The 72,089-nt window shown below is 37.2% G+C and overlaps 2 protein-coding genes across 2 annotated transcripts; both read left to right on the top strand.

Annotated features, from left to right (window-relative positions):
• The first annotated feature begins 15,465 nt into the window (after positions 1 to 15,465).
• On the top strand, positions 15,466 to 17,206 carry LOC115929452. The gene is made up of 2 exons (XM_030998379.1): positions 15,466 to 15,647; positions 16,869 to 17,206. Exons 1-2 carry the CDS (start codon positions 15,557 to 15,559, stop codon positions 17,204 to 17,206), a joined length of 429 nt encoding a protein of 142 aa, XP_030854239.1. The 5' UTR covers positions 15,466 to 15,556.
• Positions 17,207 to 41,334: 24,128 nt separating this feature from the next.
• Positions 41,335 to 67,574, top strand: LOC105444350. Its single transcript, XM_030998372.1, has 4 exons — positions 41,335 to 49,505; positions 50,837 to 50,936; positions 51,888 to 52,503; positions 67,549 to 67,574. The coding sequence occupies exons 1-4, from the start codon at positions 41,335 to 41,337 to the stop codon at positions 67,572 to 67,574; spliced, it is 8,913 nt and encodes a 2,970-aa protein (XP_030854232.1).
• The last annotated feature ends 4,515 nt before the right edge of the window (positions 67,575 to 72,089 follow it).

Below are 72,089 nucleotides of genomic sequence, written 5' to 3'. Positions count from 1 at the left end.
TAGACCAAACGTCGAACAACGAATAGCCCATCTTCTACTATCTTGGTTGTGGTAAACACAGTTCTCAAGTTGGTTTTGGCCTTGGCCATCTTGCTTGCTGCAAGTCCGCTTCTCGTAGCAGGCATTGATACCACCGAACGGGTCACGCTACAAGCAGGTAAACCTGGTGTGGTCCCATTCCATCTCCCATGGCCAACTAATAGTTCACTCCGAAGTTATTTTACACTCCGATTTGAGTCCAACCCTCGTCCATTCTGCATTAATGGAACAGCTGATATCAAGGGCTTTAAAAGACCATCCCAAGTACCAAGATTTACCACCTCAGTCACAGATTTAGACACCTCTCCCTGCGTGAATCTGATGATAGATAACGTTGATACTCTAGACGAGGATGGGTACGTATTAACGACAGTCTGGCATAGTTTTGAAAACGTAAGGTATATAACTATAAAGAAGGAAATTGTTGTACAAACTTCCCCCGGACCTGCAAAGTGCTTTATCACCTTAAGTGAAAATACTGATTATCCCTATGAAGTACACTGTCGAGCCACCACTGGAAGCGATACAACCACAATATCATGTTACCAGACTGATCAGATGATTGACGTCAAGATTGACCTTACAGGTAATGGGCTAATTACCAGAGGTATTTTCTTGCTACCCGATAAAACTTATTTCTCTTGTTGCGCGCATGACATAACGTCGCATGTGAGTGAAACAATGTGCAATGACTTCGTGTGGCCGCACAGCAAAGAAACTACAAAACAGGCTGTTAATACTGTACCTACATCGGTTACCACTCCCATACCCCAAGTAGAAACTCATACATGGTCAGGGGCATCTAGGCAGTTCATGATGCCTTCTCTGTGGCACTTCACGTACCTGTTCATATACATCCTCGCCTTTGTTACAATATACTAAACACAAAGTCTTCACATGTGATATTACTTTCTTATTACACAAAATAGTGTAATACCAACAAATAAATGCGAAAATATATTATCGTTCGAATTCAAATTTCATTAATGTATATAATGTAAAAAAACATTTATTATTTCACATTTTTTTCTAGAATTCATACATATATGTTTTTATTTGAAAAAAAATATCAAAATGACCTACTTGTCACTTCGTTGTTATGTGTATGTATGCTTTGTTTTAATAGTCTGTAGTCTCCTGTATTTCAATAATTGTGGGAAGATATTTAATATCGATGGTATTCTCTTTTATTAGCATGTCGATTTGACATAGACCAGGCCTTTTAAGAAGCTTGCTTTCGCCCAGCCATGTCTGACCCTAACTGTTGAATGAATTTGAACCGTGGGGATGACATGAGTTACTCCTACGATCAATATGGGCACGGTAAATATTACTCTAAATAAATGTCAATGATACCCATGTTACCAAATAAGTTCTCACCATTAAAGGGACTTGGTAACATTGTTTAGATAAGAGAGAGTGGTGTCAAGGTAGTCACTTCAATGCTAGATTTACAATTAAAGATAATCTGAAAATTTGAGTGAAAACGGACCATTATTCATGGTACAAATCGGGAAAAACTGAACTGATCGATTCCTTAATTCTCCCAACTATGCTATTACAATTTAATTACATTTTAGGTGAATGTTAATCGTCACAAAGCAATAAAATGGCTCTACATTCCATTCCAGACATTGAAGTGTTGACAGATTTTTTATAGCCTGTTTTTGTTTTTATTTTTCATGGAAAAACGGTTGGGAAAATTCAAAATTGGTTGGGATAATTTTCTGTTAATCACTGTTAGAGGGTGTCATACATTGACGCCTTCAAAGAAAACCATAGATATCTTCGTGGTTTGATAATTTTTTCAGGATTTGTTCATGTCAGAGGATTATTACAGTAGAAGAAATATCGTAAATAACATTTTATACAAAAATTAGGCATTTTTTGCATCAACCTTCAACAATGTTACCGAATCACTTTAATCATGAACATATTAATTTTCATAATTTTCAACTTTATTTCGAGCCGGGTGTTACATTTAAAGGTTAAATAATATGATATAGATATAGTGAATGCATATACAATTTTCAAAATATTGAATTTTCCTAGTGACCTCAGAGAGTAGAAGAAATTGAATATAAGAAGTAAATTGAACATTATATTGTAAATATATATTCCGTTTGAAACCAGAAAGTCAAACAATTTAACACAGATTTAACGCCTTTCTGGCTTCAAATAGCGATATATGGTTATTTATCGCTGTGTCAATGTTAATATGACTTTGGACCATGAATATAAGAAACATTGAACAGGAACGCATGTTACATTGTCAAAGTCATAGTATATTTGTATGGTGCACATGCTTATGTAAGTGAAGTTGTGTCTATAATTCTTAAACTGTACGGCTGAACAGTTTATTAAGTTGCAAACACAGTCTTTTTTATAGCGCACATTATGGTAAAATAATTGTTTGTCCCCATCAAGTTTACGTTGTTTTTCTTTGTTATACTTTAATATGTTGTTCATATAACTTTTAGTTTCTTTAACATCGCTGTTGAAAACCATGTGCTATATAAATTTGTTTTGCTTAATCAATTATTTTTTAAATATATTTTTCATGTATGTCTCCACCTCCCAATGTAGTTTACATTGATATACACGTACTACAGAACGGCTTGAATTGATTGATATCAATGCGTGTATCATATTATATAAGGCTATTCCCAGCACAAGCCATGCACGTTACAGAAATTGTGCTTCATTGTAGAATATGATGTAATGTAAGCAAATTATTGCATGAATGTATTCGTAGTGTATATTACATGTTTGTTTCTTGATCTGAGAATCTTTGAATCCCAAAATTTGAATAAGTTGTAAAATGGAGAGAGGAACAATTTAATGCTATGTCATGTTTACCGGAATTTAAGTGCACCAATTTCAAATATATATGTAAGCCGCAGTTTAAATGTCACGGCTTTATTATAAAACTCATCGTGGACTTACAATAATTTATGTTTTGCATTTGTCATACAAACAATTCATAAACTCTACTTTCATATAGATATAGTTCATCTCAATTCGTCACTTAATTTTTAAGCTAAGTATTTCCTATGGATTGCGTTTATGTTGTAATTAAGTGTCATTATCATTCTGTAAATATATGTTAGTTATTAAAATGGCCAATCCCTTTTGTATTTGGGGGTACAGTAAATGCTTATATTGGGCATATTTTCAAATTATCATTGACATTTCTACCGACGTACTTGCTCATATTTTCCATTTATTGCAACGTTTTTAATTATATTTAATGAAACAATTTTTTAAATAAAAATTCGTTTATGGATATGTAGGTAAAAGACGGTCAGATTTTGCTATTTGAGAATAACAGAACCAAACTTTTAGAGAACCGTTTCTTTGCTTTGTATATTAATGCTCGTAAAATGATGATGTAGAAAATAATAGTAATAATATCGGACAGTTATATTGCGCACATATCCACCATGCAATGTGCTTAAGGTGGTCCGAATATTAGTCGGCTCTGCTAGGCTGCCGATTTCGGCGCTCACAGCGTTCAAGGAATTCCTCCTATTCCCCAAAATACCAGCCATGAAGATTCAAAAGGAGAGACACAGTAAAAACAATAACTGCATAATTAACACAATTATACATGTACACATCCTGATTTATGGCTAATGTATTTGAGAATTTTTCGAACGAGAGAAATTCGAAAACTATGTTCTTCTGTAAATACCTTTATTATTATTCAACTTATTGTAAAATTTACTCAGTGTTTCAGTGTTCTTTTATTCAAATGTGAATGTTTTGTGTACACTGAATGGATAAAAAATAGATGTATAAAATGTACATATAACTTTCTTTTAGTTTCTTATATGACCAGTATGCTTCCATGCATTTCATTTGGGTTATCCTGTTATATGTTCAGTTAACGTCGCTTCAAAACAACAACAACAACAACCAAAATCCTTAAGCTGGTTATTATGCACTAACAATGCTATACTCTCATGAATTTAAATAGTTTTGTGCACTTTGTTTTTAAAAGCTTGAAAATGTGTGCTTTCTCGCTTTTCTTTGGATTAAAGAACATTTTCAAACTAATGATGTGCCCATGCAGGAAGTAATATATTGTTTTACAGTGTTGTGTTTTGTTGTATATAGTAGAATGTAATCCGTGTTAGTGTAAATATAAAACAAGAAAGAAAGTTTAAGCGAAACAGATACCAACTTAACACATAAATATAGTTATATCCAATGCAGTCTGTTTAATGGTGCCTTTGTAGAAGTCTATTGACCTCACTTCGGGGGTGATGAGGAAAAATTAATAGTAATACAGAACTTCTCCACGTATTGTTTATCTTGAGTTATGAAATTTGGAAGGATTATTAATAGTAATCTGTAGTATTCGTAAATGCTGTATGATATTTGATAAAATATCGTTTATGAATTATATACATGAATTGATAATGCTTTGTCATAATATCGTTGCCCATATTTTGTATACTTTGCTACATATCTTCTGTATTTGTATGCTTTTAGTATAGTATAATTTGTATAGTATGCATATTGTACAGTTATCCATTAGAATTCACAGTAAATTAATTTGTGAAGATTGTCCCGTATAATAACGAAACCTGTCTGCGTATTTTGAATAATAAATAACAAAGGTTTTATGTCATATTATTAAACAAAATTATCAATGTTGTGTATGTATATTTCTCATTAGTCTACTCAATAAACTAATCATAATAATAAAGGCCAACCTTTTTCTATATTTAGGGGTAGAGTAAATGTTTAGTTTGTGCACAATTTTCAAGTTATATATGACGTTTACACCGGCGTACTTGTTTATATTGTTCATTAATTCGTAGTATCTTTAATTAAATCCAAGTAAACAATGTAATAACAAAGAATTCATTTATAAATAACACATCTTCGAACTTTTATGAAAGTATGTTGGTAACAAACGGTCTAATTTTGCTTTTAGATATTAACGGAAAAACTTTTAGAGATCCGTTTCTTTTGCTGTATATATGTTAATGCTCGTAAACGGACGATGTAGAAAACACGCGAAAAACCAGCCATGAAAAGGAGAGACATACTACAAAACTATTGAAAAGATTTACACAATTAGGTTTGTACATATCCTAATTAACGGCTATACATTAAATAAGTCATCTATGAAAGAACTAAATCCCCAATCTTTTTAATAATGAAGCAAACGAAAGAAATTCGAAAATTATCTTCCTTTTTAAATAACTTTTTCACTGTACAATATATGGTAAACATTTAATTAGTGTAAGTTCTTCTTTTGTTCCATTGTTTATTATTCATGTGAATTGATATTCTTCATGAAATATTTTGCATACTTTGCAGCTTACCTTCGTATTAAAAAATTGAAATCTAGTGTATTTTGAAGTGTAGTATGCATAATGTACATCTCAATATGAAACTCATAACAAATATAATTTTCAAATATTATCCTGCGTAATTACAAAACCTTTCTGCATATTTGAAATGATCAATTATCAAAGTTTGAATACGTAGCAACAACATTATCAATTTTGAATACTTCCATCACTCAGTATTTTACCCAATATCATAATCATGATAGTTCAACCTCTTTGTATTTTTTGGTAGAGTAAATGCTTTAATTTATTGTGCACATTTTCAAGTTATCTTTGACATTCATACCGATGTGCTTACTCATATTACGAAAGTTTGTTAGTAACTAAGGGTCTATTTTGCTATTTAAGAATAACAAAAACAATTCCAGAGATCCGTTTATTTCGCTCTTTATATTTATGCTCGTAAAATAATGATGTAGACAATACACCAAAAGACCAGCAATGAAGAGGAAGGACACACTAAGAACAATAATTGAATAATTAACACAATTATGTATGTATATATCCTGGTTTATGGCTTTACAATATATGTAAGCTATATATAATTTACAGATATACAATGAATGCATCAATGGTACATGTATGTATACAATGATTAAATTCCTAATATATTTGATAATTTTGCAAACGAGAGAAATTTGAGAATCATCTTCCTTTGTGAATAATTGTATCACTGGACCATATATCGTGTAAGTTTCCCTAATGTTTCAGTATCCTTCTATTCAAATATGAATAAGTAATTTTTTTAAACATTGAATGGAAAAAATAGATGTATATGAATATAACTAATTGGAGGTCTCGTAAACCCTCAGAAATGTTATGTAGAATTCCTGCAAGAGCGAAATTTCCCCCATCGTGGGCTGTCGCTCTCGCTGGTCCTCTGTCCTGTAACATGTCGGTCTAAAGGTCTATAGCCGTATATACGGAGACGGGAATTGGGATGAAAGAGAGAGGGAGATGAAAAAAGGTCTGTCGGTCCCATGGTCTGTCTGTCTCGTGGTATGTCGCTCTGGTGGTCTTTCAGTCTCCTGATCTGCCGATCCTAAAGTACAAGTCCACTCCAAAAATAAATTATTTTCAATAGAAGCAGAATCAATATTTTTTTTAGCAAAATCGGATAACTATTATGAATGTTTGAAAAAGTATGTACAATTATGGAACAATGAAAATCAGTACACAAATTGTCAATTTGGTTATCAGTTTGTGACGTCATGTCCTCAATATTTATCAATTGCTTTATATATTTTAATCAAATTAATTTCCCTTTTTAACCCCCAAAACTAGATTTCCCCATGCCTTTGCCCAAGATATATGATTTGAATCATATTGCGTGCATGACATTTTACCAAAAAAATTATGAACTTTGTAGAATTGATACTATTTTCTTAATATTGTATATTCCTAATCATTGATTTTTATATAAATAGTTTTAATGTACTCATTATCAGTGCATCCACACAAAAACATATTATTATCGATCTAACTTGGATGCTGGTGTGAAGAAATAAGATCCTTAGGGGGAAAATTGGAAATTATTGTTATCAATATAAAGAAAATAATAAATGGATAGTGAGGACATGGCGTCACAGACTCATGAGTAAGTTGCAAATTTGTATTGTGATTTTTATTTTTCCATAGTTTTACATACTTTTTCAAAAATTCATAACTTTCTTATTAGTTATCCGATTTTGCTCAAACTTTTTTTGATTGGTTTGTTTGATTTTTCTGCTTCTATTGAAAGTAAGTTATTTTTGGAGTGGACTTGAGCTTTAAGGTCTGTTGGTCTCAAGGTCTGTCGGTCTCATAGTCAGTGGGTCTTGTAGGTAGCCATACATACCGAGAAAGAAATTAGAAGAAAGAAATAGAAAGAGAGAGAGAGAGAGCGGGAATGAAGAAAGGTAGACAGAGAAACAAAGAGAAAAATTGAGGACCAATATGTGCCTGTATATGTGTGTGTCTGTCAGAGAGAGACAGACATACGTATAAAAAGAATAGTACTCTTCTAAATTGCGAGCTTAATAGTCATGTATAAAACCTTACTAAGAGCCTTACCAGGTAAATGTACCACTAGCCTAGGGAGGATTGATTTGCCTACTAAAGAATGATGTGCTTTTGGGTAAAAAAGACTTTAGTCTTTCGTCTCTGCCATTCTTTCCTTAAAATAGCTACTCCCAACTTTCCGTCTCATAGATTCAATTACAATTATAACGCATTTATAATGATGCAGATTGCTGTCCCATTAATCATCATGGATATATGAAGTCTGTAGATCTCCATCACCCGAGTCACTTCCTGTACTATCTTGTATGCTCTCTGCAAAGGAGTCTTCTTCTAAGATGTTAATATGTCCCCGTTCCCCAAGCGAAATATGTTTCTTACGCTTACTATCATTGCTTGAAATTGAAGGGCGTAAATCAGAGTCAGGCATGTCATAGAAAGCATCTTCTTGTACGTCGCGTGAAGGAGGTCTCTTTACATTAAAACGAATCCCTTTCGGAGAAGGCGGTGGAACACCAGATTCGCGAGTCTAAATACAGCTGCAACCTTTCAACTGTGTTGTATTAAGACGATGATTATAATAATGAAGAACAGCAGGCCAAACGCAATCAAAATGGGTATTACAAACATTGGTATTCCTTCAGTTAATTCCTTCGATGCACTTGTAGTGGAGGTTGCGAAATGTGTCGATATTGTTGTCGGATATTGATCTTGTTGAATGGAGGATGGTACTAAGGGGGTATTATCAAGTTCTTTCATAGGAAAATATCGCTTCGTAGAATCAAAGGCAGAATAGTTCGTGCCTTGCCAAGATTCCGTGTGATTTGTTAGCATATAATCTATATCAGACAACTTACATGCCGCAAGTTGTTCTGAACGAAGTTCATTATATTGGAAAAACATGATATTGCAGACAACTATTCCTAGCCTTTAATCATTTGTAAGTTGTAAACGATTAGATGACTCCCGCCCTCTGGTGATTTGATAACATCATGCTCTCCGTCGTTCTCCGCAATTAGAAGGCCCTCTACATACCATCGAAACGCAGCTGCTTTTATAGTGTTGACCTCAGCTGAACATTGTAAAACATTCGTTGCAACATTGTAATTTATATTTGGCTCTCTAATATGCGTCTTTTGTGGCAGATCTGAAGAACTTCCCTTGCAGATAGGAATCATTGACTCGGCAATATAAGTAACATTAATGATTGAGTTACCACGAGCAATTGCAACATCGTTACTAACCTCACAGGATATGTTTAAAATTGTTTTAGTTCGAACATTATCCAGAATGATTGTCATATTGGGAACATGGGACGAGCATTGTGCAAATACTTATTCGGGTTTGCAGGACCATGTGTAGCCTTGTACTTCAGGGTATCCCTCAGCAATACATTGAAGCGTCATTTCAGCGACCAATGGCCATGTCATCTCGGCTTGATATGGAATGATCTCTACGACCGGAGGATGAAGCACTTTAAATGGACCGAGAGAGCAGGTTGCTTGCTGTCCTGGAAATACCTCACTCTTTAAAATGCAAATCAATACATAATTGTGAATCAATGTAGTTACTCTTATATTCCCAAACAATTTCAATCCTGTTTGTGGAAAGGAAGAGAAAATATCTGGCCTTAGCCATCTCAGAACTGATTGGGGGGGTGGTTTGTACACCTTCACATTCGATAGCAAGTTGGTCACCCTCTTGAACGACGGCGCTTGATGGACGGCGCGTAGCCAGGGGGGCGGTGGGGGCGGTCGCCCCCCCCCCCCCCCTAAAAAAAAAAAAAAAAAAAATGCCGGAGAATGAGAAGAAGAAAAAAGTAAGAGGACGTAGGAAGAAAAAGGGAAAAGGAGTCGAGAACGGTACAACGAATCGTCTTCTTTCTCTAATAATTTAATGAAACGTCAAAGCTTCCGCGCGAAGCGCGGAAAGGGAGAAACTGAGTTCAAATTAAGGATTAAGAGTCGAGAACGAAACAACGAATCGTCTTCTTTCTATAATAATTTGATGACACGTCAAAGCTTCCGCGCTTCGAAAGAGGGGGACTGAATACAGATAAGGATTAAGGGTCGGAAAAGGTACAACGAATCGTCTTCTTTGTCTAATAATACGTCAAAGCTCCCGCGCTTCGCGCAGGAGGGGGGGGGGGGACTGAATTCAGACAAGTATTAAGAGTCGAGAACGGTACTTCGAGTCGTCTTCTTTCTCTAATAATTTAATGAAACTTCAAAGTTTCCGCGCTTTGCGCTGGAGGGGAGGAAACTGAATTCAGATACGGGATTAAGAGTCGAGAACGGTGGGGCTACATCGAATCGTCTTCTTTCTCTAATAAATTAATAAAACGTCAAAGCTTCCGCGCTTTGAATACAGATAAGGAGTAAGAGTCGAGAAAGGTGCAACGAATCGTCTTCTTTGTCTATTAATACGTCAAAGCTTCCGCGCTATGCGCAGGAGGGGCGGACTGAATTCAGACAAGGATTATGAGTCGAGAAAGGTACAACGAATCGTCTTCTTTCAAAGGGAAACTCCCCCCCCCCTCCTTGCACCCACCCCCTAGCTCTTCAAGTGATTCGCACGCTTCGCGTGCTCACTACCGCCCCCCCCCTAAAATGAAATCCTGGCTACGCGCTTGGATGGACCCCGGCAATGCAATTCATTGTCTTTTAGGAAATACAAGACATCAAGCGTTGCAAAGTCGGAAAAAAAAACGATATTTCGAGAATGATCTAAGAGTGTAATAACTATCAAGCATTTGTACAGATGACTCATCTGTCTGTGAAGCTTGTTGATAGTAAGGGAGGATGTTATCCTTCGGTTGATGATGTCCGTTACTGTGGTGATATTGTACAGGTCATTATGGTGGAGAGTTTCAGTGAGACTGTTTACCCAGTATGAGGTGGCAGAAGAGAAGGCAACCAATGATCTTAAGGTACACTGAAATGACGCAGATGTTTCCTCTTTGGCCCTCACATCAGCAGGCTGGGTAGTAAATTCGAAAGTAATAGAACACACCGACTTATTTTGGAAGATCACTAGAATTATTAATAGTTTTGCGATATGAAAACTCCTCTTTTGACGATTGGAACTTTTCAGAGCAGCAGAATGGACCCCCATTGTGACTGATACTACCAATGACAAAATTGCATAAGATGGTCGTCACATATATGAGGAAATGATAAGGTAGCTAGATCGAAGGTTATTCCTGAAATGAAATAAATAGTGAGAAAGTGAGCATGTGAAACTGGCTCATTCATTTCCTACCCCAAGTATCAGATTAATTCTCCGGATAACAAATTACTTGTCATTCGACAAGTGTTTTAGTTGGATAGATCATGGGTTTGCGTGAGAAGCTTATTTCATGATTCTTGTACGATAATGTAAGCTTGTTTATTCATTTGTTTTGAGAAATATCCATAACACAAAGCTCCTTTTTTGAAGTACATGTAAAGCTCATGACATCTCATCTTGATCCTTGATAACAAAAATTGAAATGCACTTTCCTCTCCATGTTCTAGGCATGATGCGGACAATAATAATCACAAAGCAGCTCACAGAGGACTGGGAACAAGAGAGTAAGAATGCAAGAGAAAGTTTTAATGTGGAATGTGTTGAGAATCTTTTACATATTCTGGTGAATGGGGGATTAGCACAGCAAAAAAAAAACAGAGAGAGAGAGAAATGGAAAAAAATACTTCTAGGTAAAGCTTAGATTTTTGTGTGATCTATTAGTTTCTTGAGCTCGCGTGTAAACTGGTACCTGTAAAGTCCCCCTGCTTTTTTGCAGTATTCTAGTCCTTTTCCTGCACACCCTGTATTAAAAATGTTTATATATGTTTATACATGTAGAGGAAAATATAGTAATTCACAACGCAAGATGTAATACACAAGAAGCATGAATTGAACTCCACAAGCGCTTTCGATTCCTGTCTGTCCTTATTTATACCTACCATCCTACTTACATGGTGTTTAACTGACTAGAAGAAAATAAAGTATTGGTCCGGATTTCAAACAATATCACTTTAATCATTCTCAAGACAACACCTGTCATCAACAATCATCTCGCGTAAGAGCCATTTGTCAGTTACTAATTCTTCAGTAGGGGGGGGGGGGGGGGGGATAAAGAACTTGGTTCGGTTGTGTATGTCTTTTTTCCAAGAAAACATATGGCTCCGTTTAGTCTCATTTCACAACGCCCCCTATCGTCAGAGCATGATCAGAGCCAGCAGCCTAACATGATAGCCTATGGACGTTTTTTTTTAAAATCGTTAAAAAATCATTTTTTGTTTAAACGAAAAGCACATCTACCCCGACGTACGTTATCACTATCTCTTTTATTGGAGCCCTCATGTCTCATTGACTTTTGAAAGTTCACCCACCGTAATTTTTCAAAATAGGTTGCAAGCTCGTCATTGCCTATAATACACATGTGAAACAAATCTAACTTTGGACTCAGTTTACCAAGCGATTTGAAGATTATAGGTCGAGCACACGAAACATAAAAAGCATGAATTATCATAGATCACTTCTGCCTATTTCATTATGTCCATTTCATCCAACCCCCCACCGTAATTTTTCCATTTAGTAAAAGCAAACATTTTATGAGTTTAGCAAAAACATGAATATTCATGAACGGTCAGACAATACAGCCTTTTAGTACGTAACGTATAGTGAATGGGAATGGGCGATGATCCGTTCAGGAGGTAGAGGTCAGTGGTTTGTGCTGGCAATGTTCACGCGAGCGAAAATGAGACAATCGGAGCAATATGGATGACATTTTATTGTTTTCACTCCAGCATATGCTATACACTATACATATCGTGACCAAAAAATAACACGAAATCATTAAACAAAAATGATACAAATGAATTTGTACAGCGCATAAAAACTCTACAGTCTTTCTCTGCTCTTAATGTTGTAATGCATAATGCACAATCACAATGTTTGTTAAAGCAACAAGTATTTGATTTAGAACATCCTCTTCTCCTACCTTAGTATACCAAATACCTTAGTTGTATGATGGCGTCAATTTCTTTAAGAGGAAATGAATGTTCACGATATGTTATGAGTTTCATAATCACCCCCTGACAATTTATATTATATTGAGAACAACCCACTCTGGCACTGGGATTTCGATTTTGTAATGTTTAGTCCAACGGATTGTTAAACAATAACCACAAACAGAAATTGTTTCTAATTTATATTCTTAAATTTTTCCGATGATAGACACTAGTCCTCTTTAGTGACGATCATGTTTATGGTATCAACGATGATGGCGTGTTTTCCTGCCCGCACGATTGCTTGTTTACATTCCGCCCCTGAATGGCTCGTTACCATTTGTTTTGATCAAAATATGACATCATCACTGAGACATTAAGGGTGGAGGTCTGGGTTACAATTCACAGTTCACCGTAGAGGGCCGTAATTCTGCTCACATGGGCGTCCCTTTGTCAGAAATGATAGAGCAAATTGGCAAATAGGCAACTCACCACAACTCGCCATAACTCGCTAATACAACTTGGCCAAGTGGGGGCCCTGCTTAACCCTTTTAGAAATCAATGACTAGTAACAGGGAGGTGACGCAATCTAATATCCCCCTTTAACTCATTTTTAATCCATCAGCGCCATCTGTTGGTGAAAGGGGGGTAACCCAACAGTCCTCATCCGCCGACCAACAATCATGTGCCGTGAACAAATAAACATGTACACTTAATATCAATCATTTAACTTTCATTCGAAAAAGTTATTAACATCCGATTTATTTGAATGACCAAAAGAAATGAATCGTTTATTTATATATTTTATTCTAATCTGTACACATCGATCATGCACACAAAGAACCCGTGGGTGAAGCCGCAACTGAAATCTTCATTTTTATATTTTATTTTAGAATCCATCACCGCTCAATGCTATGGTCACAAATTATTCTTATAATAAGTGGATGTCACGTGACTTTGTCAAGTTTAATATTTTTGTTTTAGTCTCATAAAAGATTACTTTACGGCTTCTTGAATAATTATAATAATAATAATAATAGCCTAATAGTCTACTCCAAATTTTATTAAACCGAAACGGAAATTCTTTTTGCCCAATTGATCGTGAGCCTGGCAGCCACTGAGCAGCTCCAGATCGACGTTACTCTATCCCTTATTGTTGAACGCCAAACAAGGTAGCAACAACTTCCATCTTTTAACGTCTTTTGGTATGAATGCGCTGATCATAAGTAGGAATATAACATCAGAATATAATGATAGGTAAGAGTCAAGGTTTACACTAGAGTAGAGCCTAGTTTGCATGCATAAACCCTAGTCAGTCGTTGTGAGTAACAGTGTCTGCAATACAAGACTACAATAGGCTCTGTACTCTAGCCGTTATTCGACCCATCCAATTAGATTCTTCGCTTGCAGTCTAAGCAGAGCCTTCCTATGAAAATAGCAGTTGTTTAATGGTATCACTCATACACCGATATAGTTGACTTCTGATATGACAAGCTCAGTGGTGAAAATTATCTTAGTTGCAGCGGTAAAATTAATAGTAGTAATAGTAGTAGTAGTAGTAGTAGTAGTAGTAGTAGTAGTACTGGAAGAATACATAGTAGTAGTAGTAGTAGTAGTAGTAGTAGTAGTAGTAGTAGTACTAATAGTTGTAGTATTATTATTAGTAGTAATAGTGTTGATAGCATTATTATCATCATTATTGTTGTCATTGATAACATTATTAATATTTTTCTAAATAGTAGAAGGAGAAAGAGTGGTAGTAGTAGTTGTTGTAGTAGTAGATGTTGTAGTAGTAGTAGTAGTAGTAGTTGTTGTTGTTGTTTCTTTCTTGTTTCATACGGGGTTAATCTGTAATAGGTCCATTGAACAACTATATATCAATATATCATGAATTTGAATAATAATAATAATATGTGGGGTTTAAAAGAAGAAAAAAAAACACTGAGTTGATGTATAGATAAACATAAAACATGAAAGTTTACTCATGCTGTGCCGGTGCTAAAAATATTTGACAAACAGACTAAGTATTTTCTAAAACACATATTTCTACCAAATAAAAGTACAGCAATAATCATTTATATAAATCATATTTTCATAAATATCTAATATTTATTCAAAACTAACATCTTTATTTTTAATGCACATTTTATAGTTCAAGAGAGCGACCATCATTACATAAATAATCAGTTTTTCGTGTAATCAAATCGTCCAATGCTTTACTACTACATATTTTGTTTATAATTTGAATTATCTAGGTCTATATATGTTTTTACAATTTAACCTTGCCCACGTTCATAGACACTGCTGACCTATGAAATTATCTTCTTTTCACTTCAAACAAGTAAGAGTGCTCAATCTCTATCAGATTCAAGTCGAGTGGACATGCGTGCTGGTATTCTTGTATTGATTTCTTTCTAATTTCTCCTGTACCGGATCTAACCTCCTCTGTCCTTGAATATACATACCGTCATGTGTACATGGTGTTAGCGTGACTAGAAGAAAATAAAGTATCGATCCTGATTTCAATTCAATATCACTTTAATCATTTTCAAGACAACACTTGTCAGTTACAGTCATCTCGAGGAAGAGCCACTTCTCATAAGTTCTACAGTAAAGCTTAAAGCGCATACAATTGAAAATTGTACAGTCACTATGCTCTGAACGATACAGAAATTCAATGCTTTGAATTTTCTACCGAGGAAAATTTTTACCATATTCAGAAATATTTCGATACAGTGAGACTGTTAACTCATAGGCCCTAATTCACAAAGGAGGTTTGTCGACAAACCTCCTTTTGTTTCAACAAACCTCCTTTTGTTTTTTACAAACCAGGTTGTAAAAAACGCGTCAAAACGCGTCATATGATGTACGAAAACCAAAGTTTGTCGACAAACCTCCTTTGTAAATTCGGGCCATAGTGTTCGTAAAAGTTAGATTTTGCAAGTAAGGACATCTGCTACCTCAGAATTATCCCGAATACTTCAATTAAATGGTCACTTTTATCATTAAACTGGTAAAGAATATTCACCAAATGTTACTAACTTTCATAATTTAAATTATATTGAGAACACCCCAATCAGACTCTACATCTACGTCTTTTGCATTACAATAACCACAGTCATAAAATGTTTCTTATCTATATTCTATAGTTCGCCGATAATGAACACTTTGATAGCCCTCTTAGCGATGATCATGTTTATGATATCAACGGTGATGGCGTGCTCTTCTTGCCCTCATGATTGCTTGATTGGTGAGTTGATAATATCCGCCCCCTTTTTTTTTCTTCCTTTTGTATCAAAAGGCTGACATCATCAGTATTGTAGGTACAGGTCTGGGTCACAATTCACAGTTCACCATAGAGGGCCCAAACTCTTCTCACAGGAGCGTCCTCTTGAAATGTAAGAGGGAATTGCCAAAAATAGAACATTAGCCTTCAAATTTGAAAAAATTTAGTTTTACTACAGTTGGTACGTTTGACAAGCTGAGAGCTTTAATTTGAATGGTAGGATAATTTGGATCAACACTCCCTTTCCCTTCCTTCATTCTTTCCTTCCTTCGTCTCGCGATACAGCGATCTCCGCATATGTATATATATAATGATTATTATTATTCTTTCGCATGAGGTAGAAGAATATAAAAAGAAAATTACGATGAAGTTAAAGAAAATATTTATAATAGTCATTGCGACCCCCCCCCCTCCCCCCAAAAAAGAAATAATAACAAATAAACATATATATATATATATATATATATATATATATATCTAATATACAGTGCGTCCCAGAACAAAACGAAACCGAGAACTATCGATGTTTTATCATAACTTAATCACAATTATAATCAATAAATGACACATATTTAGAAAGCTTAGATCCTCTTCTTTCATTTGATGCAACTCATGTGATTCATATCTCACGCATTAGTGATTAAAAGCAATTTGACAAGAGGAAACCAAAAAGTCATTTGGCGTGCGGTATTTGAATTTCAAGAAGAAAATCACATTGCTAGAAAGTTCAATGTATGCCCTTTCATATGACACCTCAATCAGGAAAAATGAGCCAGGAATAACAAAGTTCTGTTTGTTAAAAGTAATGCTTGCATTTCCATAATTTGGTCAAACGAGTTCGTTTTCACTGGTTGCCTGCTGTAGCAACGAACAGAGTTGACAAAAAAACTTAACTCCGTTTCGTTGAAGATCAGCCATGCACAAAGAAAACGACAGTCAATTCTGACGTCCGAGAGTCAGGATGCAAAGCTTTTTTTAATAGATGTAAATATTCATACAAGCGATTTCCAAGCCTTTGTCTTTAGCTTGTTGGGAAGTACTCTCGCAAAATTGACAGTTTTAATACTAGCGTTCAGCCTGGTCCTCAAATTTGAAAATAAGAATGTTTTTCTGTTAGTTGCTTGTCGGAAAAAGAGCATTGTCCTGTTGTGATGCCTTGGTATTTTCCTCTTTGTTTTCTTCCAGCTTACTACCCGTTTGAGGGAGACGTTACTGACAGCTCCGGTAACAACCGCGACGGAACCACGACCAGCGATGTTTCTTACGCGGCTGGCCGATGCGGTCAGGCCGCGTCCTTTAACGGTGCGTCTAAAATGAGCGTCCAGTCGTTTGCCAACTTCGCCTTGGGCACGGAGTTCAGTGCCAGTGTATGGTTCAAGCGAACCGGTGAGTGGGGGAATTACCAGGGCATCATCAATAATGGGTATTACACTACAGGGAGCTGGGAGATCAGAATGGGTAGGGAGAACAGCGATCAAATGTTAGGCGGTGGTGTCGTTACAACCGCTGCGTCTACTACCTGAGACTACATACATCTTGTCGCTTTGCGGAACACTTGGAACCACGTGACCATGACCTATATGACGGGTCTACCTTGCTCTACTACCTCAATGGTCAGCAGCAGACAGTCAACAACCAGAACTGTTGCACTGGCCCTATTCTAACACGCAATACACCGGTCACTATTGGTCAAGCAGGTCCAGGGAAAAGTAACGAGTATTTCTATGGCTTGATTGACGAGGTCAAGATCTATGGCCGAGTGCTCACCGCGGTCGAGGTTCAAAATATGGCCAACCATCCACGTCTTTAAAAATCCGTAACTCGATTCTTCTCAAGTATATTTGTCAAGGGATTGTAGAAGATATTCGTTTGTTTTGTTAGAGAGCTTTGTACCAGGCCTTAAACCATTGTGTCTTCTTTATTATTGGCATTAATCATGTTAATGATATGGTATTTCATGAAATATATAATTTAAGTATGACAAATGTTATGCCTTTATTGTTAATTTTTCATAACCTAATGCTTTTGATTTGGTTTAAGACTGTTTAATTAATACGGTTTTACTGCCTTATAATTTCGATAATTCAAAATACTGTATTAAAATGAGATATAATTATTTTCGACCTAACGGTTTTGAAGGCGTGGGTTCTAAAGATATGATACATGTTAGTATTAAATTTGTCCATGTCAACTTATGATAAACCGATATATGATTATAAGTTCATCGGGATATTTTACCCGTTTTATCATCAATGATTATTCTGTAAGTTTATGGACCTATCAGTGGAAGCCGTGTTTATATAGACCCAAAATAAATATCATTTCGATAAGCCATGCTCATAGTCTTTTATGCTTGGATTATTTGTGAAAAGGAACTTTTACAGGATGATTATGGTATCACTTTGGACCTCTTAATTGTTCTTATCTTGGAAAGTTCATCGTGTGATGTTATCCCTAAATAAACAGTACTTTGCACGAGTTTATAGATGTCAACAATCATTTCGTGTCTGATAAACGTCTACCCGGCGAGCCTTGTCAAGAGACAGCTCTTGTGATTGCGATAGAACGGAGTCAAAGTGTACATTAACAAACGTGTTCTCTAAATATAAAAAGCATGAGCAGATAACGAGAAGAGAAAAGGAAGGGAAGGAGAGAGAGAGAAAATGGAGAGAGGGAGAGAGAAAAAGGATAAGAGAGAGAGGAGTAATTGGGTTGCAGAAAACGAACACAGATACAAAGACAGATGGAGAGAGGGATAATATGAGAGAAAGAGATAAATAGAGAAAGAGAGAGAGAGAGAGAGAGAAACTTGAACTTCATTTCTATCGATCCCTTCCAGTGTATGAGAAAAATGCATGAAAATCATAATACATTGTTTTATATCATATCAATAAAGTTAAGATGGCAATTAAAGCATTTGTAAACAACTAACACAGCGAAACTTTTATAATGATGCATGCATGCGCTACGTGTGGATTATAAAAAGAGTGCAACTTATTTAGTTGAATAATTGTGATTTACCAATCTTTAACAAAATAATTCACATAAACCTGTTATGTTTCACATCTTTGGTATATACATCGAAACAACAAACAAAAGCGAACCCCCCCCCCCCCGAGCAAATCTTCATAATTTCTAAACCTTAAAGTTTTGAACAAATTTACCTAAAGGAGACTGTGCCTTTAGTTCTCATGTAAAAACAAAGTAATTAGAAGTATCCGTCAAAGTCATGCTTGAATGATCATGCCTTGAAGACAATTACAACAACAATATTTCAAAATTAGCAAGATTGCTGTTATTTAATTATTGTTCTAAGAGACAGTCACATCCATGACAGTCACATTGTTTGTATATATTGGGTTAAGTGATGATCTCCTGACACCCTGCTGACCTTGAATCTTTATGTTCACGGTAGACTGTGTTCCGAGCAATAAGCAAGAGTCAAAGGTAGCTGAGGTATAGTGTCAATGCAAGGGAGTATATGTTACCTGTTTCTCAATACAACTGTAGTAATGATACCACTTCAGTTCCGTTTGAACGGTGTGATAATGGACTTTAGGGTGTGTCAGGATATCTCTAACCAACCCAATGCATACATACAGCGCTATCCTTCATGAATATTACTGTCTCTCAGTACACTAAAGAAATGACATGAATCCAGGGGCGTCGCCAAAAGGGGGGGGGTGGGGGTGCGACACCCCTCCCCCACCTGTCAGGATATTGTCGGTTAAATTGCGCTGCCGTCGGGAAAAAGAGAAAAAGGGGAGGGGAAAAAAAAGAGGGAAAAAAGTGGGGGGAAAAAAGAAGGAAAAAGGAGAGGGAAAGGGAAAGAAAAAAAAAAAAAGAAAAGGAAAAGGAAAGAAAGAAACGAAAAGAAACAAAAAAAAGGAAAAGAAAGGAAAGAAAAGAGAAGAAAGAAAAAGAGGGAGGAGAGGAAAGAAAGGAAAAAAAAAGAAAAGAAAGAAAAGGAAAAAAGAAGAAAAAAAGAGTGAAAGGGAAACAAAAGAAACGGGGGATGGAAGAGAAGAGAGAGAGAGGGGAGGTAAGAGTCTGAGAGAGGAGGAGTGGGAGTAAAAGAGAGAGAGAGAGAGAGGGGGTTGTTGGGTGGAGTCGTCTCGTCGAGAGAGCAAGAAAGACACGGGTAAATATGTTGCTGTGTCGGGTCAGCTGTGTCGGTATTCTTGCTCGATCCTCGTGTACTATATCAATGCAGAAGCTTGAAGTCAGTGAGGTGTATATTGTCGGTCGGCCGACAAGTTTTTTTTCCCTACGAACTGTGACTTCCTATCCGCTGTGACGACTTCGAGAGTGACTACAACTACAATACTTGTATTTTCCTGAAGTTCCACTTTCCTATAATATCAGCTAAAGAAATCAGAATTTTAAAATTTTCAGGGAAACTAAATTCAAACAAGGTTTAAAAGTCAACAACGTAACGACGAATCGTCTTCCTTTCTTTATATTGTGATAAAACGCCAAAGCTTTCGCGCTTCGCGCGAGAGGGGGAAACTGAATTCAGATGAATAGGGCAAATAAGATTCGAAAACGGTACGAGGAATCGTCTTCCTTTCTCTATATTGTGATGAAACGCCAAAAATTCTGCGCTTCGCGCGGAAGGGAATAACTTCATTTACACGAATCGAGAACGGTGCAACGAATCGTCTTTTTTTTCTAATAATTTAAGGAAACGTCAAAGCTTCCGCGCTTCGCGCGAGAGGGGGACACTGAATTCAGACAAAATTAATAGGGCTTATTTTGAGTCGAAAACGGTACAACAAATCGTGTTTTTTCTCTAATAATTTAAGGAAACGTCAAAGCTTCCGCGCTTCCCGCGAGAGGGGGAAACTGAATTCAGATGAATAGGGCTCATTAAGAGTTGAAAACGGTACGACGAATCGTCTTTTTTCTCTAATAATTTAATGAAACGTCAAAACTTCCGCGCTTTGCGCGGGAGCGGGAGAAACTGAATTCAGACAAGGATTAAGAGTCGAGAACAGTACACCGAATCGTCTGCTTTTTCTCATAATTTAATGAAACGTCAAAGCTTCCGCGCTTTGCGCGGGAGGGGGGAAACTGAATTCAGAAAAAAGATAAACAGTCGAGAACGGTACAGCAAATCGTCTTATTTTTTATAATACTTTAAAGAAACGTCAAGGCCCATTACACAACTCCCTAATGAGCGCGCTTTTAAGTTATTCTCTTTCTCACTACCTCCCCTCCCTAAAATAAGATCCCAACTCCGCGCCTGCATTAAAATATATTGCTATGATGCTGACTAAATTAAAGAAATAATTCGTATATTTATGTCGTCGAGGAAAATGACCATTTTGCACATATGCAAGTACTAGAGATAGTCTATATGAAAAACAATTTAGCCTTCGGCTCCAGGTTTATGTTGAATTTGTAGATATTGGAAATTTAATTTTGTCGGTAATTGGTGGCTAGTTTTGTCGGTAATCGTTGGCCTCTACGCCCCCCCCCCGCCCCACTGAAAAAGGTCTAGCGACGCCCCTGCATGAATCGTGTGAAGTTTGAAATGTAGCACATTGTCTTCAAAGTGTGCTTATCCAAGCATGTCTTGACGGATACCTCTGATTATCAAACAAAAGTTATATGGGAACCACAGGCATAGTTCTTTTTAGGTAAATTCGTTCAAAACTTGGCGGTTAAACAGTTGTGAGGAGTTGCTCGGGGGGACTTATTTTTTTGCTGTGTCTAGTTAAACCATATTCAATGTGTTTAGGCGGTTCCTGAACTGAGAAAGAATATATATCATGCTACATTCCTTGCAGTAAGCACACTTATATAAGTAATGAAAATCGTCACCGAAAATGTGTGCAGTACAAAAAATACATAACCTATTATGTCTAGGAATACTCTCATATCGTCTTTTTCACAGGGTTACAAAACATCTACGTGAATTTACTCCATCTTTTTTATCAAGCTGTTCCAAGTACGGTCCTAAACATGAAAATCTTTGAAAATCCTATAATCCGTACATTGACTATTTTCAAACATCTCTCTGTGCAAATTATGTTTGTCTATATCTTTTAGCGTAATTCAAGCGCACTTTTTCAGCCATGTAGTGTGAGAAGGAGAGAGGGAAGAAGAGAAAGAGATAATATAGAGGAAATTAAGAAAATAAGGGAGATGAGGTAGAGACCGGTGACACACAAGGACAGACATATTCCATTATGGACATATTTGATGAAAGTACTACCAGGTTACTACAGGATATTTCGTAATCAGTTATAAATTCGGTCATAATATAAACAAAGTACTGCACGTAGCAAGAGACAACACAATGATAGTTTATATTGCAACTGTGTTATTTACACAGAGAGCATTATGAAAGCCTTGTTTATTTTAATTTTAACGATGACTGTGAGCATAAAATGATATCTTCATATCGTGATTCCTAACAGAGGTAAAGATCTTTTGAACTCAAACAATACTGTTCCTAAACACAAGTAATGACCCGATTTTAAGCTCAATATATCTAGATTAAATGAAAGAGTTCACAGAAAAAGATAAACATGTACCGTACTCAAGTGTTTATTTGTACATATCGAGCTAAAGCAATAGAGTAAGGATTTAATACCTCCGCCTGCAATTGTACTTTGTTCAGTAAATATAACCATAAAGATTACTTACACGCATCAAACTCAATGATTAACAAGAGAAATAACCGACAAGATTTACGACCACACTGCCTTAATAATAAGAAAAAGCAAAGAGTGTTCTAAATTTACTCTTATTAACAAATATCTGGTTTCATCCCATTCACTTACGGCGAAACTGTCTAATGCCAAGATATTTATTAAAACTTGAGATTATTGAGATCATAAAAAACAACCCAAACAAATATTGTGAATGAATCTGGTCCATTCAGTGCTTTGATTGGATTAACCACATCTACAGTTTCATTTTAGATGGCGCTGCTGGTCGGTTCTTAAACACTAATAAAATTGAATAACATTAAAGGAATTAAAAAGAAGGAAAAAAAAGGAAACAAAATAAAAATTGATGAAATATAGTGTAATAAAATAAGCTAAACGACAATGAAATAAAATGAATCTCTTTTGATGGCAGGATCACTCTTATGGTAAAGTGCCATTTTTTTAAATTGAGTTCATGCTATTTAAACAAAATAAATTAATAATCAAACACATAGCATGTTATATGATACGAAAACCTGTCAAAGTAATAGGTAATCATAACATGATGGCCTCGCCCCTTACCATATTGTCCTGTTCCATCTTGCCCCATTATAGTTTATGATCATTAAACTACTGCATAACAAATAATTTTCTAACCACGTTTGTGCAAATTCTGTACAATAATTATATAATAAAACATAATTTTCGAATCTCATTTAAACGCATAAAACTCACGTAAGCACAAACTTATATCAATTACTATACACCTTCTGGCAGCATAATGGTACGGGCTCATTTTTATTTTCAGGGAGGGTTCGGGGAAGCTGAGGTCACGTACCCACATATCAAATTACCACTTTCAACATTGTGCAAGAGAGAGAAGCGATCAAATAATTATTTCTTCTGAATTATAGTGACAACCTAATTTTATCATCGAAATGTCACATTTAAAACCACAAACACATGTTGACCGCCTCACTTTCAGAATTTAAGGTGTGTGATACCAGGATTTTGGTAGTTTGTAAATTCACGGGGAGTGAGGGTACGTATAAAGTGGCATATTATTCTTTCTTGTATATATTTATCTGGGCTTTATAGGTTAGTAAGTAGTAAAAAGTTGAATCTAGGAGCCGAGAGTACACCCTTAAAATCTTTTATGGTACTTTTCCCTATTATCATGTATTGAAAGTTGCAATCCATGGTGTGTTAGGTAGTGAATATTTGAGTGTGTCATTGTTAACCAACCCATGAAAATGAATAACAGGGGACGAGGGCAAAACGAAATAAAAAATCATAAAACGATTTACGAACTATTTTATGACATAGGCAAGATCATTTCATATCTTAATCAATACATCATATCATATAACGTGAACCATATTTGTTACTTGCTAACATTATTACTGATTTGTTGACACAAACTATAAATACAAATACAAATTTTGGAAAATGATTAACCACTGAATAAACATATACAAAGACAAAGCGGACCTTTGAAACCTGGTTAAAAAAAATAATATCCTCCTGGGACCGAAATTTATTGGATAACATGCATCATGTGATAAATAAAGGCGTTATCAAAACGTTCCTACCCAAAATCACACCATTTTGCGACAACTCCTGGCAGTAAGTTTAGTGCGCTATTCTACAGCCAAATTCAATATCTTTTTGGGACTAGGCTATTTACGTCTGTAACGTTGGAATAATGCACGGCTGAGGGCACTTCTATACATTAGTGCTCAATAAGAAGTAAGTATTATGAAAGTTACATGGGTATGCAATATTGACTGGTGTGATGTGTAATAAATAAATTGAATATCATTGAAATACATAAAGTGTTCATCTAAAATGTAGTCGCTCTAAGCGAAAGTGCTAGACTCGCTTCGATATGAATAGTAACGTAAAGTTGTAAACAGATAAAAGAAATAATATCAATTAACTTCCGTCATTTTTCTGTTTGACAAAACACACATGAGGTATATTTTTACTCTTTTCATTTTTTGTTCATATAGTAAAAATTCGAAAATGAATTGAATTTGAATTAAAGGAAAACTATGAGAAGTGTAAAATCATATTAAACAGAACTCTCAGATAAGCAGAGCTTGAAGCTTTGTGATTCCTTTCTAAGTTATATCTTTGCATTTCACTTGCTCCAGGGTGATTCCACCATGGGGGTGAACACAGATGGCGAGCAGATGAGTCCAGGATCAACATTAACAGATGGACAGGAGGTAAGAACAAAATTGTATGCCTTCCTGAAGGCTTGCTCATTAAAAGTCTATACAAAATGATATTACATCTATTTTTTCCTTCAAAATTACAAGGTTTAAAGACTGGACGTTCTCACTCCTGACATTTAAAGCAATTATGAAAAATATCATCCATTCACATTTTCTAACAGAACTATTGAAATAAATTATACTTAGCAAAACTGCAAATTCCCTTAATAAGGCGAGAACATATTATGAACTAATCAGTGCGGTCATTCCAATAGATTGATAAGCCAATAGTTTCACGAGGCCGACAAACTATAAAAGCTATTACATAAGAAATACGGAAAAGGAAGAAAAGAAAGATTTACGAGATCGACGGCCGTCGTCACCGACAGCCCATGAAACCGACAAAACAAAACAAAATACTAAAATGAAGGTAAAATAAATCGTTGGGGCTTTCGGCCTGGTAGGCCGTTGGTCTATTGAACCTCCTAAACAGTAACTGTTGTCAGGAGGCTCGCAAGTCGGACACGGCCGGTCTCTTATGTGTTTTCCTGGTAACCGTTATAATATTATTTCAGATTGAATGGCCAGTGGGCCAAGAAGATTTGATTCAGTCCATGCTGACAGCTACTGAGGATGTAATTTCATCCATTTCAATTAGCACCAAAATGACTTGCTTTGTTACATACTTTTGTCGCCGTATCAAATCGTCTGACGGACCAGACGTGGCTCATGCGCCGCAATCCATAGAGAAAGCCGACTGTAGTATCCGGTTTACTTGAATAACGGAATAAAACATGAAAGAAAAAGACCAATGAAAGCTTCACGAAATCCGACAAAAGATAGGAAAGTTATGAAATCAAAAAGTTGTTAAGTAATCAATCAAACACAAAGAGGGTGAGTGACATTTATAACGCGAGCCAATTGTTCTATACTGAAACTTTCATTTCCAATTTAACAAAATGATATAGTAATATTGTACTTAGGCCCTAATTATATATTATTGGAAACATGGTTTTACCATCAACAAACTTTGATAGAAATACATTGATTTCATCAGAAAACAAATGACCTACTTAGTCGCAAGTTGAATGACAGAGTGTAAGTTTGATACATAATTAAAGTTTCATGAATTTCCGATCCTTTGGGCTTCCAATAAAGGACCCAGGTGTAGGATCTAATGAAAAACAAACTATATTAGTCCCTTTCAAATAGTTATTCAGGGAGTGACTTAGTGTTTAAATTGTTTATAATAACCAGCTTTGAAGATTAAAAGACGACAATCATTCAGATTTATCTGTCCTAACTTTATCGTTGTTATCATAATTGTAAACGTTTCACGAAATCTTCAATAGAGCAAGTTCGCCGACGACCCATTGAAACGCGTGTATTATTGGATGTCGGTGAACTTGTATTTATGATGATTTCCCCCTAGGAAGATTAACCTGGACAACTACCTCATTACATTTACACCCCAGATAATCAGCTCCTCACAACTCCTTCCTTGATTGATTAATCCCTCGGTAGCTATCTGAGAATAATGAGTTTTATTTTAGGGTTACACAAAATAGAGGTGAAAATGGGAACGTTATTGCGGTAATTGTCCAGAATATTTCTTCATTATTTGTGAGAGAATGTGTGAGTAGAACCGATATGTTAAAGTCTAAGTCACACTGGAAAAACGACAAGTCGTCATCATCCGACAAACACTGCATGGTCAGGATGAACTTGCCAGTGGTCTCCGGAACATTGTGGTAAGCTGGTTACGCTACTACAGGTTACGCTACTACATCGAAACCCTTTTGGAGACCAAAATTGTCGTGGAAAGGCTTTTTGGTCTTCCAAGGATAGGCAGTACTCAGACTGATTGACAACGCATCACCGACTGTTTCTCGGTGGGTGTCGCTATTACCTGGCGATATTTGGTTAAGAAAAGATCGGAAGTTGATTTTGCGAGTGATAAACAATTACGGTTACTGATTAAACTCTAAACTCTTGCCGAACATCAACAACCAGGAAAAATTTATTCTAAAGCTTGAGAATTCTATTGTTGCTAATAATTTAGGATTTTCCGGCCAAATTCGCGAGTTTGTCATTTAAATTAATTTGTCTTGCGTTCAAATTCGACGGTTTTAGTGCTGTCAGATATATCTTGGGTTTATATTCCTTTTTCTAGTTTTCAAATCTATGAAGTGTTTGTTAGAATCTATGTATGTTTCATTCAAATTAATGAATAATGTGCTTCTCGTTATTTGATCATTCGATTTGGCGCAACACGATTTCTGACATCGCAAAGGTGTATTTTTAGCATAATTAGCACTTTGTGTACTTAAATTGAGGGTCAATATACATTGCTCGTGTATTACACACTTTTTATAGCTCATCAGTTCTTTTTCTTTCAAGATTTTTTTTTCCATGTGTATTTCATGATATTTTCTTTTCTTGCATTTATACACTTTATATACTTTTAGATTTATCTGATATTCATCATCCTTTAAGTGAAATGAATTGTAATTCACCTTTTGCTAATACCAGTAGTTGTTACAACAGCATCTATTAACATATACTTGAGATTACGTATGAAAACTAGACCAAGGGTGAATTTTACATAATATTCCACTTTTATATCGCGCTTAATACATCTACGATGTCTCTAAGCGCGTTACATATTAAATTCAATGCTTTAAACATGTTAGTGCTTTAGCATTAGAAATCGTTTCCGGGGCCCGTTATGTGTAGGTTTTACACGAAATATATTCAATTAATCTTCAACCAGATTTTCAACCAGATTCTTTTTTCCTTTTATTCTTTTTTAAAAATTTGACTGGATATATTTTTGTATGGATAATGCGTTAAACCACCACTCAATTTTGATTTTACTCTCTTTTTAAATTTCATGTTTTCATTTGTTAGAATATATTTCTAAATCATTCTTTACATGATTTTCAGGTTAAATTTCATTCTTAATTGTTCTGCACATTGTGTTAATGTCAGTTGATATATGAATGTTGGTCCTTATAATGGACCTTATAACTATGCTGATATGCGATGTGTATGCCTGCCTTTTTATTGTATGAAATCCAACTCATGCCTCGAACCATAATGAATAGCCATACGGAGGAATTTTTCCTGTTAGGGACCGGGGAAAATGCAATGAATTATTGATAATGTATTGCGTTTTCTTTTTTCTTTTTTTATTTTATTTGTGGAGTTAAGGACGTAGGTCCCCTAGTTTATAGTAGCATACACATTCTTTAGCAGTCGCGCAAAACAAACAATTGCGAACTATTATTCAATAACGTCTGATAATGTATACTATAATCTAGATCTATTAAAAATAAATCATTGTCAACGTTCTTTCATTAATTGGGGTTAAAAAAACTTAATTCCACCTTTATGACCAACAGTGTATACAATTTAGGAGTTGCGTTTAATGTTTCGGAGTTGCGTTTACACCTTAATGCTATAAGCCCCTGGATAATGTATTGCTCACAACATGCTTTTCACAAGGGTCCCGAGTGAAAAGTTTATACGATATTTATTTTGTGACAAATGAGAAAGACATCCCTAATTCGTTGCATCTGAACACAGAAATTGCACACTCGGAGATTCTATCATTTTTTTTTTTTTTTTATTTATTTATTTAAAATGGTTTATTTCATTAAAAAACATTCGCGGCCCGAGAGCCGAATTGCAGTTTTTTTTTACAAGGTATACATCAGTGACAAAGTAAAATTACACGTAAAACATTATGCATTATGCATGGTAGCATTATTGATAAAGGCTATTGTCTCCATGTTATGACGCCGGAGCAACGCCTTCCGTAGTGCTAAATAAATGCGTACATTGGTTGAGGGAGGCATTTCATCAGACGGCAATATATATTTTTCAAAAAGATAATCAGTTTTTCGGTCCAAATTCGATTGGTGATTATGTTTGTGCCGTATCTGTAAATGAGGTAATTTAGCTACATTTCGTTATTATCCATACATGTTGAGACATGTATTCCCTCATGAGCTTTTGAAGTGTGCGACATAGAAGAGCAAAGGCCTCTTCCAGCATCGCCGAGAGGAAGATGGAGAACAGCATAGGGCCAAACACACATACTTCTTTTACACCATTACTTACAGGAAAGCTATCATGTGTTTCGCCTGCTTCCGTGTGTAGTGACACTATCATTCCGGTGAACTGCTCCGGGCATCCATACTTCCGGAGAAGTTGCCATAGACCTGTCCTACCAACATTGTTAAATGCTTTGATGAAATCTGCAAAAGACCGCAAAGAGAGATCGGATGAGCTCGATGCACTTCTCCTGCAACTGTCTGAGGCAGAAGATCATGTCCACTGTGTTCCGATTTTTCCGGAATCCGCATTTATAATCCATTCGTAATCTATTATATTGATCTGTATTATCTACGTTAATAGATATTCCAAATTCATAAAATCTATTCATGATTCAGAACTGGTATTCGTTGTCTTGCTTTGTTGGGCTTCGTTTATTAGAAATAATTCTAGGATAGGATACCTACCCCCTGGAACTCCTCCCCCCCCCCCAGATAAACATCCCAGTAAACTACCCCTTAGGACAACTACCCCCTAGATCAATTACCCCCTAGGGCAACCACCCTTTAGGGCGACTCTCCCAAGAACAACTACCCGGAACAACTACCCCCCAGACAACTACCCCCTAGAACAACTACCCCCTAGGACAACTGCCCTTTAGGGCTACTATCCCCAGGACAACTACCCCCGAACAACTACCCCCAGACAACTATCCCCTAGAACAACTACCCTCTAGGACAACTACGCCCTAGGACAACTACCCCAGACAACCATCCTCTAGGACAACTACCCCGGACAGCTATCATAGGGGTAGTTGTCTGGGGTTAGTTGTCCTGGGGGTAGTCGTCCTAGAGGGTGGTTGCCCTAGGGGGTAGTTGTCCTAGGGGGTAGATGCCTGGGGGTGGTTATCCGGGGGAGGGGGGGGGGGGTGTCCAGGGGTAGGTGCTCGGATACGATTAGAAATATGTGCCTCCAATTTCACCTCTTACATTTCAAGTTTTAATAACGAGGTCGCATCGCGACTAATCAAAAAGTCTCTTATAAAGCACCTTTAATTTGTTGGTTTTGAAGGAACCTTAATGATAATAATCAGTTATGATTTTCGTTCTTTGGTTTAAAATCTGTCAAGGGCTCTAATACAGCCATTTCCTCGAAGTGCAGGCCGTTTTTACATATTCAAAAACAAATATGTGAACATGTCCACATCTGCTTCCATAATCTAATTTCAGTCATATTTCACAAAACCCTGTGAAATTATGACATCTTTAACTGTGAGGTATTTTATTTTCGTTTGTTTTTGTTCAGGATGCTGAGAAAGCTTGCGAGTTCGTACAGCAACATAAACATGAGCAGAGTCTCACTCAATACGCCGATTGTGACGTAGGAATTCAGGATCAGAAACCGTAAGTTTTTTTAATTGTGTATTGATCATTATCAAGTAAAGCGTATGCCTCGATTTTGATAATTGGTTATTATCATTGCAATTACACAAGCGTAATGCATATCGCTAGTGAATCAGTTAATCAAATGAAAAGAGGAAGGGGGTCAGACAGAGATGGTAGGGGTCGGGGGTGGTGTCGAATAGGATTATTATTTATGAATATGAAATAACATGGTCACCGCTTAGACATTACATGTTATCTTTAATCATTCATCGTGCTTGTATAATTATTGCCACATGTCATGTCACGTGTATCCAATATCATGTTTATTTTTCAACACAACAGTCAATATCCCGTTTCAGTACCAAAGCCCTCCTCCCCCCCCCCCAAACAAAAAAAACAAAAAAATAATAATAATAATAATAAATAAATAAACTAAAAAAATACATGTTTAGCGTCCTGCTTTTTTCTCCTAACCTACCCATCCTATAGCGCTCCATATTAATATTTGAATATATGAATATTTGCGTTGGTACGTTGTGGTGGAGATCAAAATGAAATCAGCCAGATTCTGGACTAACCAGTATGTCGCAATTATTATAGGCAAGTTACGACCTGGGTAGTCTTTTGTTTACAGTAAGCCTCCCGATTTTCTCGCAATGTCATTTATTTCAAGAAAACATAGCTTTGCACTTGTAATTTGTGTATGGAATCTCATTATTTGATAAATTGTCGCATCGCATCTAGGTTCGTAGCAGGGACGTGATAGAGAAGGACTGGAATCAAGCCGGTGGTAATTTATTCAACGCATTCGTGAGTTCTAAAGCGTAACAATGGGGTGTGTATTATTCCACTTGGCTTTGAAGTTCCATGCTCCACACCGCGCTTCCACTGCGGGGACTGTCACAAGCCAGGCACCAGTTCTACATTTATTATAGTATTAATGACTGCTTTGAGAGAAATAGTTGTTTTATTACGCTCAAGGGAAGGTTAGAATTGTGCTATTCCCCGAGGATTGCCGAGGGGAATAGCCCAATTGTAACCTTCCCGAGAGCGTATGAAAACAACTATTTCTCGAATATTAAAGCAGTCATTAATACTTTTATATGCCGAAAAAAAATAGACTAAAAAATAAAAAATAAAAAATATTTTACATTTTTGTCGAAGACGGGATTCGAACTCTTGCGTACAACAAGAGGTGTATCGAAAACCAACGCTTAGACCACTCAGCTATCACGCGCCGTTAACATGCTAGGCAGTTTTCTCTAATATATACATCAAAATGGATTGAAAACGGCTCCGCGTGAGGGATGCTTCGCAAAAGCTCCATGAAACGGACCCTTCTTTTACTTTTGCAATGCATATTGGCACGAACTTAGATCAAGATCTATCGGCAGATGTTGTTTTTTTGTTTTTGAGAGTTTATTTTCGTCTTCATGTCAACAATGCAAGATAAAATTGTCGGTAAGATCGATCGAGATTCAATTGTATTGAAATTGCCGACCAATTTTTCGCACACGTATGGTATCCTCCATCGCTCAAACCATTTTTTAACATGTAAACCTATGGGGTAACCATGGAGACTGACTTATTTTTTTAATAACCATGGTTATTAAAAATATTGAAATGTTTTAAGCATGGTTACCGGGAATTTTACAGGAACAGTTGAAGTTTATGAATGCAATTTTGACCAATCAGATGGCTGGATTACTTAAGTGAGGTATATAATACAAAATATTAAATTATCGGCAAAATTTCAGTGTAAATCAAAAACTTTATATGGGCATTGTATTGGGAATAGTGCATCAAACACATTTCCAAATTTAGAACTCCGTCCTTCCTATAATTTGTGTGCCAGACTTGGTAAAAGAAAAATTACATCCTGACAAAAAATCAAAAGTATAGTATTAATGACTGCTTTGAGAGAAATAGTTGTTTTTTGAAGTTGGGTTGAAGTTGAAGGTTACAATTGTGCTATTGCCCGAGGCGTGCCTAGGGCAATAGCACAATTGTAACCTTCCCGAGAGCGTATAAAACCAGCTTTTTCTCGAATATTAAAGTAGTCGTTAATACTTTTATATACCGAAGAGTCAACTTACCAATCAACTGGTAGAACAGGTACAACTCCGTAACTCGACTGGTATAATTTTTTTATTATTTAAAAAAAAATGTATTTCGGTTAAAAAAGCCATATAAATATACGTGATTCAAAGGTCCAAGGACCAAAACTGCTCATGTTTACAAATTATACAATACGGTACTAAATACAGTAAATATACAACAGTGAGCCAAACGAAAGGTATGACAAGTACAATACGGTAATAAAGATGACAAAATTATACAATTCCATCAATACCAAATAAACTAAAAGAAAGTAGTGGTCAAGATCGTACAATTTAATACCAAACTGATATATGGTAATGGTAGAAGATAAACAGAAAAAAAATAATGTTGAGTAACCAAACAATCCAAGAAAAAAAGGGGGGGGGATTATATTTTGAAAATAGGTAACGATAAAAGCCTTAAAAGATTAATTACGTTTGAACAGGTAGAAATCCGTAAAAAAACTCCGTAACTCAACTGGTAGAACAGGTAGAACTCCGTAGAAAATAACTCCATAAAACTATTTGTTAAAAATGTTTACAGTACAGTTGTTAAAATAATATGTAGGGGCTTGCACCTGCTGACTAAAAACATGGGCATGGCTACTTGTAGTGATGTTGCATGTGCGTGGGAAGTTCTCTGGGTTATTTGTGATCTCATTGAAAATGTCATTTAGTTCCCGCAGTTCCTGGCTTTCACTACGCTGACCACCAGTAAATGTCGATGACGATAGTACTGACTTCGGATCAACAGCTGCCGCGATACCATGACCTATGTTCGATGACGATGGTACTGATTTCGGATCAACGGCTGCCGCGATAGCATGACTCATGTTTTCTATGGCTGTACTGCTGGTGTTTCAGACTGGTCTCCGCCTTGTGTCCGGAGACACTCATGATCTCTTTGTCTATGAAACCAGCATTTTGTAGGGTACTGATGCTGGTTGCCCTTAGGCAATGGTTGGTGTAAGCCTTGGTACCTGCACGAGATGAAATTGTTTTCATTTTGTCTCCGATGCTGTTTTTCCCTAGGGGTGCATTACAGTACCATTGATCAGAAGAAGATGGATTGGATTTCAACTCACGCTTGGCCTGTGAATTTGCCGGTCTCTGCCAAAAACTCTTACATTGTGGATTCAATTTATCTTTGTAGCGTAAGAAGGAGGCAACAGGACATCGTGGACCATTAGTTGGAATCATGACACCACCTTGGCTTTCCTCTAGTTTATCTGCACGGTTGTTTTTTGTGAGTGTATCTTTCGGAGTTATGGAGCATTTCCCCCTTCATCACAAATGTCAAAGCTGTCAAGTGTCATTTCACGCAAATTCTCTCTACCTCTATTACAAAAATACAACATGACGTCCATAAATACCTTAACTTGTAGACCCACAGGATCATCCAAATCAAGCGAACCTTTGATATTGTCTATGTCTTCTGCTGAGATAGCTGGTTTGTGAGTTACAACTCCCTTTCCTTCCTGTTTAAGCATTGCTGAAAAACACTTAAAAACTCTCGTCGAGTTGGGAAAATCTTCATGCTTGATGATATCTATCTTGTTACAATTGAGGAAATGACGCTGAAGTCCGAATCTAATAGTCCAGCTCCGAATTTGAAAGCTTGTTTACGCTATCGAGGTCTGTGTTGATAACTTGCAGGAAGTCTTCGAATATTTTCATGGAGAATTTAACGGAATTTTTCGTGTTCTTGCTGTCAGCAGAATCAATCAAGTCTCGCATTTGATCATCATCAAGAAGTTGAAATCTTGGGAGCGTTTCTTCAGCCATTTTGGCCTAGTACAGTCGATCGTCTGCGCTGGCCGCTACTATAGGGAGTCGGCCTAACTAGCCCCACGGGACATCTCGCCCCAGCCTCAAAGACTGGGGCGAGATATTCCGACATGATTTATCGATCGAGAGATACCAGTAGTCTGCTAATTTACGGCCAGGACGAAAGAATGTGAACAAACATCAGCCATCTCGTCTAAAATGTACAATGAGCACAAACATATACACATTGATATCTCTCGATCGATGTCCCGTGGAGCGAGTTAGCCCGGAGTCGCTGCTAGTTGTATTACAAAATTGTTAAAATATAGCGACCAATTCTTTTATTTATTTATTTATTTATTTATTTCGCATCTTTATACAGAGTAACATGTTCAGCTATAAAATCATTACAAAACATTGTTAAAAACATTAAAATAGGCTGGTTTACAACAGGGCTCTGTTTACAAACAACATAAAAATGACAATGAACAATATTATATATAGAAATGACAGGGGTAACGAAAGCTAACACACACACACCTGTTTACCACCTGTTTACAAAATAGAAATTACATTAAAATCAAGCATAAAATGAATTTGACCTCACTGCAACCCCCTCCTCCACCTGCATTAAAAAGAGCTATTTATTTCCAGGTTTGATAATTTTTTTTGAAAATGGCTAAGGACTAGGCAGATCGGCATTCATCGGGCAAACAGTTCCATTCATTTACACTAACTGGTACAAATGTCCTCAGATAAAATTGAGTTTTGCATTGACGGATACGTAATAACAACCTGTTGGTGCTTCGTGTTACACGTGTAGAGACATTGTCATTTAGTACAAATTGACTACTTAACTGGGATGGTGCTACCCCACTTACACATGTATACACCATGCATGATATCGACTTGTTAAACAGTTCTTTTAGAGTAGGCCAGGCTAGTATTCGAAAAACTGTTTCCGATGAGGTTTCCCAAGAATATCCACTTACAATATATGCTGCGCGCTTGTGTAGCGTGTTTAATATTTTGTAGTTAGATTCGGATGAAGATGACCAGACGGTTGAACAATATAATGCATGGGGGAGAACAAATCCCCAATATAATCTTTTAAGTTGATTCATTAAATATATACTTGTTTCTTCTAATTAGGCCAAGTTTTTGTTTCATGACTTTTGCAATAGAAGTATTCATGAGATTTGAATGTCAGAGGATCATCAATCGACACCCCCCAGACACTTATATTTAGATACACATTCTAGTAAGGTACCATTAATTATAACAGATATTTTTTTTTTGTTGCAAGGTATTCAATCGTTGTCGAGAACCAAGAAGCATCACTTTCGTTTTTTTTATCATTTAGTACCAATCTATTTTTAGATGTCTACTTGAAGACTTCATTCATTGCAGAATTTAGTTGACTTTCAACCGATTCAAGATTACTACCACTTACATACAGAGTTGCATCGTCAGCAAACATGACAACTTTTCCTGACTTTATACTGGAAATCAAATCGTTAATAAAACAACAGGGGCCCTAAAACCGAGCGTTGTGGGACCCCAGAGATAGTTGACCTTGTATTGGATAATTTACCCCCTATTTCTGTCAATTGATCCCTAAAGCAAAAGTAAGATTTAAACCATGCCAATGCATTCTCAGAGCATCCTATTTTAGAAAGTTTGTTCAGCAATACATCGTAATTAACAGAATCAAAGGCTTTACGCATATCAATAAACGCTACCCCACAAAATTTACTCCTATCAACTTCAGTTGCCCAGTCATCAACCATACACAATAGAGCACTTTCACATGAATGCTTTGGTCTAAAACCAAATTGACTTTCACTGAAGAAATCGCTATTTAATAAATATGTCTGTACATGCTTTTGTACCCATTTCTCCAAAAGTTTTGAAACAATTGACAATAAGGATATTGGTCGATAATTTTCTATACATAATCGATCACCGCCCTTAAAAATAGGGCGAATTTTGGCCAAGCACCATGCTTTTGGAAAATGCCCTTTTGATAAAGAAAGGTTGAAAATATAAATAAGACCATCTATTACATTTGTGGCATATTTCATCAATTTCAACATTTTAACAGAGATGTCATCTGGCCCTGTCGCTTTGTTTACAGAATGGCTATCAATTTCTTTTACAACAAAATCGTAGGTGATTGGAGGAATATCAAAAAAATGACGATCAACATGATCAAGGTCATCACAATTCTCCTGTGGCAATGGACAACTGACAATTACATCTGGACTTGTGGTTTCACTGACTCTCCAATCTGTTTTTCCCAGGAGTTCTGAAACACTATCAATAAAGTAGTCGTTCAGTTTTTCGGCAACAATTTCAGGCTGATGAATTTCAACATTATTAATATTCAATTTTATGGAAAGCTGACCAGTGCTAGAGGACAGTTGCTTTAGAACAGACCTTAATGCACCGGGGTCACCAGACTTATCTTGCAATAAACCCTGGATATACCTTTGTTTAGATTTTTTAGTTAAACTTGTTACCATGTTACGTATTCTACGATATTCTTTCCATAATCCTGAGGAGTTAAACTTTAAAGCCTTGTTATGGAGATACTTTCTTTTATTTATCAATGTAATAATTTCACCTGTGATCCAAGGAGAGGGTTTTTCCTCATTCTTTTGCGTTTACATGGCATATGTTTATTAATAACTGACATTACTTGATTGTACCACAATTTCCAAGCTGTGTCAACGTTGCTAACACAAGCTAATTCTCTAAACATTAAGTTAACAAGATCGTTGAAAAAAATGTCCTGCTTAAATTCTTTTAAGTTTATGAACATTCCCAGCACTTCTAGAATGTAAACATGTGAATATCAAAAAATGATCACTAATGTGAGTTTTTATGACACCTGAAATACTGTGATCATCCGGACATGTTGTATAAATATGGTCAATAAGTGTGTTAGAATGCTGGGTCACACGAGTAGGAAGCTAAATCAACTGTGACAAAAGTGATCCCTGCATTACAATCATAAGAGAATTTCTTGACAAATACCTTAGGTCTTCAAGTTTATTTGGTAAGGAATTAACATTCAAATGACACACACGTAATCCTCGTTTTGAAATAACTGGTATAGTTCCGTCATCAGCAAGTTCAAGATAGGCTTCTTGATTGCTATTACTGTCTGCATTGTCATTATATCGAACTGAGTCACTTGATCGATTGAAGTCATCAATGTCTTCATGACTATTGTCTAATCAATGTAACTGTTGAGGAGTCTCCGGGCTGTTTGTAGACAATCTAGCCAGTCTCGTGGGAAAACACGGTCGGACGCTTTCTTGCGGAATTTCGCTTTGCTCCTCATCTGAAAAGACGGAGCATCAGGATATTGAGATTGGAGCCGAGGATATTTGTTATCCAAACTATCCGGATCAGAAACATAAACAGTAGCTGATGGAAACTGGTCACGGTGAAACGCAGGGCGTGATCCTCGAAGATATGCGATGATATTCTGTGCCAATACACGTACTCCGTAGCCGTTTAAGTGTACGCCATTAGCGGCGAGATGTGTGTCAGGAGTGATGTTTTCATTGTCCACGACTCCCCAGCTGCGGCGATTGGCTAGAAGTTTCAACATTTCATTTACACTGCGCACTTTCTCGAAATCGCTTGCTGATTCTCCGCGACGATGGATCATTGTCGAGACACTTATTTTCTTGGCTGGTGTTAGTTTGACAATTTGTTCTGCCAGGGACTCAAGTTTTGCGACAATTTCATCTGCGTCGTGTGAAGTGATATCGTTCGAACCTAGATGAAGGATTACTTCTTTAGCATTTTGCTGAATAGCTTGCTCACAAAAAATGTCACAAACATCTCCAATCTGCGCACACGTACGGTATCCGCGATCTCTCAATTTCGCCAAGACTGAACTATTTTCCCGGTAACCATGGTAACTGGGATTTTAGAACTATTTTTTAGAACTATTACATGGGTTTCGAATTTTACCGGGAATTTTACAGGAATATTTAAAGTTTATGAATGCAATTTCGACCAATAAGATGGCTGGATTTCTTAAGTGAGGTATATAATTTAGGATAATGCGCTAATTTGTGCATGTTTTTTTGTCCCGTTATCTGATCCATGATTTAAAATTTGCAATAACTTTAAGTCTGCTTATGCGTGTTTTTTGTATTTTTTGCAGTTAAAAAAAGGATGAAATTACACAAGTTTGTGTTCGCTTGTTCTACTCTTTACACATTCAACAATAGATGAGAAATCATTGAAAGGGACAGCGAACAGTTGATGTGATACCATTTTCTGATGTAGGAATTCTAAATCCTGAAATTCATGCGCTCTTTTATCTCACCACCTTGTCAGTAGTTGCAGATTAGCGCATAACTTTTCGGCGGCTTGGAGCATGGGGTCAAAGGATAGCGGCTTGATTCCAGTCCTTCTCTATCACGTCCCTGCAACTCGCCACCTTCAAGTATACGCGAGTGCTATTCGAGTTTCCAAGATTCCGAGAAAATATGCTTCTGGCATCTATCTTTATTTTGGAGAGCGCCAAAATCAGAGTCAGCCCTCTCTGGGGGTAGGGGAGCAAAGAGGGGGCACAGTGCCCAATGTGCCCTTTTTTACATAGGAAAAGTGCCCCTTTATCTTTGAAAAGTGCCCATATTAATTTGTAAAAAGTGCCCCTACACCTTTTCACCTCTTATAAGTGCCCCTTTTCCTTCGACAAGTTCCCATTTTCCTTTGCAATAAGTGTCCATTTTCACTTTTGATAAGTGCCCCCTTCACCTCTGGTCATTTGCCTTATTGAAATCTGAGATGCGCCTCTTTTATTATGACAAGTGCCCCTTTTCCTTTGTAAGAAGTGCCCCTTCCCTGTTAAGTACTACCCCCTTTTAACTCGGATACGCGCACCTTATATTTTCACATGTTCCAATTTACCTTTCTAATAAGGAACCTATCCCCCTTTTTACGAATGCCCCTTTTCACCTCTTATAAATGCCCTCATCAAAGTCAGATGGGGCCCCCTTTTCCGTCGACAAATGCCCATTTCTATTTTCATAAGTGCCTTTTTTATCCCTGGTGAGGGCCTCTTTTAGAAGGTGTAAGAAATGTCCCATTTTAACCTCTGATAAGTACTCTTTGTACTTTGAAACGAGCTCCTTTTTTACTGATAAGTGTCCCCTTTTCCTCTTATCATTAAACGCGCCCCGAATTTCAAGCGACTAACAGCACTCGCATTTAAAGATGATATGTTACTTATTAAAGGTCTTTTCAGTCTTCCGTTATGAGAATTTGCATATTACATAAATACAAAATGGAAACAAATAATGAAATCATCCCTGATAATGTAATTACAATGTAAGGGTACAAAGTATGATGCTTAAGCAATATCTTGTACTGTGTACAAAGTGAAACAAATATTGAGATCATCCCTGGTAATGTAATCACAATGTAAGGTTATATACTAATGTCTAAAAACATTTCATATTTTCGCTTTGAGATTTCCCTTTGAAGGTGCCCTTTTTTCTTGGTGCCCCCTCCCCCTCAATCGTTGGAAGTCGCTTTGCCGCCCCTTCCCAACATGATGCATTTCCCGCCCTTGTTCGCATATGTCTCGTGGAAAACCCGTACACAAGTCATTGCAACTCATACCGAGCTCGCGTGACTCGTAATGCGCTTGGTTCACTCGTACATCCAGCGTAGGAAACGCAATAATGCGTCGTATAATAATTCATGCAAATACCATACAAATTAGTAAATTTCAAGCGAGTTACGCGTGTGTACGCGAGTTCAAGCTCGCCCAAGCTCTCCATGGGCGTGTTCACACCGCAAGGGGGGAGGGGGGGGGGGGGGGGCGTGGGCGGACCGTGTAGTATAAAATTCCCCGCGTGTAGAACGATGACTTCCGGCGTGCTATCGTAGCTCGGGTTCACACCGGCAGAGATAGCGCGGTCTAGCGCGCGCTAGACCGCGCTATCTTTCTTGGACCACCCCCAAGAGGTGCTCCAGAGGCACGCCGTTTTGGCTCGTCGTGGCTCGCTGTTGGGCGGACCAAAACGACGTTGTACCTTCCAAACCGCAGAGATAGCGCGGTCTAGCTCGCTAGACCGCGCTATCGCTTCCGGTATGAACAGCCTCATGGGGCGTGTTCACACCGCAAGAAGGGACTATGGGCGGACCGTAGATCGCGCTATCGTAGCGGGACCCGCGGTCCGCCCATTGACATTCACCGGATCCACATCGCAGTGAGACAGCGCGTTCTTGAGAGGTCATGTTGTCATGACGCGTGACGTCATGAGGTCAGAGCGGTCAAATATTTCGCGCGCTATTACGAACTAGGAGTGTTGAATTGTACCGATTCAGATTCAGATCGCACCAAAATAGTATACAATTCCCCGCGTGTAGAATAATGACTTCCGGCGTGCTATCTCTCGTGGACCACCCTCAAGAGGTGCTCCAGTGCTCCCGTGGCTCGCTGTTGGGCGGACCGAAACGACGTTGTACCTTCCACACCGCAGAGATAGCGCGGTCTAGCGCGCGCTAGACTGCGCTATCTCTGCCGGTGTGAACATCCTCCAAGAGAATGCATTCTCTATTTTAACAAAACTATCCTCTCAGTTGAATGCTTGTTTACCGAACCTGTATTTATGAGATGGTTTGATTTCTTAACGCTTACTAACCGTTGGCGTGATTGGAGTGAAAAGCCTTGAATTTGGTGTTAGTTCATTACGCCTTTTATTACCGAATTCACCTCTATCTTTTAGTATAACGTTTTTATTAAAAAACCTCACGTTTTCCTTTACGAATCGATATCAACAAAATGCGTTTAACTTATTTTCAGTTTCCTTTGAAAATAATTAGCCATGGGGACTTGATCTATGATCTAGTCAGATATATGCATAAACAGTTAATGAGGTGTCAATACGCAACAAGGGACTCAAATTGTTACACCGCAGATAAGAAACAAATTTACGCCCCCCACCCTAAAAACACCGTAGCTGGTGTCAGACTCAAATGACATCATGTCATTGTATTGCCTATTTTCACCGCATATTATCCTATTGCCTTTGCCTTCCTTTCAATCTCTTTATTTTAGAATGGAATGAAGTTTAAAGCTAATTATTTAAAGAGTTTCACAAGTTTATATCCAAGATATCATGATATCACTTGGATTACACCAATATAAATATGCCTTTTCTTATAGAGCCAAGGGAACCGGTACACCGCTGATCGCATCACTGCAAAGCATGTCATCACAGCATACATCCAGTGCTTTGAATACTGAACACAATGAAGCACACAAAGAGCATACAGATGTAGGAGACAGTATACTTTTAAATACTCTTGTAAATTTGAATACCGACACATCTGCTTATGACGAGTACGTCCAATTAGGAGAATGCTCATCATCTCTGCAGCCAGCGGAAATCTTACAGACTGATACGAATGACGCTTGGTATTCAATGTATAATACACTGAATGAAATATCCCTGCGTGATGCCAGTGTGTTCAAACGAGAGCTACCATTCAACCCTGACATAGACCAGAAAGATGAGAAGGGATATAGGGCCAAGGGAACTGGTATACCGCTGATCACAACACTGCAAAACATGCCATCACAACATACATCCGTTGTCTCGAATACTGAACAAAATGCAGTACTCAGAGAGCATACGGATGGAGGAAGTAGTGTACAATCTAATACGCTTGCATCACTGCGACCTGATGCAACTATAGTGGACCGACATCCAGAGTTGTCATATGGCACGTCTGTGTTCCACGTTACCAACACATCTGCTGATGACAAGTGCATACAGTTGGAAGAATGCTCATCTCCACTGCCGCCAGGGGAAATCATGGAAATCTTAGAGACTGAAAAGAATGATGATTGGGATGCGATGTATAACACATTACTGGATGAAATATCTCCGAGTGATGTCATTGCTTCCAAACTTGAGCTACCAATCAACCCTTACATAGACGAGATAGATGAGGAAGGATACACACCGCTCTACAAGACAACTTTAGAAGGTAATCTCGAAGATGTTCAGGATCTCATATCACGGGGAGCTAACCCAAATAGTCCAAGTAAGGGTGGACTCCGTCCTCTTCATGCAGCGGCTCAAGAAGGACATGCACACATCGTTGACAATCTCATCCTCCAAGGAGCGGACGTAGGTGTTGAATGTGACCTAGGTCGAACACCTCTTCATACAGCGGCTAAAAGAGGTTATGTTGACATCTTAGAGAGCTTCATTGCAGAAGGACCTGATTTGGACCAAGAAGATAACACAGGGTGGACGTCATTCCATGCCGCCGTTGAAGAGGGCCATCTAGAAGCCGTGAAATATCTCATGACCCAAGGGGTGAAGCGGAGCAGATATAGCGGCAAGACACCTCTCTATTTGGCAGCACAATATGGTCATTTAGAAGTCGTCCAGTACTTAATATCCAAAGGGACTGATGTAAATGAAGAAGACGAGGAAGGAATGATTCCACTCCACGGTGCAGCTATTCATGGCCAACTCGATGTTATGGAATATCTCATTCAGCAAGGATCTGATGTGAACAAGGGTGATACCAAGGGTTGTACACCATTCAATGCTGCCGTTCAGAAGGGGAACTTAGAAGCTGTCAGATTTATCCTGACTCTAGGAGCGAGACAGAACAGATATGCTGGTATGACCCCTATCTATGCCGCAGCAAGATTTGGTCATTTAGATCTCGTAAAATTCTTCATTTCCATAAGGCTCGATGTGAACGAAGAAAATGATTCAGGAAGGATTCCTCTCCACTGTGCAGCTATTCACGGTAACACTGAAGTCATGGAATATCTCATTCAACAAGGATCTAATGTGAACAAGGGTAATGCCAAGGGTTGGACACCATTCAATGCTGCTGTTCAATATGGCCAGCTCGAAGCTGTCAAATATCTAATGTCTGAAGGAGTGAAGCAGAACATATATGATGGTATGACCCCACTCTATGTCGCAGCTCAATGTGGTCATTTAAATCTGGTAAAGTTCTTCATTTCCAAAGGAGTCTATGATGTGAACGAGGAAAATGATACAGGGTGGATTCCTTTCCACGGTGCAGCTATTCACGGTAACACTGAAGTCATGAAATATCTCATTGAGAAAGGATCAGATGTAAACAAGATGGATGCCAAGGGATGGACACCATTCAATGCTGCTGTTCAATATGGCCAGCTAGAAGCTGTCAAATATCTGATTACTGAAGGAGTGAAGCAGAACAGACATGGTGGTATGACTCCACTCTATGCCTCAGCTCAATGTGGTCATTTAGACATCGTCAAATTCTTGAGTTCCAAAGGAGCTGATGTGAATGAAGAACACGATGATGGTATGATTCCTCTCCACGGCGCAGCTGCTCAAGGCCACATGAAGGTCATGGAATATCTCATTCAGCAAGGATCTAATGTCAACAAGGGCGATGCCATGGGTTGGACACCATTCAATGCTGCTATTCAATATGGCCATCTTGAAGTTGTCAAATATCTCATGACTCTGGGGGCAAAGCAGAACAGATATGATGGAAAGACCCCACTATATGCCGCTTCATATTTTGGTCATTTACACATCGTGGAATACTTCATTTCCAAAGGATCTAATGTGAACGAAGAAAGTGACAAAGAGATGATTCCTCTCCATGGTGCAGCTATTCGAGGCCACTTGAAAGTCATGGAATATCTCATTCAGCAAGGATCTGATGTGAACAAGGGCGATGCCAAGGGTTGTACACCATTCAATGCTGCCGTTCAGAAGGGGAACTTAGAAGCCGTCAGATTTATCCGGACTCTAGGAGCGAGACAGAACAGATATGCTGGTATGACCCCACTATATGCCGCTTCATATTTTGGTCATTTACACATCGTGGAATACTTCATTTCCAAAGGATCTAATGTGAACGAAGAAAGTGACAAAGGGATGATTCCTCTCCATGGTGCAGCTATTCGAGGCCACTTGAAAGTCATGGACTATCTCATTCAGCAAGGATCTGATGTGAACAAGGGTGATGCCAAGGGTTGTACACCATTCAATGCTGCCGTTCAGAAGGGGAACTTAGAAGCCGTCAGATTTATCCTGACTCTAGGAGCGAGACAGAACAGATATGCTGGTATGACCCCTATCTATGCCGCAGCAAGATTTGGTCATTTAGATCTCGTAAAATTCTTCATTTCCATAAGGCTCGATGTGAACGAAGAAAATGATTCAGGAAGGATTCCTCTCCACTGTGCAGCTATTCACGGTAACACTGAAGTCATGGAATATCTCATTCAACAAGGATCTAATGTGAACAAGGGTAATGCCAAGGGTTGGACACCATTCAATGCTGCTGTTCAATATGGCCAGCTCGAAGCTGTCAAATATCTAATGTCTGAAGGAGTGAAGCAGAACATATATGATGGTATGACCCCACTCTATGTCGCAGCTCAATGTGGTCATTTAAATCTGGTAAAGTTCTTCATTTCCAAAGGAGTCTATGATGTGAACGAAGAAAATGATACAGGGTGGATTCCTTTCCACGGTGCAGCTATTCACGGTAACACTGAAGTCATGAAATATCTCATTGAGCAAGGATCAGATGTAAACAAGATGGATGCCAAGGGATGGACACCATTCAATGCTGCTGTTCAATATGGCCAGCTAGAAGCTGTCAAATATCTGATTACTGAAGGAGTGAAGCAGAACAGACATGGTGGTATGACTCCACTCTATGCCTCAGCTCAATGTGGTCATTTAGACATCGTCAAATTCTTGAGTTCCAAAGGAGCTGATGTGAATGAAGAACACGATGATGGTATGATTCCTCTCCACGGCGCAGCTGCTCAAGGCCACATGAAGGTCATGGAATATCTCATTCAGCAAGGATCTAATGTCAACAAGGGCGATGCCATGGGTTGGACACCATTTAATGCTGCTATTCAATATGGCCATCTTGAAGTTGTCAAATATCTGATTACTCTGGGGGCAAAGCAGAACAGATATGATGGAAAGACCCCACTATATGCCGCTTCATTTTTTGGTCATTTACACATCGTGGAATACTTCATTTCCAAAGGATCTAATGTGAACGAAGAAAGTGACAAAGGGATGATTCCTCTCCATGGTGCAGCTATTCGAGGCCACTTGAAAGTCATGGAATATCTCATTCAGCAAGGATCTGATGTGAACAAGGGCGATGCCAAGGGTTGTACACCATTCAATGCTGCCGTTCAGAAGGGAAACTTAGAAGCCGTCAGATTTATCCAGACTCTAGGAGCGAGACAGAACAGATATGCTGGTATGACCCCACTATATGCCGCTTCATATTTTGGTCATTTACACATCGTGGAATACTTCATTTCCAAAGGATCTAATGTGAACGAAGAAAGTGACAAAGGGATGATTCCTCTCCATGGTGCAGCTATTCGAGGCCACTTGAAAGTCATGGAATATCTCATTCAGCAAGGATCTGATGTGAACAAGGGTGATGCCAAGGGTTGTACACCATTCAATGCTGCTGTTCAATATGGCCTTCTTGAAGTTGTCAAATATCTCATGACTGACGGAGTGAAGCAGAACAGTTTTGATGGAATGACACCACTTTATGCCGCGGCAAGTCACGGCCACTTACAAAGCGTTAAATACTGCATTTCCAATGAAGCTGATGTGAACGAAATGGATAGTTTGGGTCGGATCCCATTGCATGGTGCAGCTGTTCAAGGTAACACTGAAGTCGTGAAATATCTCATTCAGCAAGGATCTGATGTGAACAAGAGTGATACTAGTGGGTGGACGCCTTTCAATGCTGCTATTCAATATGGCCATTTAGACGTGATCAAATGTCTCATGACTAAAGGGGTTAAAAGGATCAGGTATTGCGGAGTCCCTTTACTCCATGGCGCATCACTATTTGGTCATTTGGATGTCGTCAAATACTTCATTTCAATAGGAGATGATGTGAACGAAAAAGATGCCAAAGGGAGGATTCCTCTTTATGAAGCTGCTACTAACGGTAACATAGAAGTCATGGAATATCTCATTCAACAAGGGTCTGATGTCAACAAGGAAGATAACACCGGATGGACTCCATTCAATGCTGCTGTTCAGGGGGGATATTTAGAAGCTGTCAAATATCTCATGACTGAAGGAGTAAAGCAGAACAGATACAAAGGTGAGACCCCACTCTATGCTGCAGTAGAATTTGGTCATTTAGACATCATCAAATTCTTCATATCCAAAGGAGCAGATGTGAACGAAGAAGATGACGAAGGGATGATTCCTCTCCATCTAGAAGCTGTCAACTATCTAATGTCTGAAGGAGTGAAGCAGAACATATATGATGGTATGACCCCACTCTATGTCGCAGCTCAATGTGGTCATTTAAATCTGGTAAAGTTCTTCATTTCCAAAGGAGTCTATGATGTGAACGAGGAAAATGATACAGGGTGGATTCCTCTCCACGGTGCAGCTATTCACGGTAACACTGAAGTCATGAAATATCTCATTCAGCAAGGATCTAGTGTGAACAAGGGTGATGCCAAGGGTTGGACACCATTCAATGCTGCTGTTCAATATGGCCAGCTAGAAGCTGTCAAATATCTGATTACTGAAGGAGTGAAGCAGAACAGACATGATGGTATGACTCCACTCTATGCCTCAGCTCAATGTGGTCATTTAGACATTGTCAAATTCTTGAGTTCCAAAGGAGCTGATGTGAATGAAGAACAAGATGAAGGTATGATTCCTCTCCACGGCGCAGCTGCTCAAGGCCACATGAAGGTCATGGAATATCTCATTCAGCAAGGATCTAATGTCAACAAGGGCGATGCCATGGGTTGGACACCATTCAATGCTGCTATTCAATATGGCCATCTTGAAGTTGTCAAATATCTGATTACTGTGGGGGCAAAGCAGAACAGATATGATGGAAAGACCCCACTATATGCCGCTTCATATTTTGGTCATTTACACATCGTGGAACACTTCATTTCCAAAGGATCTAATGTGAACGAAGAAAGTGACAAAGGGATGATTCCTCTCCATGGTGCAGCTATTCGAGGCCACTTGAAAGTCATGGAATATCTCATTCAGCAAGGATCTGATGTGAACAAGAAAGATAACACTGCGTGGACTGCATTCAATGCTGCTGTTCAAAATAGTCATCTAGAAGCTGTCAAATATCTCATAAATGAAGGAGCAGGACAAAACAAATATGACGGAATGACCCCTCTCTATGCCGCATCATCTTTTGGTCATTTACCCATCGTGGAATACTTCATTTCCAAAGGAGCTGATGTGAAGGAGGAAAATGATACAAAACGGATTCCTCTCCACGGTGCTGCTGCTCAAAGCCATGTGAAAGTCATGGAATATCTCATTCAGCAAGGATGTGATGTGAACAAGGAAGATAACACTGGTTGGACACCATTCAATGCTGCTGTACAATATGGTCATCTAGAAGCTGTCAACTATCTCACGACTCAAGGAGCAAAACAGAACAGATATAATGGAATGACCCCATTCTATACTGCAGCACAATCTGGTCATTTAGATAAAGTCGAATTCTTCCTTTCTAAAGGAGCTGATGTAAACGAAAAAACTTACAAAGGCAAAATTCCTCTCCACGGTGCTGCTGCTCGAGGCCACCTGAAAGTCATGGAATATCTCATTCAGCAAGGATCTGATGTGAACAAAGTTGACGTCAAAGGCTGGACTCCATTCAATGCTGCTGTTCAAAATGGTCATCTAGAAGCTGTCAAATATCTCACGACTCAAGGAGCAGAGCAGAACAGATATGATGGAATGACCCCACTTTGTGCAGCTGCACAATGTGGTCATCTAGAAATCTTGAAATTCTTCATTTCCGAAGGAGCTGATGTGAACGACGAAGGTGAAACAGGAAAGATTCCTCTCCATGGTGCAGTTGCTAATTGCCGCTTGAAAGTCATGGACTACCTCATTCAACAAGGATCCAATGTGAACAAGAAAGATAACACTGGATGGACCCCATTCAATGCTGCTGTGCAATATGGTCATCTAGAAGCTGTGAAATACCTCATGACTAAAGGAGCAAAACAGACCAAATATGATAGTATGACCCCACTCTATGCTGCAGCACAAGTTGGTCATTTAGACATCGTCAAATTCCTCGTATCCAATGGTGCTGATGTGAACGAAGAAACTTACAAAGGGTTGATTCCTCTCCATGGTGCAGCTATTCGAGGTCACGTGAAAGTCATGGAATATCTAATTCAGGAAGGATCTGATGCGAACAAGGAAGATAACACCGGATGGACTCCATTCAATGCTGCCGTTCAATATGGTCACGTAGCATCTACCAAATATCTCACGTATAAGGGAGCGAAGCAGAACAGATACGATGGGATGACCCCGGTCTACGCTGCAGCGTATTTTGGTCATTTAGACATCTTAACATTCTTCATTAACAACGGTGCTAATGTGAATGAAGAAAATGACAAAGGGATGATTCCTCTCCATGGTGCTGCTGTTCGAGGCCACATGAAGGTCATGGAATATCTCATTCAGCAAGGTGTGGATGTCAACAAGAATGATTACCGAGGATGGACGCCATTACATGCTGCCGTAAAAAATGGCCATTTAGAAGTTGTCAAACTTCTCTTGGCAAAAGGAGCTCAGGGTACACAGTTTGAAGGAATTACCCCACTTTACATCGCAACACAGTATGACCATGTTGATGTGGTAAAATTCCTTGTCCTCAATGGATATGACGTGAACGAAAGAAATGAATGCGGCGAGTCCCCTCTTCATGCAAGTTGTTGTAATGGCAACATGGATATCGTGAAATTACTCGTTCACCACAACGCTAATGTCAATGAACAAGATCACGATGGATGGACACCACTCGAAGCCGCTGCACAAGAAGGACACCAAGAAATAGTTGATTACCTTACACTGAATGGAACAAACATGAGCCCGAAGGAGATACATGTAGATGGTTTGAAGCCACTCCAGGTAGCAGCATACATACGCCTGCCACAGTTAATAGAAGGCATCTCATCACGTAGAAGTGACCTAGGTGAGGAAGAAACAGGAGATCCACGAACTGGTGACCACCAGGATATCATCACAACAGAATACATGACGGTATCACTGAAGGATGCAGACACCCAGTCACGTACAGGAAAGTTAGCATGTCAGGTAGACACTGCAGAAGAGAGGAAAGACTGCAATCAAGCTGGTAATGCGAAGAGAGGGACCGTTGAACTCTCCTTGGAGAATCTGTCCACAAGAACCCTTGATGATGACAAAGATGCAGCTCATCCAAACGTAAATGATCACCTCTCCCAACGTAGAGGTGACCCGAATGAAGAAGATACAGGAGATCCACTATCGGAGGGCCACCACTTTGGTGCTAAATATCTCGCCACAAGAGGTTATGCAAAGAAGATGGAGAAGGTGGTCGATATGAAGGGAACATACACCCAGTCACGTACAAGACAGTTAGCATTTCAGGTAGACGATGCAGAGGGTAGTGATTACTGCAGTCAAGCTGATAATACGAAGAGAGGAGCTAATAAGCTCTTCTTGAAGCATCTTCACACAAGAGTTGATGATGATGAAAAAGCTGGCAACGGTGTACACAATCCGTTAATTCATGTTAAGCTAAAATATCCTGACAAAGGTGAAAAAGATCCAATGCTAAATCATATGGAGGAAATTAAGTGCACCGAAACAAGGAAAAGACACTCCATAACAAATGGTGCAGACTGTTCAACCCCGCGTGGACCCCAGACATGTCAATACAGCGGATTTCATCCACCCTATCTACGAACTATGGAGACTGACAGTCACTCATCTGATGAAAACAGGGAAATGAGAGTGAGTGATTAATAAATGTATAACTTTATCTTAACAAAGCTTATATTTGATTATTACTTTGGATAGAAAAGATAATAGAACATACAAATATGTTTAGAAGCAGCCATTCAGCCAATTATAATGTTATCATAGAGATAAAAGACAAAGATTTGTGAAAAGGAAAATTAATGACCTTTTGTACATAGCTCTTTAGTGAATTTTCTGTAAATTATTTTGCTTCCAACACAATTATGAATGAGAAAGGAACTCAAATCCTAGAAATAGAGAATAAAAAATTACATGCAATATTATTTTACACATTGATCACTTATTTCTGTTGTGAAAACAAATAACGTGTTCATTCTATGCATGTATTGTCTTACTCTTTGTTTTGTCGTATTCCTCCTAGAGCAAACTTATCGGCATTATGTTGTCTTAGTTCATTTCCTTCCAACGCACTCTAATATGACATTTGTTATGATGTAATTGATTTCCCCGTCAGGAATCTTCTTCACCGATGCATACTGGAAATGTTCCTCCATTTAACGGATCTTCAACGGATTTAAAAAGGTATTAGTCATTTGTCGTTTCCTTTATTTGAGGAAACCTTATCATCCGTAGAAGAAAATGTATTTAGGGCATATATTTTCACTCAATATAACTTAAAACCATTAATAACAACAGTTTTCTTAGTTTTGTTATTGAATATTCAGAATTATTTTGAATATTCTTCATAATGTATATAACTAACAGTTTACGAAAAAAAGCATTATTTATCAATATAAACTCAATGGAATCACCTGTTGAGGGGATAAGAGCACTTTCGGATTTAATACCTGCCTGGAGTTGATCTAGAAGAAGCTTGAGAACAGTGAAGCAAGACCTGATGCGGTACACAGGGTATCGTTAAGCTCAATATTTGTAATCTAGGTATTGTTCCTTGAATGTTTATTTGTAAACATTTATACATACATTTACATATTACAGAGATTTTTTCCATTTTGTGATTGGCAGAAAATATTTATTATCTTAGTAGACCTTTCTTGGGACCCAGTTAGATTGATTTTTTTGGTCTTTTCTTACATCAGCTAAGTGTAATTTCTACAATTAAATTCAACAGCTTCCCTACCCACCCACCAGCTGTCGATCAACATAGGTTGTCTGACGGAAACCCTGTCTCCACCCACGGAACATCCTCAAACCCAGTTTGGAAAATCGAGGTAAGAGAGAAGTATTGCTTCCATTTATGTTATGAAATAGTGTAACAATATTAAAGCCCATCTGCGCTAGTTTGGCCTGGGGGTGTTTCATAAAGCTGTTCGTAAAGTTACGCATAACTTTACGAAAAGCCAAGTTGAACTGTGCAGATGTAGATTAAAATTCTTATTATAACAAACATTTTTATTGCAAAGTATATTTTTTGCCATAATTTATTTGAGGTTTTTGGAAATATAATCACATTTATTTAAAACATCAGGACAAACTTTGGGTATCCTATCTGGCACTTTATATTCAATTCGTTCGTAAAGTCATGCGTAACTTTACGAACAGCTTAATGAAACACCCCCCCCCCCCCCCACCCCCAGGAGGGATTAGACCTCCCTGCATGGGCACTGACAGGTGGTTATCTCATCAAATCAGCTCTCAGTTAACGTAAGAAAAAGGGATCATAAGGGGCCAACGGTCACTGATTGGGCAATGTATGCTTATTTAGAGGGCGCAAGTAGTGCAGTGGGGTTTTAAGTAAAAATGGATTATAGTTCTGCATCTGTGCAAAACATTGGGACTTTTTTTAAATGACGCTATTAGAATATTAGTTTAGGAATGAGTCGATACGAACCCTTAGCAGTAGTTTAATGATGAATGATACGACATGAGTAAGCTGTACGACTTGTAGAGGAAGGTTTTCCGATAAAATTCACTTTGGCTCTTTTCATTCTGTTTGTTTAATTCTTGTTCTTACTGCCCCGTTATATTTGTTAATCGTTTTGGGGGCGAATAGAAATTAATATCATTTAATCATTCACATATATTGAGATTATATCACCTTTTTGTCCTCGTGGACAGCATTAAATCTCTATTGTTCACATCGGATCCTTGCTGAATGCGATATTCCTTAAATTTGTTCAATTTCATCACAATCTCTTTCAAACGTATTCCTTTTGATATAGACCAAACGTCGATCATCGGTTGACCGGTGTTCTGGAAATCTGGACCTCGTACAAACTTTCCTGCAGATGATTGTCGCGTTGGCCATCATTCTTGCTGGAAGCCCGGCTCTCGTAGCAGGCAGGGGTATCACCGAACGGGTCACGTTACAAGCAGGTACACCTGGTGTGGTCCCATTCCATCTCCCACGGTCAAGTGGTGAAACATCACATGAGTTTTCATCTTATTTCCTTGGATTCAAATCCAAGCCTCGTCCATTCAACATTAATGGAGAAACTGATATCAAGGGTTATAAAAGCCCATCCCAGTTACCAAGATTTACAACCTCACTCACAGGTATAGACACTTCCCAGTGCGTGAATCTGGTTATCGATAACGTTGATACTGTAGACGAGGGTGTGTATGTATTAACGACAGTCTGGCGTAGTTTTGAGAACGTTCGGTATGAAACTATGATGAAGGAGATTGTTGTACAGATCCCAACCGGTCGAGCAAAATGCTACATCACTTTAAGTGAAAATGGTGACTCTCCCTATGACGTACACTGTCAAGCAACCATTGGAAGTGTTAAACCCACGATATCATGTTACCAGAATGATAAGATGATTGACATCAGAGGTAATGTTACAAATAATGGCCAAGTTATCAGACGTATATTCTGGCTACCCCATATCACTCATTTCTCTTGTTGCTCACATGATGTATCTTTGAATGTAAGTCAAACAATGTGCAATGACTTCGAGTGGCCACACGTCAAAGAAACTACAATACAGATTGTTAATACTGTACCTACATCGGTTACCACTCCCACACCCCAAATAGAATCTCATACAGGGTCAGGGGCTTGTAGGCTATTCAAGCCTCCTTCTCTGTGGTACTTTACATACCTGTTCGTAAACCTCCTCGCCTTTGCTACAACATACTAAATACAAAATCCCCACACGTGAATTCGAATCTCTTTTATGTACATAATGTACAAAACATTTACTATTTCACATTCGTTGCTAAAATTCATACATATATATTGTTATTTTATTAAAATATGTTTATGTTTTTTAATATTCTATGGTCTGCTATATTTCAATGATTGAGGAAAGATTGTATTGTATTGTACTATTTATTTGTCACTTTCAAAAAATATAACAATAACACAATAAAATCATGCTAATTACAAAAATAGAATGACAAAAACTATGCATATATAATTTTTAAAGCAATATTCTGAGTGCAAAAGATGGCGGTCAGGGAAGAAGAGAGCAAACGTAATCACTGTAACCGTAAAGGTCCCTCCGCCTAACCAACTGATGCACTCAGAAGACTAGTAAAACATATAGCATAAGGACAAATAAGAGAGTAACAAATCAACGATAAATAATAAGAAAATAAAGAAAGGAGAGGCACGAGCAAATGCAACGCCAAAATAGAAATTAAGTACACATTATATATAACATATTAGAAAATTCACAATTTCAATAACATAATAGCATCGTCTCTCCATGAAATTGTTATGTAACATGTGTAATGTTTCATACCGTGGTTTTCTTTTACCTAATTAATTGCTATAAAAATATTGAATGTATATTAAATAACTTTGAAATAAGATGAAACTATTATCCGGACTTATGTCGCGTATTTGATATCAATTGCATTCTCTTTTTATCATCATGCCGATTTGACAGGAACATATTAATTTGGAGTGTGATTTCTTTCCGGATTTTATTTTCACCATTTTCAACTTCATGTCGAGTCTGGTGTTACATTTGAAGATTAAACAAAATGATACAAATATTATGAATGCATACACAATTTCAAAGTTATGACTCTTCTTAATGACGTCAGAGAGTAGAAGAAAATCGGATATATTAAAGAAGTAAATATACCATTATATTGTAAACATCCCCCGTTTGAAATCAGAAAGTCAAAGACGTTAGCACAAACATAACGCCTGTCTGGCTTCAAATAGCAGTACATGGTTATTTATCGTTTGTGTCTAAATGTGTAAATATGACTTTTGATCATGAAAATAAGAAATATTGGACAGGGAAGCATGTTCCATTGTCAAAGTCACAGTAAATGTTCACAGTGCACATGATCATGCAAGTGAAGTTGTGCCTGAAAGTATTAAAGCTATACGACTAAACGGTTTTATTAATTTGCAAACACAATTCTTTTATAACGCACATTGTGGTAAAATGATTTTGTTTTCTCATCAAGTTTACGTTTCTTTTCTTTTGTATACTTATGTTATTCATATTACTTTTAGTTTCTTCAACATCGCTGTTGAGAAACATGTACTTCATAATTTGTTTGGCTTAATCAATTATTTCAAAAATATGTTTAACATGTATGTCTGCTTTTATAGTTTATATTGACTTACATGTACTTACAGAACGGCTTAAATTGATAGTAATGCGTGTATTATGTAATATAACGCCATTTCCAACACCAGCCCCGCCCGATAGAGCAATTGTGCTTCATTGCAGAATATGAATACAAATAAGCAACATACTGCATGGGGTTATGCGTGGAGTATATCACATGTTAATTTCATTATCAAAGAATATTTGAATCCCAGAGTTTGAATAATTTGTAAAGTGAATAGAAGCACACTATAGTCACGTACAAGTAGCAGATGTCTTTATATTATCTTTGTAAATAGAACAAATATATAATGTGATTTTAAAAACATTCTTTGCAGAAATATTTGTAAAAGTCCGTCAAAAGCAGATTGAGTCCTCCTTCTTTTACACTCTCCTTGCCACATTAAGGCTCAGAGCTGAACCGGTGATGTTACTCAGTTATGTTATTCTCTTGATTGCATTACATGAATACCTTTATCTTGATTCGGTTATCTAGCATACGGTAACAAACCCGGGAGTTGTGTTCCCCTAACCTGTTTATCATGTACTATATGTACAGTTTATACAGCCTTATATATTATATTATTAGCATACATAATGTTGCCAAAACTTTGATCCTGCTATCATCTTTTGAATATTTGTTGTGTCATCTATACTTGAATTTAAGTGCACCAATTTTAAATATCTATGTAAGCCGCAATTTAAATGTCATGGCTAAATAAAACTTATTGTGGATTTACAATATTTGATTTGCATTTTATCATACATAAGAAAAATCATTCACTTTACTTTATAGCTAACCTCAATTCTTTGATTTGTTGTAAGGCTAAGAATGTCCTATGGACTGCGTTCTTTATCTTGTAAATCAGTGACCTTATCATATTGTAAATACATGTAAGTTATTAAAATTGCCAACCTCCTTTGTATTCGGGGGGAAATTAAATGCTTAGATTGTGCACATTTTTAAGTTATCTTTGACATTTAGACCGACGTGCTTGCTCATATTGTACAGTTATTGCAGCGTTTTTATTGTATTTAATGAAACAATGTTTTTTTAATAAAAATTAATGTATGGATAACACATTTTGGAATTCTTATTATGGTATGCTGGTAACTAACGGTCTAATGTTGCAATTTGAAAATAACAGAAACAGACTTTTAGAGATCCGTTTCTTTTGCTCTATATGCTATTGCTCGTAAAAGGACTATGTAGATACAAAAAAAGAAAAAAAAAAAGAAAAAAACATTAGACCAGCTATGAAGAGGTGAGATCACTAAAACTTATAATTAAATAGCTAACAAATAAACGCATATCATGTGGATTTATGCAACGCAGCCTGTTTAATAGCGTATTTGTGTATTGGCTTCACTTTGCATTATTTTGGAATGGTAATAGTAATAGAGAGCCTATTCACGTTTGTGAATCATACAATATGAAATTTGTAAGAAATATTGATAGTTATCAGTGTTAATAGCTAATGCTGTATATTATTCGTCGATACATGTCATTTTTATTGTTTATGAATCATTTACGATTTATAAGGACATCGTTTTTATTATTTTGCCTACCGTTGGAGCTTATCTTATAAATTGAAATTGTATGTATATTGTATTGTTGAGTATAGTATGCATATTGTCCAGAGTATTGTCCAAAATTGTAGTCAATTGATTTGCAGAGATTGCCCTGTATAATAACGGAACCTCACTGCGTATTGTGAATAATGAATTACGAAAGTTCGAAGTCGTAGTAACGAAATGATTAATGTTGTATATGTATATCACTCATTATTTTACCCAATATTATAATCATGATAATGAAACGCAAACTTCTTGGTATTTTGTGATAGAGTAGTTGCATAGTTTGTGCGCATTTTAAAGTATCTTTGACAATCATACCGACATACTTACCCTTATAACGTAAAGTATGTTGGTAACAAAGGGATTAATTTCCTATTAAAAAACTGTTATACACCAAAATACCAGCAATGATGAGGAGAGACAAACTGAAAACAATAATTGAATAATTAACAAAATTATGTATGTACATATTCTGCTTTATTGCTATACAATATATGTTGCCTATATATAATTTACAGATATCCAATGAAGGTAACAATGTTACATGAATGTTTAAAAGAAGTAAATTCCTAGTGTATTTGATAATCTTGGAAACGAGAAAAGTTTGTAAAATTATCTTCCTTTGTAAATAATGTTATCACTATACCATAACGTATAATTTTACTTAGTGTTTCAGTGTTCTTCTATTCATTTGTGAATAGTTATTTGTGTAAACAATAAATAGATAAAATAGATGTTTCATATATGATCAGTATGCTTCCATGCCTCTCAGTGCGTTATGTTACTATTAATATATGTTAACGTAGTTTCAAAACAACAACAACCACAATTTATCGGCTGGTTATTATGAACGAACAATGTTATACTCTCATGAATTTCAATGGTTTTTTCGCACTTTGTTTTTTTTTAATTTGAAAGTGTTTGCTTTCTCGCTTTTCTCTGGAATAAAGAACTTGATGATTAAGCCCTGCAAATGATATTATTATGTACCCATACAGGAATCTATATTGTTTTACAGTGTTGTGCTTTGTTGTAGTAGAATGAAATCCATATTACAAGGGTTCACATATTAGAAGTGTAAATATAAAACAAGAAAGCAAGGACAAGAGAAACAGATAACAACACAATGCATGCATGCAGTTATATCCAATGCAGTCTGTTTAATAACGTCTTTGTAGAGATTTATTGGTCTTACTTTGCGTGATGAGGAAATGGTAATAGTAATAAAGAACCTCTTCGCGTATTGTTCATCGTATGATATGGAATATGGAAGGATTATTAATGGTAATCAGTGGTAGTCATTAATGATGTATTTTATTCGTTAAGATATTGTTTATTAATTATTTACATGAATTGATAATGAATTGTAATAATATCGTTGCCCATATTCTGCATGCTTTGCAGCATATATTCTGTATTTGTACAGAAGTGTATAGTCTGCATATTGTAAAGTAATCTTCGAATCTTATGGATTTTTTGTTTAAATCGTCGTGTATAATAACGGAACATTTGTGCGTATTTTGTTGAAAAAATAATGAAAGTTTCAAGTTTAATTAACGACATTATCACTGTTGTACATGTATATCACTCATTATTTTACTCAATATCATAATCATGATAATAAAAAAACAACCTCTTTTGTATTGGGGTTAGAGTAAACGCTTAGATTGTGCACCTTATCAAATTATGTTTGACATTCATACCGACCTATTTGCTCATATTACAGGAGGATGGTGGTCACAAATGGTCTAATTTTGCTAAGTAAGAATACAAGTAAAACTTTTGAAGACCGTTTATTTCGCTCTATATATTTATGCTCGTGAAATAATGATGCAAAAACAACATCAAAAGACCAGCCATGAAGAGGAGTCACACACTAATAATAATAATTGAATATGTTACACAATCATGTATATACATATCCTGATTTATGGCTATACAATATATGTACCCATATATAATTTACAGGAATACAATGAATATAATAATGGTACATGCATGTATCAAAGAAGTAAATTCCTAATGTATTTTATAATTTTGAAAATTATCTTCCTTTGTAAATAACTTTATTACTATACAATATATCTTTTAGTGTTCTTCTATACATACATGAACTTTTGTTTCAAACACTGAATACATAAAATAGATGTTGAGAATGAATTTTTAACCTTCTCTACTTTCTTATATGATCAGTGTGCTTCCATGCATCTCAGTGGGTTATGTTACAATTAATATCAGTTAAAAATCGCTTCAAATCACCTACATCAAGCAAAACTTTAAGCTGGTTGTTATGCACTAACTATGCTATCATCTCTTGAATTTCAATAGTTGTGTGCCCTTTGTCTTTAAAAGCTTGACAATGTTTCCTGTCTTGCTTTTCTCTGCATTAAAGAACTTGTTCAAACTTTGGCAATGACACAATTATGTACCCATGCATGAAGTTATATATTGTTTGACAGTGTTGTGTTTTATTGTAGTAGAGTGTAATCCATATTTAAGGGCATACATATCAGAAGTGTAAATATAAAACAAGAAAGACAGGACAAGCGAAACTGATAACAACTCAACAACGCATACATGTAGTTATATCCAATGCAGTCTGTTTAATAGCGTCTTTGTAGAAGTTTATTGGCCTCACTTTGCGTGATGAGGAAATGGTAATAGTAATAAAGAACTTATAAACGTATTGTTAATCTTACGATATGAAATTTGGAAGGATTATAATGGTAATCTGTGGTATTCGTTAACGCTGTATATTATTCGTTAACATATTGTTTATGAATTGTTTATATGAATTGATAATGCCTTGTAATATTATCGTTGCCCATATTCTACATACTTTGGTGCATATTTTCTGTATTTGTATGGATATAGTATAAACTGTTAAGTATGCATATTGTACAGGTATCTATCAAACTCATAGTCAATTAATTTTCATAGATTTTTTAATGTATAATAACAACAACATGTCTGCGTACTTTGAATAGTAAATAACAAAGGTTTGAAGTCGTAGTAACAAAATTATCAATGTTGTATATGAAAATATCTCAATATTTTACTCAATATTATAATCATGATAATAAAGGCCAACCTCTTTCGTATTTGGTGGTAGAGTATATGCTTAGATAGTGCACATATTCAAGTTATCTTTGACATGCACACCGACATACGTGCTCATATTATCCATTAATTTGCAGTGTTTTTAACTCTATTTAATGGAACAATTTATTATTTAAAAAAATCATTTATATAGCGCTCAATACACCGATCCAACGATGTTCCCAAGCGCTTTATAGATATATTATGACAGTATGTTTGTACATACGGTATAATTTTGCTTTTCGAGAACAACGGAAACACTTTTAGAGATCCGTTTCTTTTGCTGTACATATTGATACTCGTAAAAGGACGATGTAGAAAATACACGAAAGGACTAGCCATGAAGAGGAAACACATACTAAAACAATATTGAAATGATTAACACAATATGTTTGTACATATCATAATTAACGGCTACACAATAAATGTAAAATAGGCCTATATCATGTATGAAATAACTGAATCCCTACTTTTTTTATAATCATGCAAACGCAAGAAATTCGAAAACCATATTCCTTTTATTACTATACAATTTACGTTTACTGAGTGTTTCTGTGTTTTCTATTAAAATACGAATTTTAACACTAAATAGATGAAATGAATGTATAGACCGCAATGGTAATCTCTAGTTTCCACTATGATTAGAATGCTTCTATGCATTTCAGCGGGTTATGATACTATCAATATAATTATGTTAAACTTACTTCAAAACAACAACAATAACAAAGAACCGTCAGGCTGGTTATTATGCACTAACCATGCTAACCTCTCATGAATTACAATAATGTTGTACATTTTAGTGCTTGAACATCTGTGCTTTATTGCATTTCTGAAATAAAGAACTTATGTAAACCATGACAAGGACATAATTATTTACCCATCAAGGAAGTAAAATATTGTTTTATAGTGTTGTATTTTGTTATACGTATCACAAGTGTAAATATAAAAGAAAAAGAAATGAACGAGCGAAACAAATAACAAATTAACGCATATACATGTATATTATATGCAATGTAGTCTGTTTAATAGCGTCTATGTAGAAGTTTATTGGCCTTACTTTGCATGATGATGGAATGGTAATAGTATAATAGAGAATTTTGCAAGCGAGAGAAGTTGAAAATCATCTTCCTTTTTAAATATTTTCATCACTATACCATACATCCTGTAATATTACTTAGCGTTTCAGTATCTTTCTATCCAAATATGAATCGTTAATTTTCTTTTAACATTAAATTGATAAAATAAATGTACTAACCAGTGTAATTCTATGTGTTTCAGCGGGTTATGATAGAAAAAAGTATCAATTATGATAGTATGCAAGATGGACCGCAATTGGATTCTATGAAATTTGAACCTTTTTCGTACTTTAATCTTTTATGTAACCACCGTATTTTTAAATTGAATAATGAATGTGGCAGATCAAAATGAATGATCGAATTTGCTTGCTTTGCTAATAAATACATAAATGAAAATAATTTGTTCTCTGTTTATTTGTTATCATGCAATATATTGATTAGTACTTTCATCCGTAATAAATAATACTTTCCTAAACATGAAAGAGTGTTAAATTCTGGTAAATATAAAAATATATATATATATGTGTCAGATACTCCTCTTTGGAACTATATACAGTGTACATCATCTTCCCAAATCCACACGAAAATGTGTTGAAATGCCCTATGAGTTTAAAAAGTTGGACTGAATTTCATATGTGAAGTCCCCTACACCTTTACATATTATGTGCAACGGATGGTTTTACTGTGATATTCAAGCAGGATTTACAATGTACAATTCAAATTTGTTAAATCATAAACCTTCCACCAACTAACTTCTAGACAGTTTATTTCACAATGCAATGACATTTCAATTTCAATATCAATTTCAATTTATTTTTATGTTTCTAACAAAACATTACAAATCAATTATAAGCATTTAAAACAAATGTAAGAAATACCTGTTGGACACATAGTCTGTTCTATAATGTCGTTATATTTTAATAACTTTTCTTGCTTAAGTTTAGCTTTTTGACATGAATATATATAATAGTAGGTCTCATGAACCCTCATATATGTAACATATAATTCTTACTGGCTCTGGTTGGCCGTCTGTCCTGTGATATGTCGGTATCATGGTATGTCGGGAAATGGGAGGAAAGAGAGGGGGATGACAAGGGGTATGTCGGTCCCATGGTCTGTCAGTCGCTCTGATGGTCAGTCAGTCTTGTAGGTAGCCATATATATATATATATATGCAGGCGCGTACGCAGGGGAGGGGTCCAACGCCCCCTCAATTTTGTGTGTGTGTGTGTGTATTTTGGAGGATAATCCCCCCCTCATTTATGCTATAAATGGGTGACCAAAAAAAGGTGACCTTACTCCCCCCCCCCCCCCCCAACGGAACAAAATGTCGATCGGTCAAATTTTCTAATTTCGGGACAAAAAAAAATGTCCTCTCCGCCCAGCCCCCCCCCCCCCCCCTTCGAAAAAAATCCTGCGTACGCGCCTGTAAATATGTAGTGATATGTACGGAGAAAGAAATTGGAGGAGAGAGATAGGAAGAGAGATGGACAGAGAGGGAGGATAAAGAGGGGTAGACAGAGAAACAAAGAGAAGAAGAGAGAACCAGTATTTGCTTGTGTGTGTGTGTGTGTGTGTGTCTATCAGAGAGAGAGAGAGAGAGAGAGAGGCAGAGAGACGTAGACAAAAATAGTAGTGTGAAGAGCGTCCTCTTCCAAAGCTGCTAGCTTAATGGTCTTTCATAAAACCTTACTCAGAACCTTATCAGCTACAACTAACCTCGGGATGATTGATCTGCTAACTAAATAATGGAATTGTGTGATTTTGGGTAAGGCAGACTTTAGTAGAATGGTTGGAATGTGTAGACATCAATAATTTCCACAACTCTTTGTCCAAAGTTTTTAGACCCAAAATATTAACAGCGACTGATTGATTGATTTTTTACCCTTTAGGGCAAAATGCGAAAGAATAAATAGGAATTTGCTGTAGGCTTCTACTGATCTTATATATTTGTGCATCATCTCTCGTTTTTTCATTCTTTCCCTTCTTTTTTCCCTTTCCGCATTCTCCTTAATATTTGCTCGTGTCTTTTGTCGTATTTTGAACTTCATGCGTTCCAATAAAAACCAGGGGTCAAATGAAGCACATTCTTGTATCCAAAAGATAATAGTGGGTATATTCTTTGGTAAAGCCCCCCCCCCCCCCCCTTCGCCCCCTCCCTGCCCTTCCGAAGCAATAACAGAATATCATTAACAGATATATACAAAGTCTAACAATGTAGAACAAATATAGCCCTTCCCTAAATATACACTAAAAATGAACGGCCAGGTGACGAGAGAGCAACTAGCAAACTCGAATTATAATGAACAAGGGAGAAGGGGCTGGGGGGGGGGGGGGGGGGGGGGGGGGGGGGGGGCGGGGCGGAGGGATCACGATTGACCTAATACCTGACTCGTTTACTTTATACGCACACACGCAAACAATCAAAAACATACACACACAATCGAGCTCTTCTATCTCTCTCTCTCTCTCTTTCTACCACTTTGCAACTCTTCCCCTATCTCTCCTTCTCTTTCTTCCCACTTCTCACGGTATGGCTACAAATCACCACGCACGAGAACGACAGTCTACTACCTGACAAGGCCGACATACCCCTCTCTCTCTCTCTCTCTCTCCCTCTCTCGCTCTCCAATGGCCTTCCTTCTCCCTTATCCTTCTCTATCACTCTTCTGTCTCTCCTTTTCTCTCTCTCTCTCTCTCTTTCTATTTCTCACCTCTTATGTCTATCTTTTTTTTTCTCCTTCTGATTTCTCTTTCTATCTATTCATTTTTCGAACCTTAACAGAAAGAATGCCTGTATTGATATCTAAAGATCGTTATTGGTGGTACATCTGACTTTGTTCTAGCCTTTTGACAAGGCTTCGTAACTCTGGTTAATTTCTACCCCATCAGCAGCTAAAATTAATCTAAAGACCCAGGGTGAACGCGCGATCGAGTGGCGTTAGGGCCACTCGCTCTGCCGTTCACTCGGGTTTTCGCAATTAGTCTCTTTTTAGTAGCTCGGCGTCTCTCAGACATGACGCCTTGTCTAAAGGCTAACTTCGTTCCAATTCAGCCAACATTAGGGACTTTTAGATTCTACACGACGAGAACGTGGACTGCCCTTTTAAGGCAATGTGACGTCCTTTTAAGGCACTGGCAGTGACGTCACATTGCCTTAAAAGGGCAGTCCGCGTTCTCGTGCAGAATCTAAAAGTCCCCATTAACTTTTCTTGTCTGACTTGGCAGGCCGCGTTGACACGTATTGGACACGAACTTACTTTTGGTATCTAATAAACTCTTTCGAAGTACTGCTTCTTTACACAAAGTCATAAACTTGAGGCTGGCTTATCGAAATAATATTTATCATGAATCCAACACGCCTTCCGACACTAAGTCCATAAAAAAACAGCATAGTAATTGTCCAATTAACTTATAGTCATATCTTGGTTTATCATAGTATGAACTGCCTTGTAGTTGTATTCTAGTTTGCTTTGTAACACTTTACATCATAAATCCACTGGTTTATTCCCACTGCACCTACAATCAAGAGGTCGATATGATCTAGGACCAGGATATTATATCTCCTATCCGTTCATCTGAAGTTCGATTACTCTCATCGTTAATTCTATGATGTCACGTTATATTTCTCATCCTATTACTTCTACCCCACCCCTCCCCCTCCATATCTCCTGTTAAGTCAATTTATCGATTCTTCTCTCAAAGCCCGACAAACAATATGTTTTTTCACATATTAAATGCGCATTTGTGTGTAATGTACAACTCTACGTAATGTACACCAATCAGTCTCAAAAGAATACAGCTATTATCAAAAGAGGCTATTATATGGTATCTGAAACAACATGAGTAAAGAATTGTTTATCATTAAAAGATACATATGAGTTTCCCCGCTTAATTTGTAGCCATACGTACGAAGTGAGAAGTGGGAAGAAAGAGAAGGAGGGGATAGGGGAAGAGTTGCAGTGGTTGCCGCTTTCCCGCTTCAGTGTCTCGGAATGTCGAGCACCAATAAAGGGTGTAAGAACCTGTTTATGAATAGCGGTCTTAGGTTAAGAATTTGGAATCAAAAACTGTTCTCTTTGCTACATGTTCCCTATCACATAAGTTTCATCAGCCATTAGTTGAATACTGCCCCGAATATAGCATGAAGCGGGACCAAAAAAAAAAAAAAAAACTTTAGCAAAAGTTAAACGTTTGAGAGAAATCTCTTAGCTTTCGATCACTTACTAAAATCCTCAATGAGATTTCTTTTGCGCTTTTGTTAGGATTTTGCTCCCCGTTTGACGGATAAATGAATAAAAAAAAGCTTTAAAAAAAGTTCCATCTTTTCTCTCTCTCTCTCTCTCTCTCTTTTATCTTCTCTCTCTTATATCCCCCTCTTCCTCTCTCTATATCTTTATCTCTCGTTATTTCTCACTGTCTCTGTCTCTGTTCTATCTATGCACCCCCCCCCCCTCTCTCTCTCTATCTATATATATATATATATATGTCTCTCCGGCTTGGGATGAGTTTCTGGGGTGAAGGGGGGGATGCAAGGGATCGGAGGATTGTGTACTTACGTTATGTTGAAAATCTTGGGGCCTTTTTATTAAGTATAGTTGTGCATTGTGTCGATGTCATGTTATGTTTGTCCAATTTCTCACCGATTTTGAATGTAATTATTTCCTATTTCAATGTCATGCTTTTGATGTCTTTTTATACATTATTTTATTGTAAACGCATTATGTAAAATCGCACAATGAATGTCCATGTCATTATTGGGCGAAATAAAATTGAATTGAATTGAATTGATGTTCACAATTTCGAAATTCTTCAGCTTCACTGCAGCGTCGTTTGCTTTTTAAGCAAATATCCCTGGTAAGTGAAAAACAATTTGGTTTATTTTTTTAACCTGACTGTTAGAAAAACAAGTGTATGATTTAAAGTAAACAATCAGTCCTCTACGAGGGACTTGGTAATACAAATACATGCCTTTTAAAAGGTACGAGCTCATTGGATCGCACAAGAATAGCACTTTCTATTAATATTACCTTAACTTTAGTACAAGATCTGTTTACAGCTATGGATATAATGTAATGAAAATAAGATAAACATTTAAAAATGTGAATGTAAATAACATTGTTTGTGAAAATGGAGAAGATTTATGCTTCGGATTGATGACGACGATTTTGTGTAAGTATAAACTTGCCCATGTGCATAATTTTATATTTACTGTTATATTCCGTGAGTTCGTAAGGTTTATTTAACTCGTGTCATTTATTTTACCCCTAAAGGAGACTGTTGTGGTAACCGTTGCAATGGTATTGGAATAATGCTAGTGGATCTGAGAAATAATATTAAAAGCCTAACAGATGAAATTACTGTTTTGTAACGAAAAGGCATTAGAATAGTTCATAACAAATCTAAATCACGCAGCTAAACTTTGCGACACTAAAATTCGGAAATTTCCAGTACCTAATTTCATGAGGTGTTGTACTTTTTACTCAGCATGTTTACAAGTAATAGATCCGTACATAATAATATTACAATACCCAACCAGACAATCCAATCATTTCCACCTTCCCCTCACTAGTATTCTTCCTGAAACTCGGCCCAAAATATATGAACACATTTAGCAACGAAATGATAAACTCCCCAATTGTAAATTGTTGCAAAAGCAGTTGCTCTCTCTCTCTCTCTCTCTCTCTCTGTCTGCCTCTCGATATATTTTTATATTGTTCTCTTTCTCTGTCGCTGTTAAGCTCCCCAATATCTACAGTACTCTTTTCAGATAGCAAGCTCTTGCAAAATATATAATTTGCATCACAAATAGTTTTTCCGACTGACTGAGCAATAAATATGTTTTGAAGTATATGCTGACGACTTTGCAAAGCACTTCATGTGGAATGTTTCGATTTGGGGTGCGCCAAGAGATAATAGGCACACACACACACAGACACACATACACTATACACCACATGTATGTACTATTACATCTGCGCACCCCTTTCGTTATAAGTCATTGTATCTTATCCCTTAATTTTACATGGGACTCGGATTATGGATAATAACATATTTCTGCACCCGGAATCTGTATTGAGATTTATTTTCTGGGGCAAGTGTTTCCGAGCACTGCGTGTTTCGACATAGTGCCAATACCAGATTCGCCATTTAACGGACACTAATTGCACCCTCCTGTTTCTGAAAAACAGTATTTCACCGTCATTTTGTTTCTTAATGATAGGTTCAAGAACAGACATTTCAAGTGAGTTGTTACCTGTTACTTTGACTGAAATTTGGACAAGATACATGTGAATACTTGATAGCTAGGAAGCATTTAGTTAACACCGTTGAAACTGCTGATGAGGAGAAAGACTGAAGACCTCGCGCGTTTCTTCGTTTATTTTGGACACATCACAGAATTAAGCATACGGTAAGCTTCCACTTGAATGTTCTCATGATAATATCAAACCAAACAAAGATTTTTTTTAAATATGAGTAGGATAACTAACTAGATTTCGAAATGTGAATCGTAATACCATTGTGTTTTGGATTTGAAATAACATTCTAATATTAAAGATGTTCAACCAATAAGAAAAGATGATTCCATGTATTTGCATAATAAACTGAACGAGCTCTTTGATTCTAGTGGTATGTCCATAGGATTAAAATCACTTACACATTTATTAATTGTATTTTTAAAAAAACTTTTGGGACAGGATATGGCAACCTTTTTTGCCAAAACGTCCTATTTCTGTTTAAGTATTTCATACCACAAGCGCTTTGTATTTGATCTTTTGAAGGGAACAGAGATTACTGATGACGGCTTGTCATAGCCCATCGAAGATGTCCAACCAAGACAGGCTTGTCCTTTACGCTACTTTTTAACACTGTGACCACATCATCGTTAATATCTTTTGTTCCAGCCTATATTAGCTGTTACTCAACTTTGCCAAGGGGACGGGCATGATTGTTGTACAACCTTCATCATATCCGTAAATACTTTTTTAAATCAGTATATTTATTTATTTTAATAAAAGATTGCTAGTTCAATAAGGGTTTTTACATATAGCGTTTTAACTATACCGTGCGGGTCAACCGTAATTGATCAAACTTCATGTAAGAATAGTACATGTTTTATTTCATACATAATTATGAAACAAAAACAAACAAAAAAGGTTGACATTCATTGGGAATACCCGTTACATGGACAACATCAACCCTGCATAAAAAAAAAATTATCATCTAGATTATCAAATTAATGGTAAAAAGGTAATTAAAGAATTAAAAGATTCAACATTTTCCCGAAGGAGAACACATCGGTTGTATGTTCAGATACATCCTTTTCGACAATAATATAGTAGTGGTAAGAAGGAGGGGGAGATGCTCCTGCTGGCTATAATTAATCATACGCCGATTTGGTAAACTGTTTACTTCTTCGCGGGAAAAGTACAAGTGGTGTATATAAAGTAATGATAAGCCCTTTTGACAAAATAGAAACACTTCAGCGCGAGATCGAAATAGTCTATTAAAATGTCGTGTTTATCTTTTTTTTTCTATTCAATTCACAGTTCCTTTCCTGCTGAAAATCACCTGAAATAAGCCCCCATCGTCCTTAAAGAACCGAACAATAAACATTTCCACCATTATCTTCCATGCAGAATAAAAAGGAAAACAAAAAAACATTTAAACTCAGTTTGTTCCGAATGTGTATTTCTTCCAGATTTCCCTTTTTGCCAAACATTTGATACAATTAGCCAAAAGTTATGAGACGATCCTGTTTACGATATTTTTTTTTTTAACTCTAGGGACCTGTAGCACAAAACTTAGCAATTGATTGTATGATTGATTGATTGATCATACAATCAAATAATTGTAAATCATTGTCAATTCCAAATATAAATTGCTAAAATTAATATCTTTGTTTGACGGGACCCAAAACATTAAAATCGCTATCAAACACACTTTGCTTCCAATCTAAGGCAAACAAGTTATTCAAGATGAAATTTTTTCTTCCATGAGATCAAGGAAAATGTTAAACAATAAGTAAGATGGCATGTTTTCGATATGGCATACTACACTTCTTCTTCCCTAATGTACTAATTCTGCGATGCCTTGGCAAAATATACAATGTCAACGGACAGATGAATAGTGTGATTATTTTAAAAGAATGCATATCTTTTAATATTTAATATTTAACTCTCGCCTTAACGAGACAATATCGAACTCATTAAAGTAGCAACACACAAAAAACGGAATTAAGTATGGTGAGTAAAAATCGTAGCTCACTCATTCAGTCGAGAGAATATATATAATAAATGCGTTATTTTGCACATTTGGTGAATACACCACTTTTCTCTTAGTGAAATTTTAGGCGAGGCGTCAAAAATATCGATACCAGCTGGCTACCGCCTCACGCATTGGCGGATCGAGGCTGCAATTCCGCCCGAAGCCTGGCTGGGGCAATTAATTTTCACTGATTAGCCCAGCCGGCTTGCGCCAGGCTGGGATCTGAGTTTTACCACGGAATCTTTAATCGGCCCATCCACCCCCCGCCTGGCGGCACGTCTATAATTGGCCCAGCCGGCCCCCGCCAAAAATAGGTTGTTAAAGTTGCAACTTTAAAGTTTCCAGTTGGCGGCCGCCGTACGGAGATGCTTAAAGTTTTAGTGGCGGCAGCCAGGCGGAGATGCTTGTAATCCAGAATCTGCACGGTCCTTTATAATTTCCCCACACTTGATCCAAGCCGTCGAAGATGGCGTTATCAACAGAAGCCAGTTCACGGTTGCAGTCTGAGCATGAGTAGATAAAGGTCATTGCAGAACAAATTTTGATATACACGGAGACGAAATACTGGATACGTGCTCATGAAAGTTATGTAATCATTATTCATTAATGCACAAGCAGTGCACTCCATGATACACAGGTGGAAGTATTCTTTGAAAAGGGGTAACAAAGGCTATTTATATAACACCTCCATCGCTGTATGAGTGATTATTTCAAAATGTACAAAGTGGGACCTTTTCATGTTTTTGAAGATCTGTGGATATTCGGGGTCATTGCAGTAATGTGCTAACCGTGAACTGGTCTATTATGCTCACCAGCCTAGCCTGAGTTTCGCCGGGCGTCTTTACTTAATGATCACGCCATCATCGGCTGGTAGCAAGTAAGTAGGGAGAGGTAGCGTTGGTGCGGTGGAGATCAAAATTAAATAGGCCAGATTCTGGACTAAGATGCTTGAAGTTGCAACTTGTTGAAACGTGTAACTGAGCTTTCCCTAAAAAATGGCGCTCATTTTCCGATTGTGACGTCATTTCAAGCTGTGTTTACATTTCTATTCACGCCGGCCTTTGCGTACAAAAAGGGATGGACGTGAAGCAACGAGGGGAAGGATACCGTGATAGACCTTGACAAAAACTTAGCAACACCCAACAAATCTTGAATACAGAATGTTTCAGGCAAACGTGGCTGCCGTGATGCCGGGAACATAGTTTAGACGTAGCTTTGAGGGCGACTGTTATCGCGCCTGTTCACAGCGAAACGCACCTGTTTTTAAAATTGCTTGGATTAGCAAGTGTGCGCTTGTAAAAATGGCGCTTGGCTAGAATGCTCCCCCAGGGAGTATGTGTGCGGCAAAGCCTGAATCCGATGATCGGGGTAATAATATATATAATTGTGAAGCGCTTCGAGAAGGCCTTCGGTCCTGAAAAGCGCTATTGTAATAATATAAGAACTAGCTATTATCATAATTATTATTTACAATTTAAGTGTATAATTTCAAATATTTCATGTCATTTTATGTCTTTATATCCACTATCTTACACCATTTAAACTTGGTGTCCACTCAGGGGCGTCTCCAAAGTGAGGGGGGATGGGGGTGCGACACCCCCCCCCTGTCAGGATATTGTCGGTAAATTGGCTGCCGTCGGGAAAAAAAGAGAAAAGGGGGAAGGAAAAAAGGAGAGGGAAAGGGAAAGAAAAGAAAAAAGAAAAAGAAAAGAAAAAAAGGAAAAGAAAGGAAAGAGAAGAAAGAAAGAGAAAAAAAGAAAAAGAAAGAAAAAAGAAGAAAAAAGAGAAAAGGGAAACAAAAGAAACGGGGGAGGAAAGAGAGGAGAGAGAGGGGAGGTTAGGGTCTGAGAGAGGAGGAGTGGGAGTAAAAGAGAGAGGGGGTTGTTGGGTGGAGTCGTCTCGTCCAGGGAGCAAGAAAGATACGGGTAACATATATTGCTGCGTTGGGTCAGCTGTGTCGGTTTTCTTGCTCGATCCTCGTGTACTATATCAATGCAGAAGTGTGAAGTCGGTGAGATGTATATTGTCGGTCGGCCGACAAGTTTTTTTTCCCTACGAATTGTGACTTTTTATCCGCTGTGACGACTTCGAGAGTGACTACAACTAGAATACTTGTAATTTCCCGAACTTTCACTTTCCTATAATATCAGCTAAAGAAATCAGAGGTTTAACATTTTTGGGGAAACTAAATTCAAACAAGGAGGGGGAAACTGAATTCAGACAAATGGGGCTTATTAAGGGTCGAAAACGATGCAACGAATCGTCTTCTTTCTATAATAATTAAGTCAAACGTCCATGCTTCCGCGCTTCGGGCGAGATGGGGGACATGAATTCAGACAAATAGGGCTTATTAAGAGTGGGAAACGATGCAACGAATCGTCTTCTTTCTATAATTATTTAAGGAAACGTGAAAGCTTCCACGCTTCGCGCGAGAGGGGGAAACTGAATTCAGATAAATAGGGCTTACTAAGAGTCGAAAACGATGCAACGAATCGTCTTCCTTCTAAAATTATTACATCAAACGTCTAAGCTTTTCGCGCTTCGCGCAGGAAGGGGGGAAACTAAATTCAGACAAGGATTAAGAGTCGAAAACGGTACAACAAATCGTCTGCTTTCCTAATAATTTAAAGAAACGTCAAAGCTTTCGCGCTTCGCGCGGGAGGGTGGGGGGAACTTCTTTCAGACAAGGATTAACAGTCGAAAATGGTATATTAAATCGTCTTCTTTTCCTAATTATTTAAGGAACGTCTAAGCTTCCGCGCTTCGCTCGGGAGGCCTATTCCCCAACATCCCCCTTATGAGCGCGCTTTGCGCGCTCTTTAAGGGATTCGCTTGCTCACTACCGCCCCTCCCTAAAATAAGATCCTAGCTCCGCGCCTGCATTAAAATATATAGCTACGATGCTGACTAAATTGACGAAATAATTCGTATATTTATGTCGTCGAGGAAAATGACCATTTGCGCATACGCAAGTACAAAAGATAGTCCATAGGAAAAACAATTTAGCCTTCGGCCCCGGGTTTATATGGTTAAATTTGTAGATATTAGGACATTTAATTTTGTCGGTAATTGGTGGCTATTTTTGTCCTCTACACCGTTTTACAACCGAACTGCATATTCCGATCACTATCTTTATGATTCTGAAACACTTTCCGTCGTTTTCGCACTTTTACGAGAGGGCATAATTTCCGCATCCAAATTTTGAAGACCAAAATTTAGACGCAGAAATTAACTTCCTGACACTTTCAGCAAAGGAGAAAAAGAGAAGAAGAAAAAAGAAAGAAAATTGGAATCCCGGAAACGCCCCTTCATTTGCTAGCTTGCTGGCATTTTAATTATCTTAACCAATTATTATTATGACAAAAATATTGAGATGTACCTTATCTTTATCGATCATCCCTTATCCCTGTTTCTATCCATACACCTCCTCTATTTTACCTTTATATGATTCCACTATTATTATTATTATTATTATTATTATTACTTCCCCTCTCTTTGTCACTCTCTCTCTCCCTTTGTATCCATTTTAATCAATCATTCCAATCAATCAACTCCATTCTATTTTCAATCAATCATTCCAGGATACAAAAATTATGATAATGTCGAAATAAATGTCGACAAAGAAATAAGGAGTGATATAGGTGAGAGAAAAAAAGTGGGAACGTGCATACGCGTACCCTAAATAACACTGAGTAGGTGGGGGATAGCTGTAGTCTCTTTCTATTCTTTTCGCGTTTTAGAAGAGGAAAAAGACGAAAAAACACACCTGAAAACAATCTGTTCATTTAACACCTTCTCGTTCTCTCAAATTTCCAAAATGTCT

This window comes from Strongylocentrotus purpuratus, unplaced genomic scaffold (genome assembly GCF_000002235.5).
Source record: "Strongylocentrotus purpuratus isolate Spur 01 unplaced genomic scaffold, Spur_5.0 spur5_contig_859, whole genome shotgun sequence".
NCBI classification, from domain to species: Eukaryota; Metazoa; Echinodermata; class Echinoidea; order Camarodonta; family Strongylocentrotidae; genus Strongylocentrotus; species Strongylocentrotus purpuratus.
This window is presented reverse-complemented; position numbering and strand designations above follow the sequence as displayed.

Coding starts and splice junctions, on each gene's coding strand:
- LOC115929452 (XM_030998379.1), top strand. CDS start 15,557: ATGAACACTTTGATAGCCCTCTTAGCGATGATCATGTTTATGATATCA. Junction 15,648..16,868: donor CCCTCATGATTGCTTGATTG/GTGAGTTGATAA, acceptor GTTTTCTTCCAG/CTTACTACCCGTTTGAGGGA.
- LOC105444350 (XM_030998372.1), top strand. CDS start 41,335: ATGTATAATACACTGAATGAAATATCCCTGCGTGATGCCAGTGTGTTC. Junction 49,506..50,836: donor GGCAACGGTGTACACAATCC/GTTAATTCATGT, acceptor TAAATTCAACAG/CTTCCCTACCCACCCACCAG. Junction 50,937..51,887: donor ACCCAGTTTGGAAAATCGAG/GTAAGAGAGAAG, acceptor CTTTTGATATAG/ACCAAACGTCGATCATCGGT.